Source organism: Frieseomelitta varia, unplaced genomic scaffold, assembly GCF_011392965.1.
Source record: "Frieseomelitta varia isolate USP_RPSP 00005682 unplaced genomic scaffold, Fvar_1.2 scaffold_257, whole genome shotgun sequence".
NCBI lineage: Eukaryota > Metazoa > Arthropoda > Insecta > Hymenoptera > Apidae > Frieseomelitta > Frieseomelitta varia.
In genome coordinates, this window is record NW_025109987.1 from 1 (window position 1) to 52,184 (window position 52,184).

The 52,184-nt window shown below is 37.6% G+C and overlaps 2 protein-coding genes across 4 annotated transcripts; one reads left to right on the forward strand and one right to left on the reverse strand.

Moving 5' to 3' along the window:
- The first annotated feature begins 8,106 nt into the window (after nucleotides 1-8,106).
- On the forward strand, nucleotides 8,107-10,897 carry LOC122528737. 2 transcript variants are annotated; one of them, XM_043654176.1, is made up of 9 exons: nucleotides 8,107-8,429; nucleotides 8,531-8,591; nucleotides 8,693-8,839; nucleotides 8,918-9,148; nucleotides 9,248-9,544; nucleotides 9,646-9,747; nucleotides 9,819-9,976; nucleotides 10,069-10,468; nucleotides 10,540-10,897. In XM_043654176.1, exons 1-9 carry the CDS (start codon nucleotides 8,337-8,339, stop codon nucleotides 10,749-10,751), a joined length of 1,701 nt encoding a protein of 566 aa, XP_043510111.1. In that variant the 5' UTR covers nucleotides 8,107-8,336; the 3' UTR covers nucleotides 10,752-10,897. The 2 variants fall into 2 exon arrangements, with proteins under 2 accessions (XP_043510111.1, XP_043510112.1); XM_043654177.1 differs by having other exon boundaries at nucleotides 9,822-9,976.
- Nucleotides 10,898-11,724: 827 nt separating this feature from the next.
- On the reverse strand, nucleotides 11,725-44,631 carry LOC122528736 (proto-oncogene tyrosine-protein kinase receptor Ret). Of its 2 annotated transcripts, none has more exons than XM_043654174.1 (19): nucleotides 43,774-44,631; nucleotides 30,395-30,622; nucleotides 29,869-29,999; nucleotides 29,398-29,533; nucleotides 27,843-28,099; nucleotides 26,330-26,501; nucleotides 24,844-24,941; nucleotides 22,628-22,908; nucleotides 22,355-22,546; nucleotides 20,795-20,973; nucleotides 20,503-20,721; nucleotides 19,190-19,292; nucleotides 17,271-17,442; nucleotides 16,847-17,151; nucleotides 15,494-15,677; nucleotides 15,274-15,403; nucleotides 13,768-13,969; nucleotides 13,519-13,706; nucleotides 11,725-12,806 (listed from the first exon to the last, which is right to left on the reverse strand). In XM_043654174.1, the coding sequence occupies exons 1-19, from the start codon at nucleotides 43,823-43,825 to the stop codon at nucleotides 12,367-12,369; spliced, it is 3,669 nt and encodes a 1,222-aa protein (XP_043510109.1). In that variant the 5' UTR covers nucleotides 43,826-44,631; the 3' UTR covers nucleotides 11,725-12,366. The 2 variants fall into 2 exon arrangements, with proteins under 2 accessions (XP_043510109.1, XP_043510110.1); XM_043654175.1 differs by having other exon boundaries at nucleotides 13,528-13,706; nucleotides 43,774-44,629.
- Nucleotides 44,632-52,184: the final 7,553 nt, after the last annotated feature.

Sequence of the window (52,184 nt, forward strand, 5' to 3'; positions counted from 1 at the left end):
AGAAAAAAAAAAAAAAAAAGAAAAAAAGAAGTGGGAAAAACGACGTTCGATAATCATAGTTATTCCACGGGACAATTGGCTGTTCATTATCAACATTGTGTAGCCTACATTATGTAGCATTAACGTTCCAATAAAATATTCATGTAATCTTTCGCAACCTGTTTGATTAATTACTGACGTGCCATGCTACTTGCATTTGCTCGTGCTATTAAACTTCATCGTATCCATAAAGATCGAGATCAGCCTTATTTGCATATTATTATTCGTTATACCCAGAGGGGTCATTAAGCATGATGAAACTGCAACGCGTATTGATACCATCTGAACGGTTTCTGTCGATATCAATGGATCAGAACCAGCAATGAATCAAGCCCAAAATTGTCTCGATCTGAATTTATTAACAGGTCGCCATCGATCGGACTTTTCATCCAATAGCGACACGACGAAGGCCAACGACAATATTTCTCTCTCTCTCTCTCTCTCTCTCTCTCTTCCATGTTCCTAAACACACACGCACGATCGAAACTCAAAACATATCTGGCGATATAGAATCTCGCTTTGGGGATTTGAATACGATTGTACTATCTGGTGGAAATTTTTTGCCACTGCAATTCGAATTAATCGCCTCTTTTAATAAATATCTGAGTTTCTATCTGATCTCTACATCTCTACGCATCGATCTTTTCGAAATTTGCACGTGTCATGTTACATCGAACATTAAATACCAATTGCTAATCAATATTGATTAATATCGGATACCAAATACGCGACATGACAATAAGAAGTCAGAAATGTCAACGCTACATTTAACTTTGGTTGCCCAAAAATACTAACGTAATTAAATAAATGAAAATATCTATAGATATATAATTTCTATAAAATATACACACTGAACGACAGAACAACCAGTGTCGAAGTATTCTACGTGAAAATCAAAATCGCAATTTAAAAGAGAATTAAAATAAATAGATTCGTGCAATTATGTCTCAAATAGAAATTAATATTAATTCTGACGAAAGTATCTTTTAACCGCTTGCGCTGGCAACTGATTGCGGACCATAACGAGCGACCGAACCGTACACAATAATTCGTCGCTTTCGTTTTGAACTCGCCGGTGATGATGTCACTGGACAGAAATTATTGAGAAGTAATAAATTTATTATTTGCTTTGCCTATTTCGTTTTACTTAAAGTATTAATATAATTTTGGAACAAAAATTCTCGAGGTCATTTCAGGGCAAGCGGTTAAAAGATACTTTCGTCAGAATTAATATTAATTTCTATTTGAGACATAATTGCACGAATCTATTTATTTTAATTCTCTTTTAAATTGCGATTTTGATTTTCACGTAGAATACTTCGACACTGGTTGTTCTGTCATTCAGTGTGTATATTTTATAGAAATTATATATCTATAGATACTTTCATTTATTTAACGGTTGTGAAAAACAAGAGTTTGAAATCAGTCTTTAGTGAGCTGTTCGATCGTTACAATGCTAAAATGATCAAATTGTACAATTATCCGTGAAACTTCTCCAACGACAGTTCTCTAACAAACGATACTTTTCGACGCGCAACTGTCGTTTCGAACATCCCGCCGATATTGAAGTATTGAAGAAGACACGTCAAGAGACGACACGAATTTTGACAGATGGCCCCGAACGGGAACAAATTTTTTCGACAACGAAGGAAAAGAGAAGAAGAAACGTCGGAATCGACGGTACGACGAAAAACACATCGATCAATTAAAAGCGTGCACGGCCACGGTGGCGTAAGGTAATTAGCAAAAATTTCAAAGGGACTTTTAGCACGGTGCCGGGGACTCCCAGGATGGTTCCTTGCCCTTTCAACGGCCTCGTCGCCCTCCCTCTCTTCTCTTCTCTTCTCATCTCTTCTCTTGCCGTTTACCAGAGTCGGGGCCAGGAAAAACTCATGTTATTAAGCCGCGGCAAAAGTACTCCTCGGCCTCCCCCTCCGTCCTTTCTTCAGCGCCCGCGCGACTCGTCTTCCTTTTCTCTGTCGGTCTCTGCCCGCTAGATTAGTTCATTACCCGGCTAGCCGTGTCTTCTGTTTTTGCATGCCGTGGAAATAGATTTGTTGCAAGATCGACGCCTGCGTTCTTGCGTGCACCGCCGTACACTCTGTACACCGCCGCTCAAAAGTATCCGCGTACGTTCGTTCTCCTGGTTTCGACGGGATGCAATTTAATTAGAAAATCATCGCCGAGGAGATTAAGGATGATCTCTTGTTACGTCGTTGACTCCGTTGCGCAACAAACCTTGCCCGTAACCAGACATTTTTGGACGTCTGCTTGACCTGAATTTTTCTATGATTCTTTCAGGCTTTCTTGCATGAATTATGAAATATATTGATGATATAGGTATCCGAATATTTATTCTATGATTAATGTTAATTAAATAAACATTCTAATAAATAGTAAATAGTGAAACAAATGTAATTGCGTAAAGTAAAATTGTACATTTTAAATAATAATAATATTGCAATTTCAATATCGGAGACGAAGAATAATAATCTGATTAAGAGAAATGGTATTGAACGTGATAATATGAATTTTGAAAGTTGGATTGAAACCCCAGTCAAATGGAGCTTTTCTATTTTAAATTTAATATTTTAATTATTACGGTAGATTTTTTAAATTTAAAAATAAGGAATAATAAAAAGGAATAATAAAAACTAATAATTAATATGGATTATGAAATATATCAAAATATAGTGCTTGAAATCTCAAAAAAATTCCACGTCCTTTTTCTCTTTGAAACGACCGAATGAAACCACCTGATCTAACAATTTCAGTTATAAAGGTCCGAGAACCAACATCAAACTTCAAACAACTTCCAAGCAACGAGAGAAAGAAAAAAAAAAAAAAAAGAAAGCGAAACGAAAGAAAAGAAAAGAGAACGCATCCCATGAAAATTACTTTCGCGAAGTTCTTCGTTTCGGGTCTTGAAAATACGTTTCACGCGAAAATATAGCCCTCGAAACGAAGGTTTCCGTGCGTATCGTGCGTCGCTATCGTCCAGTCATTGATCATTTTCCTAACAATTTCTCTGGCGGCGCGATAATCGCGTGAAAAAAATATTGCCCCCGAAGCTTTCTTTTTTTTTTTTATTTTGCCTGGACATAGCTCGACCGTATACACACATATATATATATATATATTATACAGAGTGTGCGCGCGCGTGCTATCGAAATCAAACGACCGAGACGCGTTACCAGCGAAATCAAGCGAGACTCCAGCACGGCTCGGCTGGACATTACGACCGTTTCGCGAGCGAGAGAAGTTATGCGGATGATATAATTACTGATAAAACGTCGTTGTAACGTGACGTTTCTTTCGTACAGGCGATAGGATCGGTTGCGTGCTCGAAATAACAATAATTGCGTTACGTTTCGCTAAAATGCGTTCCTAATCGGGAACTTTTCATCGTAGTCCTTAAGCAGCGTGCGAGAGGAGGAAATTATGTAGCGAGATCGGGGCGGCGTTAGACGAGGCGTGGCCGGCACAACACGCGTGTAAACTTGGCTGGTGGCCGAGGAAAGAAAACGCCGGGATTAAGATTTTTAACAGCACCGCGCCTGATATCTCTTCGGTGGTTATAACATTATTTCGAAGCGCGGCACTTCGCGCCGTCTGTGATAACTGCTGGCACAGATCTCCCCCTCCACCCAGTTGAAATAACCGAGTCCGTTTCGTTACCTGAACCGGTGCTTCGTGGAAAAATGGAGATAAAGTTACGCGGCTTTCGAAGCAGCTTTCTACGTTCGACGCGACTTTCAGGTCGGGTGATCCGAAGCCGATTAACGTGAGATCGCCGCGGGGGAAATCTGAATGTATGTTTTCTTTGAATCGACGTTTCTCGACGTGGAACGATTCTTCGGTCGTTAGAGGCTGGTCGTGAACTTTGTCTCTTTGAAATGATCGTGCCCTGCAACTTGGTTTCGATCAGTGCGATTAGTTGACTTAATTTCTGCAGACAAATTAATCTCGTAAAGCTGGACAAGTTGTTTGTTCTCCGCGAGATTGAAAATTCTCCAGCCAGAAACTTTCGAATCGATAAACTATCGTACGACTTACAGCAAAGTCGGTACCGATGAAAATTTTCGCTAACAATCGTCGACAGATATCGAAGTCAAACGCGAGTAATTCCTCTGCATTAGTTCTACGCGGTTTCTTCCGTTGGATTGCGGATATCCTCTTCCTTTGAGAAGAACAATCGAAATCTTTTAACGATTCCACTTTTGTCTGTAATTTTTAATTGCAGGAACTGAGATTTCATATTTATGAGAATTGCACGGTAGCGGTAACGGGATACTGTTAATCCTTATTGAACTCAGCGAATGAAAATTACACGGAACGGCCGCTAAAGAGATAATTAAGAATCATTTACATTTCAATAATAATAAGCCACGGACTGTGCATTATCAAGCATATTTTCTTTCATTCATTCACGCCGTTTTAACGAGTTTGTTTCGCGTTCTCCGCAACACGATGGTTCTCCTTTTCGCGTTGTTGCAATAATAATAACGCACTTCTCCGATTCTATCGATAAAAATCGACACGTTCGCTTCATTCGGTTTGTTTCAACCTATCAAACCAAAAAAAAAAAAAAAAAAAATCTCGTTTCAGACATCTCCAAGGACACAAACTGGTACCAAAACGGTACCAAACGCGAACAGAATTTCGCAATTTCTCGCGAGGGGCCACAAGAGTGGGAAACGAGGCGCGGAGAATGGCAGAACCGGCTGGTTCCATCGGCGCAGTTCGCAGATCGGCGAACGCGTGGAGTCGACGGTGGATGGATGGGAACGACGAAAGAGGGGCACGCCGATAGTCAGCAAGTTTGCTATCCGATACACAGTGCGCGGAGGTTGGCTCCTCTTTCGAGTTTCGAAGCGTTCGAGCCGAAGCGATCGTAGTCAGGGCGGAGGAGGATGGGGAGGACGCGCGGCCGCGCCGGTGTAAGCGGCGGAATCGTCGGCCATTATGCACCGACAAAACTGACACCGGTTTCTCGTTAAATTGTAATACGGTTATCAGCCGGAACGTTCGACGCGCTTCGTCTCTATTCCCACGAGGGGGGTTGCCGCGCGATATAGTCAAAAGAGAGAGAGAGAGAGAGAGAGAAAGAGGAGGAGAGAGACGAAGAGAGAACGAGGGTGGAGGAGAACGAGGCTCGGCCGCTCGGCAAGTGCCGGTGTGTCTGATGGCGGCGCCATTTTTGTCGGGTGCGTATCATTATCGATTCACTTTTATCCATAGTGAATGAGCGTGTGTATAGCTGACTCTTTACACGAACAGGAAGTCGGAGGTTATTACACGGTACGGCACGGATAAAGTGGAGTACGCGTACCGAGCCGCTCGGGCCGCGCTCTTTAAAATATAATATCGCGAGGTTGGATGGCCGCTGTGCGCGCAACGCCGCACCGCTGCCACCGTCGTGGCTCGCTCACACGGCTGCTGCTTTTCTCTCTCTCTCTCTCTCTCGCGTGTACCCGTGATTAGAGCGGTTTTTATGGTAATGCATTTCACCGGGGGCCGCCGATCGTAAATTGCGCCGATGACCCTTTACTTGTTTTGCGGATGATCCCGCGTGGGTTTTACCTCGACCAGCGGTAATTATGAAATTTCCATCGAGGCTACCGGGTCTACCCTTCGACTCTCGTCGCCTCCGCAGCAGCGGCAGCAGCTAGCCAACTTCGTTATTAATCGCTGACCATCCCGACTTCCCTCCCCCTTCTCACTTTTCTCTTTTCAATACATTTCGGCAAGCTTTCTCTGTGTCCGGTGTTTCTTGCGTTTTTCCGAGGGTCCGCGCAAAGCTGAAATTTTCGCTCCTCGTTCGTCTCAAAATGTTGAACTCACGTTACATAATATAGATAAGTATGCACGAACGAGCGCACGAGGAACAGAGTATCGATTCTTCTTACACGTTGTTAATTCAATTCATTTCCTAATAATCGGTAACAATTAGCGAGATCCTAATATCCTAAGACCGCTCGTAGTAATTGATCGAGAAACGCTTGAATCAGAGAGAGTCTCGTTTCGGGTATCTCCGTTTTAAACGATTCAAGCATTACTAATCCAGTAACCCGATCGTTGAAACAGAACTGGGACGTGAAGTTGAAACTTTATCGACTAAACTTTATTATCTGGATCACCGGCCAAGTGGCTTTCCAAGAAAATTTTTCTTTGATCTACACTGTCTACGCCTGTCGCTGTCGTTTTAGCAAATTTTCATCGCCTTCGCGTTTCGGCGAAAACGAAGGAGGTTGTTGCCAACAAACATTCTTGACATTTTTTTTTAACAAACGTTATTGTCAATTGTCGATTTTATTTTTCACGTCGACAAAGTGAAGAAATATCTTGGTAATTATCTATCTGTATCCCACTCGAACCTCGGCTCGGCAGTGACTTCAAAGTTTCCTTCGGTAATTTCATCCGCGACGCCGTGGCGAAGAAAGCGTAGCATCGTATGATCGATGTTACTCCGCGGGTTCTGCATTATTCTTATAGTCACGGGCGTCGTAAGCTTTCTTCGTGGAACTCGCTTCGTAGAACCGCCGTCGAAACGACGAATCTAGGTTTAAAAGTTTTAATTGTAAACATGTGTAGAAGTGAAGAAGTACGTTCAAGTAGAAACAATGTTTAACGTGAACACTTTCTCGCGCGGTACTCCTAAATCGCAAAGCTATCATTACGTTTTTATCGAACAGGTTTTCTTCAGGGGAGACTGTCAATTATTTAGAAATTGTCAAGAACTCTGGTTCCGAGAGTTCTCCATTATTCAGTTCAGTTCGTTGTCGCTGTAGCGTGGAACTTTTGGAAATAACAACGCCGGTAGATTCTACGATCAATCGATAGACTTTCAAGCGTGTGGCACAGACGTGCCCGCCGACGTTTCAACATTTTAATTATGAAATACATTAGCGATGTAACGTTTTCACGGTTGGGAACGGTTTACTTTGACCGGACGCGCAACATCGCCATTTTCTTATTAACACGGACTCGATTTTAACTTGTCGGGGCAGAGTCAAAATTCATGTTCGAAGATAAATCAACCCACTTCGCGTCTCATCAATTTCACGTTTAATTACGCGCTAATTAATTTTCCAATTACTTTCGACCATTGCCGCAAACTTTTGGGCCATATTGAAAGAAGATTATTTGCATCCTCTCGGTCTCGATTATTAATTACCTCGTCCGAGATCACTTCGTCAAATCAGTTCCTCTTCCAGCATCTTGACGATCGTGTGGCAGCGTACTTTTATCTCTCCTGATTTCTCTATAATCAAAACGAGTTTAAAATACCTATATACATAAATACACATTAAAAAGATGAAGCGAATTACAATGAGATGCCCTTTGATTACAATATATCAGATAGATTCGCAATATACATTATTAATTAATGAATAGTTAATCGGCGATCAATAGATGCACATACCAATGGTCCATTTCGAATATCTATCGCAACGTTTTACTTTCGTTGCAAAACTTCAACTCCCTAAATATACTAATCATTGACGTTAATTTTACCTGTCGTCGATTTCTACGCATTTGCGTAAAATTTAGAAATTCAACAACGAATAGTATTTATTGCATGGAATAAAATATCGAAAACAAGTAACATTTTACGTACGATGTAATATGAAACTTAAATTTTCAAGGTCGTATTCTTAACATATCTGAACCAGCTACACGATGCAATAAAAAAAAAAAAAATACATGTAATTGCACGAAGAAAGAAAAATACCAGTGATCTTGAAAACTCCGAAAAAACGATCTTGTCAAAAAAGAATATTCTTACCATCAAGTATCGATACTATTCTTGTTAGGCGAAAAGTAATTAATTCTTTGTATCGTCGCAATTCGAAAAGATATTTAAGTGGCCTTGCATTTGAATGGACTACTCCAGTGTATGATAATAAGCGATGATTCACGAACGTTCACCTTTGTGCCATCATCCTTCGTTCATTTTTTTTTTTTTTATTTAAAATCGCATAGCCCTTTCGCAATAAAATCTCGCAACGACTCACACGACGTTTATCGTCCGCGTAGTTATTGTTGAGATATTTCTCGATAGAGCGCGTTGGAGGACAAGCGCGTAGCGACACGCGTCCAGCGGTGTACGCAGAGAAAAAGTTCTCACCGTTCGAGAGAAAAATGTGAATCATCGCGACTAAGCTTTGTATGATGCTTTATCGTGAAAAAATCGACAAGTGTGACGACTATTGACGTTGGACGCGACGCAAATATGTTGAGTTCGATCGAATCCTCGACTAGCTGTGGTTAATACGCGACTCTAACCTATAACAATGTGGGGACTCGTCGGCCTCGCGATGCTTCTTTGTTTCTTGAACAGAAGCGTCGCGGCCTCTTATTGTTACCCGGACTACTGTCAGAACGTGGTAATTCTTTCTTCTGTGTTTCTTAACTTTTCGAATTCTCTGTCGATTGGTTTCTCGAACACTTCGTGACGCCTGTTTACACGTTCGTTTACTTTTCGCAGACAAAGCTGGCTGCTACGCCTGATTTTCAGTGTCTGTTGACAAAAGCTCAAAAAAACGAAGGTACGTATCTATGTATGGGTGATGCGACGCAACATGCATTTTTAGCATACACACAAGATATCGTATATATAGAATTATTTTCACTTTTCTTTCTTCTGTAGACTGCACCAAACTCACATTCGATGGTTATAGTCGTTACCCACCAAACGGCGAAACAGCCAAGTTTAATCTACGCGCGTACACATACGAGGAATCTGGATATAAATGGACGGCTTTCAACTTCAGCGTTACCAATGTGGACTTTCGTGGTAAGAAAGTCATCGTAGAGTAAAATGACTACGCATTGTCACTTGGACTGTCACATCCTTATTTCTGCAATTGAACAGAACTGGTTACACGTTATCAGAGTTTACTGAATGAAAATGAGTCAATCTGTAGATACATAGAAGTCCATGGGAACGAAACTGACCCAGCTCCAAAGGAATTGTACGTTTCTTGTCCATTTTCTGACGAATCCTACGAGTCAGTCCCGTACCGGTTAGAGTACCTAGTAACAGGAGAAAAGTACAAGTATAGCAAAAGATACGTTTTCAATGTACCTGTGCACAGATTTATCGGTGAGTCTTTGCGTCGGACCATTTTTTTCGTTGAATGAGAATAAGCAGTTGTGTGTTCGTTCAATGTTGACCGTTTCTCTCGAATCTGTCCTATCTCAGGAGAAGATGTAAGTATAAAGGAATATAGACCGTTTGTATATATCGATGTGTCTTACGCTCCCCTTCTTTCGTTGCACGTTCAACCAATGCCAGAAGTATATAACATAACAGGATATAAAGTCTGGTTGATAAACAACGATACGGATTTCGCAAAAGCATTTAATATGACGAGCGAACAAGATTTCCGATACAATTTTACCGCGCACACCGGCGTGTTTTATTTTAAAGTTGCTGTTATGCATCCGGAATGTGGCGACTATGGATGCGTAAATAGCACCACGCCCTTTATCATTATACGTAAGTAAACAAACATTGTCTACGCGTGTCTATATTATCTTTTAGTTTAAATATCGAAAATATTACATTGTAATTGTTTTTTTTTTTTTTTTTTTTTGCAGAGGAAACGTCTCACCGTCTGCTAATCATGATTATTAGCACCGTGTGGATACCGCCAGTGATACTATACGTTCTTTATCATCTGTACAAATTGTATAGAAAGGGTAAAGTTGCAACGTCTGCGAAATATTTTCACGAATGCCGATTTGAGATTCTATCTGGTGGATTTTTGTAGAAGCAACGAAAAGGAGAGGGAAGCCAAAATGTTTGTTAGTTTACTCACCAACGCGACTATCGCATATCAACGTAATGATCGAGCTGGCGAAATACTTGAGAATCTGCGACATTAACGCTATGATAGACATGCTCGACGTTACGGATACCATCGGCAAAGTTAGTGCATGTTTATTTCAAACGGAGATAAACTGTCTGAACATCTTTTCACGGAAACCGTAATCTCTCGGTATGTTGTGCTTCTGACGCAGGGTCCGGAATGTTGGTGCGACGCCGCGTTCCGAAACGCGGACGTCGTCCTTATCGCAACTTCTCCACCGCCTGAGAAACCTGCGGTCTCGACCGTTTATCACAACACCGGCAATTATCTTCTACGACTGGTCAAAGAAAGTCAGTCGCAAAAAGAGAAGCGCTGCTACATCGTGCAGTTGCCGTATTGCAAGTCGGACGACGTACCGGAAGAAACGAGGCATTTCAAGAGACTTTGCTTGCCAAAAGAACTGACGAAACTTGTGAAAATTATTCACAAGATGGAGCACGCAAGATGCGTTTCCTCGGTATCCGACCGTGAATTTTTGGACAGCGTGAAATTAGCGAAACTCGAGATACTAAAGGAAGATGCGAACGTTGCGAAAGACGAACGAGAAACTGGTTAGTTTTTTCATTTTTCTTTAGTAACTCTAATATTTCGCAGCCTCGTAATCCATATACCGATATTGTAGAAAACCTTTTGTCGTCGGAAAACACGGAAATATCGAACGACCGGACTTTTCCATCGACCATGCTGAACGATAACGGTGTGTCCAGATCGTTCGCAACTAATATCGACGAATTAAACTTACTGGGAGAGAGCGGAGACAGTGAGGAGGTACGTACTCGTAAATCCTCCAAGGACGATACTTGCGCGTTTCGTATCGACGAATTGAACTTGTGATTTTGTTTCAAGTATACGCCCTTTATTCGTAATGTTACGAACAAATTTAAGACTTACGTAAGGTAGATAATTTTTTAAGATGTAAAACTTTTTTTTTACACATATACTGATTTAACTTAATAAATGCTAATTCCTTTTGTTACCATGCAACTCCTCCGTGCCTATTTCTTGCGACTTGAGTCTTTACAATTGTCCCTCTTGAAAACGAAACTGATCGACTCCATACGTTATAAAGTCATCACTTTAACCTGACGTGCATACAATAATAATAATAATAATAATTTTTTTGTTGAATTACAAAGAGAGATTGTGTAAGTGATTGTACGTTTCAAGGAAAATTTGTCATCCTTTTGTGAGTTTCAATTTATACAGTTGATCAACATGATTTCCAAGTGACTCGATTCGTTATATCGCAAGCGTATTAAATATATATATATCTTTTTACATATGCATACACGTGCATATGTTTCAGCACGACATTAACGATGATGTAATGCTAACAGTTGAGTTCACACGACATGTGCCTATGCTAAGTACTAATCGATCCCTGGAAAATAAGTAAATATACAGTGCTATATATATATGTATGTATATATATATATATATATGTATAACTAAATTTGTACTTGGAGGTTTGCGTGATAAACGCAACTGGTCAATTAATATAACGAAATGAAATGTTCTACTTTGTACAAAAGTAAACAGAAAGAAAAAAAAAAAGAGACAAATTCATTTGTCGTGGCATAAATAGCAGTCTTGAGTACAATTACATCGATCGATAACGCTCGGAATAATCGAGCTTTTTTGCGTGTCGTTGTTGCTGTGTAATAGTTGAATCTCTGTTTCGTGCAATAATTTCATTCTAAACGGTACGTTGAAAGATATTGGAAGCCGCTGCGACGAGGGATCGAACAGGAAGCTTTAAAGTTGGATAAATAGTTTCAGCGTGTAATTAACGCCATTCTTTTTTTTGTTTTGTTTTTCTCTTTCAACGACTTGTCACGCAATCGATGGCGAAATTACCAAAGGTCGTTTGCAGAGTTAATTGGACGTTAGTCAATTACTAGGAAGTTAAGGGTGGCTCGTGTTAACGGGAAGCCATTTACTTTGTCTCGTTGGAATTCAGATGACGAAACAAATGTGGAGAATTCCTGTTAGTTCGAATCGAACGTTCTCCGTCGTAAAAAAAAAAAAAAGATCCAAGAGCATACAAACTGACAACACGAGAAACTAAATTAAATAAACTAGTTGAACAGGAATCTGACGACTTGCGTGAGAAAATGTAATGCAGCAGCGTGTCGATTCCCGTTCCACCGATCGCGTTCTTGCCTCTTAAACAAGCGTATCGATCTATTTGGATTCGGATACGCTATCTGGGTGTTTGTCCGCCTGCAAGGTGCATCGATTTGTGTTCTTACGTGCGACACGTACGTACACCTAACAGGAAGAAAGGAAAACAGTATCAAAGCTGTTCGTAGCTCACAACCGTCGTCGTTCACTCGACGATATTCACGTCGAACGAAAAATGAAAAAAAAAGAAAAGAAAGGCACGAGTTATCGTCATCGAAATCGTCCGTTCTTCAGGATCTCTGATTTTCTCGCGGGCAATCGATTTTCAGTTAGAGCGAGCCTGTTGATCACCGTTGTCGTTTCCATTGGCAAAGACAAGTAACTCCTCCGCTTCCGGTTCCGATTCTATCTCCGCCTCTGTCTGCGAGGATTTCTTGCCCTCCATGTCGATGTAGGATTGCGCCGGACGTTGGCTGGTCGGCGTGACTAGATCGTTGTCGCTGTTGCTGGCGACGCTTGTGTTTCTGAACTTGATAGGACTCTCGTAGTGGCCAACGGGAAAACTCGGTGACCGATCGTTCACGTACAGTTTGACCGATTCCTCGGGGAAAATAGCCGCGGATTCCTGCCAGAGGGCATGGAGTTTGTCGACTTTATCACATTTGGTCACCAGGTCGGAACACGGTCTCTCCAGATAGTTGACCACGTCGGTTCTCAGAGTATCGATCTCGCAAACATCGTCCGTCGTGCCGTCGTTGCCAGAACCTGTCGCAGTAAAAATCGTTCGGGACATTGACACTAGAGAAGACGAGACGAGAAAGTACAGGGTTTCAGAAAAGTATCATAAATGAATTCTATACCTTCGATTTGACGGAGGTACATGTAAAAAATCTGCCGTAAGATTAATCTTGAATTTCAAAGTAAAATTGTTTTTTTTTTTTCTCGCATTGTATTCTATTCATCATGAAGGTAAAACTTTTCCAATGAATCACAGGTCGTATTTTAATAGTTCTTTTGAAAAATGGCAAAAAAGTTTTTCGATCATTCACCACTGCGGATACATGCGTTCTAACAGCGACTTTATAGTTCTTGATTAAGTTTCACTAGGATTTGATTTATCATAGTTGTAGCATCAGTGTAAATCTGAATAATTAAATTTTAAAACCAGCTGTTAACATTACGTAATATAGACGTTCACGCGTCCAGAACCATAAAGCTGCTAGGACACACGCGTTAAATGATTAAGAAACTTTTTTACTATTTTTCAGGAGAATTATTAGGTTGCTTGCAAAAAGTTTTACCTTCGTGGCAAATAGAATACAATGCAAACAAAATAAAAAAATTTCAACCTTAAAATTTAAGATCAAGGTCAATTTTGTGACAGATTCTTTACACGTATCTCCATCAAATCGAAGGTGTAGAATTCACTTATGATAGCCACGAACAAGCTTTTCTTTCCACCCTGTACATACATTATTGTACGTACTGCATGGACTGTCCAACGCGTGAAGCAAAGCAAAGTAGGCCTGATTGTGAACGGTCCTCGGGTTCAGATCCAAATACTCGATGCTGTCCTCCAGCATCTTCTCCCAATGGCTGACAAGTTCCTTGAAGGATGGCCTCATTGCGGGTTCTTGATGCCAGCACGACGTCATCAGCTTGTACCTGTTGTTACAAATATTGGTTCAAATGTTAGATTCAAGAATGGTTACATAAATCCACTCACAATTGTTGCGAACAGTTTGCCGGTCTCTCCATGCGGTATCCTGCCTTGAGTAAATTGTAGAGATTGTGCACGTCCACGCCTGGATAGGGGGACGCGCCCAAAGTGACCAACTCCCAAAGAAGAACACCGAAACTCCAAACGTCCGACTTGCTGGTGTAGACGTGATCCGCTAGCGATTCAGGTGCCATCCATTTTACCGGCACTGGAGGAAAATTGCCATGGCAAAGTATAGCATGGTATTAGAACACGCGAATTTATTTATTTTTTAAATAAACACTTGTAAAGAATAGGTGGTGTTGGTTCTTTTTAGATCATCCTTTCATGTAACGTGTCCTTTATGTATATTTATAACAATAAAGTCCTTAATCACTTGCGCTGGCAATTGAATGCGGATCATAACGAGACCAAACCGTATACAACAATTCGTCTTCTCTTTGAATTCCTTTTGAATATCACTGGATATAAATTACTAAGAAGTAATAAATTTATTATTTGTTTTGCCTAGGTTATACTTAAATATACATGAAAAAATATTGCAATTTTGGGACAAAAGATTCTCGACGTGCGCAGCACGTCATTCCAGCGCAAGAGGTTAATCTCTTGTACTGGCAATTGACTGCGGACCATAACGAGTGACCAAACCGTATACAATAATTCGTCGCTTTCTTCTTGAATTCGTCGGTATGATATCACTGGATAGAAATTATTGAGAAGTAATAAATTTATTATTTGTTTTGCCCGAGTTATACTTAAATATACTTAAAGTTGAGAAAATATTGCAATTTTGGGACAAAAAATACTTGACGTGCGTGGCACGTCATTCCAGCGCAAGAGGTTAACCACTTGTACTGACAATTGACTGCGGACCATAACGAGACCAAACCATATATAACAATTCGTCTTCTATTTGAATTCTTTTTGAATCGGTATATCACTGGACAGAAATTACTAAAAAGTAATAAAGTTATTATTTGTTTTGCCCGAGTTATACTTAAATATACTTAAAGTTGAGAAAATATTGCAATTTTGGGACAAAAAATACTTGACGTGCGTGGCACGTCATTCCAGCGCAAGAGGTTAACCACTTGTACTGGCAATTGATTGCGGACCATAACGAGTGACCAAACCGTATACAATAATTCGTCGCCTTCTTTTTGAACTCGTCGGTATATCAAAATTGAGAAAATGTTGCAATTTTGGGACAAAAAATTCTCGACGCGCGTGTCACGTCATTCGAGCGCAAAAAGTTAAAGCTTCTTTTGTGGCAAAAAAATTACGAAAACGAGCCGAGGCGGGATCTTTTGGACACCACTGTATGCGGGGACTCGCTATTATAACGGGATTAAACTGTTGGGAGGCTTTAGCTGTTGAAATTGTCTTCTGGAAAATCCCCAGAGAAGAATTATCACGTCAAGAGGAGTGTCCAGACTTGAAGAGGCATTTTGAGAGAAAAAGAGGAAAAGAAGCAAAACGTTTCCATTTTAGCGGAAGAGAGAAACGTCGTACCTCGTCCTTTGCTGCGCTTCAAGTAGGCGTCGTCCTCGTAAACGTCCCTTGTCAGCCCAAAGTCCGAGATCTTGCAGACCTTCTCGGCCGCGAGCAGCACGTTCCTCGCCGCAAGATCTCTGTGAACCAGCTGGGCCAAGTTTTCAACGAGAGTTAGTTTCCGAGTTAGCTTTCAAATTTTCGAATATGTAAATGACCACGCGAAATGGCGTGATAATACCTTGATGTCGGCGAGATAGGCCATTCCCTTGCTGATCTGCCAAGCGAACGAGAGAATGTCGCGCGGCGTGACCGTGTACACGGGCCGTGTCCCCTCCTCCTCGCAGGCAACCACGTTGGACAAGGACGTGCAACCGTCGCTTCTAATTCCGGATTCCAAGTGTCGGCTGCGCCTCAAGTAATTCCTGCAAAGTTTCCGCGTATCCTGCGTTCGTAATATCGAAGTCGTCGCCCGTTTGTCGCCAGCTGGTGTTTTTTTTTTTTTTTCTTTCTTTCTTCCCACCGCGCGTTTACGTATTCGCCGTAACTCCGCGTGAAACGTACGCGGCGTGGAAGAAGAATTTAATTAACGCGTGGCGCGCATTTCTCGCGGAGCGGTTATCGTCCGACGCGGCGCCGCTGGCGTGGGGTCGGCTCGAGAATTCACGCGATAAGAATTTCACTGTTTTCGTACAAATCTGCATCGTGAATTGACTCACGTACAAACTTATTCCTTGGCCGCATACATATAAGCATTTCATTTATTTCAATTTGCGATCAGCTGTATAATTTTGTTCATTTATTATTTTCCTAAGATAGAGAACTATATTTATACATAAGAGCATTTTCATTTTAATGTATCATATGTTGTTTTATATGGTTTTTCTTTTGTTTTGCTTTTATTTAGTTCATTTTGTTCTACTTTATAATGAGCAAAATAAATATGTGATAAGTAGCTTTAGTTAAGTATTTCCATGGTTAGATTATTGTCAGAAGTAAGTTGAAAGATTTAGTACTAGAAGATTAGTATTATATCCGTCATTGTAACATTAGCAATTATGTTTAAATAAAATGCGTGTAGAGGCAGTATGTATGGACAATGAGAAGGTTTAGTTTATTCTATTCTACTTTATAATGAGCAAAATAATTATATAAGTAGCTTAGTTAAGTATTTTAATGGTTAGATTATTGTCAGAAGTAAGTTGAAAGATTTAGTACTAGAAGATTAGTATTATATCCATCATTATATTAGTAGTTATGTTTAAGTAGAATGTGTGTAGAAGCAGTATGTATGGAGAATGAGAAGGAGCAGAACCTTTGCAATCCAATAGGAAAACAATAAAGATCTATCTATCTACCATTTAAGAACAGAAAATTGTTTAATTATATGGATATAGGAGATTGCAATAGGAAGAATATTCCTTTGAATACTTATTTAATAAGACAGAAAGCACGAAATATTTTTTCGTCGTATTAAAAAAAAGATTATTTATTTATTTTATAGTCATTTGCGCTGGGGGACGTATATCTCGCGTTATAAGGGGTGCTTATTGTAGTAGTAAAGATACTTAGCGAGGATGTCATTGCCACTCACCGCAAAGAGCCAAATTCTGCGAATTCGATGATGAGGTAAACCGGGGCGCCGGGTGTGGTGCAGGCACCTAACAACCTGATCACGTTCGGGTGCTGAGCTTCTTTCAGCAACTGATACTCAGACAACAGGTCGGCCAGTTCAGAGGCGCAGGCGTTCTCCTTCAGAGTTTTCACCGCGACCGTCGTCGGCCCTGCGATCCCCGCGATGTCGATCGCTTTGGCGCGCAACACCCGGCCGAATTCACCTTCGCCAAGTACTTGCTTGATGGTCAATCGTTCCCGTGGAAACTCCCACTTCGGGTCCGGCTGGCGAAACAAGATCGGTTCAACGATTCCTCGACGGTCGTGCAAGGTATTGAATCGGTCGTCAAACAAATAGCAGGATTGGAAGCAACGAAGATGGAAGATTCGAGGGAGAGACTCACCGGACACGTTTTAGGGAGAAGAAGATGACGATTCGCCGCGGTGAAGGTGTCCAAGCCGATGAGCAAACCGTCGCCTCGGTCGACGTAGTCCGAGGATAATATGCCGATTACGTTCGAGTCGACGCCGTCGACCCTGCGTTTGCCGTCTCGTCGAGCCTCCTTCGCGGCCAGCCTGAAACGCAAAATTCCAGCATTCTCCTTAATGATGAAAGGCAATTATCGTTAAACAGTCGAAAGTCATCTTGACTTTTTAAGAGAAGAGAAAAACTTTCTTAATCATTTAAAACTGCGTGCGTTCTAACAGCGACTTTATAGTTCGTTTATATTTCCAATAATGTTAACAGTTGGTTTTATTATTTAATTATTTAGACTCGTACTGCACACTAATAGTTCTCTTCTTTTCTTCTTAAGTTTCTTAATTTAATACTGCAGACGCGCGCGTTCTAACAGCGACTTTACGGTTCTGGATGTAATGTTTATATTTCGAATAACGTTAACAGTTGGTTCTATTATTTAATTACTTAGACTCACACTGTACACTAATAGTTCTCTTCTTTTCTTTTTAAGTTTCTTAATTTAATACTGCAGACGCGCATGTTCTAACAGCGACTTTATGGTTCTGGACATAATAGTGTGAATGCAATGTTTATACTTCGAATAACGTTAACAATTGGTTTTATTATTTAATTATTTAGACTCACACTGCACACTAATAGTTCTCTTCTTTTCTTCTTAAATTTCTTAATTTAATACCGCAGACGCGCGCGTTCTAACAGCGACTTTATTATTCTGGACATAATAGTGTGAATGCAATGTTTATACTTCGAATAACGTTAACAGTTGGTTTTATTATTTAATTATTTAGACTCACACTGCACACTAATAGTTCTCTTCTTTTCTTCTCAAGTTTCTTAATTTAATACTGCAGACGCGCGCGTTCTAACAGCGACTTTATGGTTCTGGACGTGGTAATGGCGTGGATGCAATGTTTATACTTCGAATAACGTTAAAACAGCTGGTTTTATCATTTGATTATTTAAACTCACACTGATGCTACAACTATGATAAATCAAATTGTTAGTGAAACCTAATCTGACTGATGTAACAATAAAGTCGCTGTTAGCACGCACGCGTCCGCAGTATTAAATAATTAAGAAACTTTTTTGTCATTATTAGATTGCAATCTGCGATTCCTTGGAAAAGTTATACCTTCGTGACGAGTAGAATACTATGCAAGAAAAGAAAATTGTTTTTGACCTTGAAATTCTCAAGGTCAAGATCAATTTTGCGGCAGGTTCTTTACACGTATTTCCATCAGATCGAAGGTGTAGAATTCATCTATGACAGCCACCGAACAAACTTTCCTTCCCACCCTGCACATTTCGAACATTTTCGAAAGACGAACGCAAACAGCCGCGGCGGTGAACTTTTTCAATATCGCGCGCACGCCGTTTCGCCGTAACGTTGATGCTCGTTTCCCTCCTGCTATCTTCGAGTAGATGGTTAAAAAGTTTTTATCCCACGATCTCGACTCGATGAAGCTTTCGAGGCAGCAGGCGTCCCCTCGATACGCACGACAAAAGGAACGTTTGATTCAACGTGGCTCGTTTGATAAACGCAGCCGTCGATCGAACATCGTTATCAAAAGCGTCCCGGGGACTCGAGTTTCTGGGTTGCTCCCTTTCTTTCGGAAACCGTTCGGATCGAACGATCGAGCACAAAGGATTCGTTCGTGAGTTATCTGGAATTTGACCAGCTGTAATTCTCCAGCTGTCGGCGGGGAATTACAGCCGCCACGCGTTTCGCCTCTCTCGATTTTCGTGCAAACATTAATGCGAACACGCTTAGCCATTGGTCACGTTTCACGATCTCGAGTCTGCCGAGGTCTGTTTCGGAAACGCGCCGGATTGCTTACTTACCTGTATCTCGACGTGACCAAAGAGCCAACGATCGCTATCAGTACGAAGAAACTGCCTCCGATCACGCCTATCATGCAAATGGGTCCGCACGGTCCGTGAGACGCTGCGTGAGAAACAAACAAAAGAGATTGAAACGTTTCGTTATCACGAGCGGCTAAAAGTAAAGTTGCTGAAGCTATTTATTATATTGTTAAAAAAAAAGTAGAAAATTGTAACGTAAACAGATGTAGAAAAAAAAATAAAATATTGTAACATAAATAGATATTAGAATTTAAAAATATTAATATTTCTTGTATTAGAATGTAAAAGTATTAATATTTTCTTATGTTAGAATATAAAAATATTAATATTTTCTTATATTAGAATATAAAAATAATATTTTCTTATATTATAATGTAAAAATATTAATATTTTTTTATATTAGAATATAAAAATATTAATATTTTTTTTATGTTGGAATATAAAGGTATTAATATTTTTTTATATTGGAATATAAAAATATTAATACTTTTTTATGTTGGAATATAAAAATATTAATATTTTCTTATATTGGAATATAAAAATATTAATATTTTCTTATACTAGAATGTAAAAATATTAATATTTTTTTATATTAGAATATAAAAGTATTAATATTTTTTTATGTTGGAATATAAAAATATTACTATTTTTTTACGTTAGAATATAAAAATATTAATATTTTCTTATATATAAAAATATTATTTTCTTATATTAGAATGTATTTCTTTATATATAAAAATATTATTTTCTTACATTGGGATGTAAAAATATTAATATTTTTTTATATTAGAATATAAAAATATTAATTTTGGAACAGAAAATATTAATTTTACGATGCTTATTGCCTTTGCAGAATCTTTAATCCTTTCGCTACGACGGGCGACTAAACGTCACCAAACCTGTTCATTAAATATTACAGAAAAAAAAAGATAAAATATTGCAAAATCTTAATAGACATTACAATATAGAAATATTGATTTTCCAATGTTCACAAACGCTTATTTCAATGCACAATTACACGTGCTGAAGTCTTTGAAGCTGAATGTCTTGTTTCAAGTACAAAATCATTTGGTATTAAGACAAGTATTGCGAGAGCAAATCTTCGAGGCGTTGTGCAAACCGGAAACGCCAAAGGCCGCTTGCGTGTGAATTGTATGTATCACACAATTATGACACAGCGGTCGGTCGAGCAAAAACGATCAGAAGACCAGACTCGCGGTAGCGAAAGAGTTAACACGTAGAAAGGACGAGCAACGCGCGAGCAGCAATCGCCAAAGGCGATCCTTTGGAACCTTTTCGGGCACCGGATATCAAAATCTCGTTCTCCTCGTTCTGCGACTTCCTCTCTTTGCCTTCTTTCCCCTCCTTGTTGGCCCTCGCGGGATTCTCGTGTCGGACGCGGAAACGATCCACGTTGCAAGTGCACTGCAGCACGTCGTTGCACGCGCAGGTTCCCAAACCGCTCTTGATCCCCCGTCCGTTCTTGTTTATGTGAGCAAAGTGGACGTCCGCTGAAACACGAGACGCGGGATTGGATTGTTGGAAATCGTCGCGAAGAAAACGGGAAAAGGGAATGGAGCTTACATTCTTCCGTGCAATCCTGAGGACAGATGCGACGATCCAACAGTTCGAGTTCGTCGCACTGGTTGTCGGGACAGTGAGACAAATTAGGGGAACAGGTCGGATAATATTCGGACATGATGGAGGCTTGGTTCGAGCGTTTGTTCCATCTCCACACGCACTGACCGGAGAAGTTGCCTTTGCTGAAAATCGGACGGGATCGAAGTGAGATCGTCGAACGTTTTGCACGTGCAGTGTGTTTAATAAGAAACGTAGACGCCCTTTTCTCTGAAAAGATATATTAATATTACAATGAATTTCGTAATACGGATTCAAAGTACACTTAAAATACAGGGTGTCCATAAAGTCTCTTTGCAATTTCAAGAATTTATTACAAAGGCAAATGAAAAGACAGATAAGTGGAAATTATTACAGAATGAGACGTATGTATTTAAGTTCTTTTTTTTTTTTCCTCATTTAATACACCTGTATATAGGTACCATCACTAATAATGTCCATATAGAGGTTTATTAAAAGACATAAATATACAGGGTGTCCATAAAGACTCTTTACAATTTCAAAAATTTACTACAAATGCAAATGAAAAGACAGATAGGTAGATATTATTACAAAATGAGACGTATATATTTAAGTTTTTTTCTTTGCCTCATTGGTAACCTTGGTAACCACCGAGTACATGGAACAAATCTGACGAAGATATCTCATCAATTCCCTTTGTAATAAATTTTTGAAATTGTAACGAGACTTTATGGACACCCACATGGGGTTATGTTAAAGATATCGTGTATCGAAGTAAGGGACATTACTAATCTATAGCAGAGGATCACTAATGCCATTGGCACCATTGATGAGGGTATGCCACAGCGAACATGGCAAGAAATCGAGTACAGTCTTGATGTGCTTCGTGCAACTAATGGTACCCATATAAAAATGTATTAAATGAGGCAAAAAGAAAAGAACTTAAATACATACGTCTCATTTTGTAATAATTTCCACTTATCTGTCTTCTCATTTGCCTTTGTAATAAATTTTTGAAATTGTAGAGAGACTTTATGGACACCTTGTATATTTATATTTTTAATACACCTCTATATGGACACCATTAGTAATGGTACCTATACAGAGGTGTATTAAATGAGGCAGAAAAAAAAACTTAAATATATACGTCTCATTTTGCAATAATTTCCACTTATCTGTCTTTTCATTTATCTTTGTAATAAATTTTTGAAATTGTAGAGAGACTTTATGGACACCCCGTATATTTATATCTTTTAATACACTTCTATATGAACACCATTAGTAATGGTACTTATACAGAGGCATATTAAATGAGGCAGAAAAAAAAACTTAAATATATACGTCTCAGTTTGTAATAATTTCCACTTATCTGTCTTTTCATTTATCTTCGTAATAAATTTTTCAAATTGTAAAGCCACTTTATGGTCACCCTGTACTTTAGGTGTACTTTGCTAATCCGTACTTTATAATATTCATATTTCTTCTCAGAGAAATGGCATTCACGCTCCTAATTAATTACACTGTGCAAGTGTGGCGATTGGCCACCTGTAAAATCCACTGGCGACGCCGCAGCTGGACTCGCAGTCCTCCGGTGTTTCCGCGTTGGCGCACGAGTGCATTCGGCCGATCTTGCCGTGGCTGCACGCGTCCACCTTCGACGCTGGCACGTTGCTCACGTTGACCTTGATCGTCCTCGAGGAAACGACGCGATCCTTCGCGCTCCACTTGACCTTGAGCCTGAAAGACACGGGCCCGTGCGATCGAATGACTGATCGTATATATCGGCGCGCGGCTACGAACGGATGGATCGCGACTTACACCAAGTTTGTCGACTCTGTCCTCAGCAAGTCCTCATCGGCGACGTAGACGATGCCACCTTTATGGGTGACGGCGAACGCGCTCGACCCGTGAACGCTGAAAATGAGCGATGGTTGCGGCTCGGTGCTCGGTTTCGCGACTCGGGTGTAACGAGGCGCTAGTCGGGCGACCTTTACGCCCGAGGGGTACGAGAATGACTGTTGTTTGCCGGACGACGTCGGCGACACGGTGGTCGTGGTGGTGCGATGCTCCGGCCCGTGGAATGTCACCGTGATGTTCAACTGTCGAGAGGAAACATCGCTGTCTTTGCAGATTCGTTGTTATACGAGGGGGCAGAATCGAGAACTAGAGCCTAGGTGTGTCCACTCGGAGAGTAAAATCGTACTCGCGAGTTCCCCTCGAGAGTATTTCACGCAAATGGATACTGTTTGGAGAGTTACTGTCCGAGAACATCGCTCAACCATCTGAGAGTCGAATGAACACCTGCTCGCAAATGGACACGGATATTACACTGCTCTCGGAGAATTCGGAGCGGTTTCGAAGTCCTGAGAGTACTCTCGTGCAAGCAGAATAATGAATAATAAAAGAAATTCTGGTCGAAAAGTGAAGAAAAATTGTTGAACTAATTTCTTTGAATTTAAATTATTATATGATAATTTAAATATTATAAGTTTCCCTCTTGCAATTATTATAATAATAAATTATAATAATGCATTGTGTATTATGTTATAATAATGAATCATAATGCATTGTGTGTTATGTTATAATAATGAATTATAATGATGCATCATGTATTACGTTATGTTATAATAATAAATTACAATAATGCATTATATATTATGTTGTGTTATAATAATGAATTACAATAATGCATTATGTATTATGTTCTGTCATAATAATAAATTATAATAATGTATTATGTATTATGTTATGTTATAATAATGAATTACAATAATGCATTATGTATTAAGTTATGTTATAATAATAAATTACAATAATGCATTATCTATTACGTCATGTTATAATAATAAATTAGAATAATGCATTATGTATTATGTTCTGTCATAATAATAAATTATAATAATGTATTATGTATTATGTTATGTTATAATAATGCATTATGTATTAAGTTATGTTATAATAATAAATTATAATAATGCATTATCTATTACGTCATGTTATAATAATAAATTAGAATAATGCATTATGTATTATGTCCTGTGATAATAATAAATTATAATAAATTATAATGCATTATGTATTATGTTGTGTTATAATAATAAATTATAATAATGCATTATGTATTATGTTGTGTTATAATAATAAATTATAATAATGCATTATGTATTATGTTCTGTCATAATAATAAATTATAATAATGCATTATGTGTTACGTTATATTATAATAATAAATTACAATAATGCATTATGTGTCACATTATGTTACAATAATAAATTAAAATAATGCATTATGTATTATGTATCATATTAATAAATTAATAAATTAATAAATTAATAAATTAATATACAATAATAAATTAAAATAATGCATTATGTATTATGTATCATATTAATAAATTAATAATAATAAATTAAAATACTGCTAAATTATAATATAATAATAACGTATTGTGTATTATATATTGTTTTATAACAACACATAATTATATATGGTTGTCCTGACCTAAATTCGCGAAAAATCCGAGGAAGGAATTTTCAACGAAGCGGCGGAGAACGAGTCCGGAGCGCTTCGACGCTGGACCGAGGTTCGCGTGCGAATTGAATTTGACAGGCGGTGATGTGAAAAAATGAAAAATGTTCAGTCCGCGGTTAAAAACGAGATCGTCCGATCCGCCGAGAGAAGAGGAGAGAGGCAACGCCACCAGATCGCCCGATTCCCTGGAAATTTCAACCAGTTTTTCGTGGGCGTGCATAGACACCCGGCGGCCGCGGCTGAAACGTTGAAATCGCAAGTTCCGTTTAACAGAGATAATGGACGGCTTCCGCCCACGCGTCGACCGTTCTGCAGTTTCTCAACGTCGAACGATTTCCATTAATTTCTCGTTTAATCTGCTCCTCGAAACCGCGCCCAGCCAACGCTGCGCTCTCTCGCGCAGCCCTTGCCTCCGCCTAATTGTTTAACGAGTCGCGATTACGCCAGCCGAGCGGTGCTACGCAACACGACAGAAACAAGGAAGTATTGGCGCGAAGCTCACCGTGTTTTCCCCGTATCCTGCAATCAGAGACTCGTCCTTCACCTGAAGTATCACGCGATACGGCGACTTTGGCAGAAGAGTGGTCTTTGCGAAAATTTCTGTAACAGAGAAGGAGGAAGGGAAGTGTATCTCATTCGTTCTCTGAGCTATTCGTTGAACGAGAAGCTCTTGGTGTTTCTTAACGGCGGCATTGTAGCATTTTCCCCCCCATTGTTCCGTTCACCGATTCCTCGTTTCCTTTTTGTGATTAAATTCATCGTTTAATTTGGAATTTTCACTTCAATGCCGGCAATTCAGCCGTTTGAAACGTTTAATTAACACAATGACATTTGTCTTAATTAACTTACAGCGGGGGGGCACAATTGTACCAGTAATAATGAAAAATTTTCAGAGATTATGTAACTTTGTTGTATAGTAACTTGGACTCATTTTAAAGAGCGAAGCTTATTGTTTACTGTATTATATGATTGTAAAGAAATTTAACATTTTATTTTCAACTTTTTAATATTTAATTTAATATCTAATATTTTCAACGTTTTAATATTTAATTTAATATTTAGTATTCTCAACTTTTTAATATTTAATTTAATATTTAGTATTTTCAGCTTTTTAATATTTAATTTAATATTTAATATTTTCAACTTTTTAATATCTAATTCAATATTTAATATTTTCAGCTTTTTCATATTTAATTCAATATTTAATATTTTCAGCTTTTTAATATTTAATTCAATGTTTAATATTTTCAGCTTTTTAATATTTAATTCAATATTTAATATTTTCAACTTTTTAATATTTAATTCAATATTTAATATTTTCAGCTTTTTAATATTTAATTTAATGTTTAATATTTTCAACTTTTTAATATTTAATTTAATATTTAATATTTTCAGCTTTTTAATATTTAATTTAATATTTAATATTTTCAGCTTTTTAATATTTAATTTAATATTTAATATTTTTAATTGAATATATTTAAAATAATATATTTATATATATGGAATATATTGAATATATTTAATATAATTGAATATATTTATTTTAACTGAATACATTTAAACTATTTTAAATTCGACACGTACATACCTTTTTTTAAACGAAGTAGTAAATTATAATAAAGCGACAATTATCAAACGGTTGTGATTAATTTAAATTTCTCGTAAATTCATTGGAATTCCTACAAAAGTAATTGTTAATCGATAATTATCAGTAATTGAATGGAAACATTGAATAAAAGTCTTGTTACATTTCCATCGACATTAAATTATCGCCATTGGTACAGTTATGCTATTCACTGTACACTCCGAGCCTCGAATTTCATTCATTCCCTACTTCATAGTCTCGAATTAAGCGATCGTTGCACGTTTTCAAGTATCTTCGCTTAAAATACGCGAAAGAAAGAAATAATTTAAGTTTAGCGTGGATGAAACTACTGAGCGGTTTATTGTGGTGTGCACGAGAGGAAACACTGTTTCGGGAGACTCACTCATAAATATGGCGGTGTAAGGTATTCCTTCGGAACCCTCGATCGGCAACGTGTTGTAAGAGATGTTGAAGGCGTTGTGGGTGTCCCCGTGTATGACGACGTTGTAGCGGTTGCTGTACTCCGTGTCCGCGTCCTTTAGTATCAGCTTGTTGTCGTCGACCAGCTTGTCACCCTGTCGTCGATAAAAGTCCACGAATGAGAAAGTCAATTGAGAACGTTTGCGAAGAAATGAGACGATGAAAGTAAAAAAAGATAGAGACTCGAGTTAACTAGACTGGTGGAACTATCGACCATTGAAATGTAACATTTATTAGTAAAAAAAATGAAGATGAAAGAAGAAAACGTGAAGAAACTTTGTGGTACGATGAAAGAACACAAGCTTCTGTTTATATATTTCACTAGAGATCATTTGAATCTCTAAAAGTACTGTTGGATGACCAACCCGGACAATATTGAATCTATGCAAATATTGACAGTGAGCTAGCAACAATTCACATAAAAGTGGACTGTGAATAGTTTGTCATAAGGTAAAATCCAATAGTTGGTCATGTATGTCCCTTCTTCTTCCACTTGACAATGATAACCAAATATATATAAGGACATGCTTTAGAGACATTCGATAGCATAAAACATTATAAAGACATTCTATATCATTAAGAGCATGAAACATTCTAAATTATTATAGAGACATTCTATATCATTAAAAGCATAATATATTCTAAATCATTATAGAGACATTTTATATCATTAAAAGACATTTTATATCATCAAACATTCTAAATCATTCTACATCATATTCAAGAGCATTAAACATTATAAATCATTCTATATCATTCTATTTCATACACGACCAAGACTGTATGGGAATAAACTCTTCTAAATTGTAAGCGTATTGACTCCATTACACGGAATCCAACAGTATACTATTACAAATATATAAAAATTCTTCAGTTGGTCATTTTTTTAGTTATAGTGTTAAAGTAAAAGAAACAGAATAGTATCTTTAGAATACACAAGTATTTCATTTATGTATTTTACAAAGGATCATTCGAGTCTTCAAAAATGTATTGTTTATATGTAGCTACAGAATGTCTAATACAAATTGTCAATTAGTCATTTTGACCATTTTGGTAGTTCTAATGTTAAAGTAAAAGAAACAGAAAATCTTTGTAATACACAAGCTTTTATATATATATATATATATATATATATATAAAATTAGATGTATTAGCTTTTATATATATAGTATATATATAATATATTGTAATGTATTGTATATTGTATATTGTATTATATTGTTTTATATATATATACAATATATTGTATTATATATATCTAATATATTATATATAATACACAACGTAATATATATATTTTACAAAAGATCATTCGAGTCTCCAAAAGTGCACTGTTTTGTAGCTGTAAAATGTCTAACAGAAATTATGAATTGGTCATTTTTATAGTTTTGGTAGTTCTAGTATTAAACTAAAAAACAGATCAGAAATTCACTCACCGCGGTAAACTCCCCGAGACTCACGTCGACTGAGTCATTGCCCTGCGCCATCGGCGGATTGTCGTCTTGATCCAGAACATCGATGCGCAACGTGTCGATCGGCGCGTACTGGACCCCGGTGATCTCCTCCCAGACGACGCATTGAACTTGAACGGCGACTCGCGGCCCGGGCCCTCCCGGTGCTGGGCCCAACGAGTCCCTGTCCAGAAACGCGTTCGCGAACAGCGTGTCGTTGGACACGTGAAAGTACTCCGTGCCTGAAAATTGTCAGAGGTAAAACAGTTCGTGTCTTACCTTGCAGCGTGTTTCTCCGGGGATCGTGAGGAATTCAGGCGACATTTTTAATAACGACTCGTAAAAAGTATTAAACTGAAATTTGACATAAATATTACTTTCCAATGATATACAACATGATATATTTCACGTCCGTTTTGTCAACTTTATACAACAAATTTAAGACAAATTGTTTACTTCATAGTAAAAATATTTACTATATTTCTGAACTAAATGAACTGATCACATCTAAATAAAACTTTTAATTTTGAAATTATGAACGAAATCGACATACAAATATACAAAAATATTTAGCTTAAAATGTAAAATTAACCGTTTGCGCTGGCAACTGATTGCGGACCATAACGAGTGACCAAACCATATACAATAATTCGTCGCCTTCTTTTTGAAATCGTCGGTATATCACTGGATAGAAATTACTGAAGAGTACTAAATTTATTACTTGTTTTACCTGGGTTATACTTAAATATACCTAAAACTGAGAAAATGTTGCAATTTTGTGATAAAAAATTCTTGACATGCGTGGCAAGAGGTTAACCACTTGTACTGGTAACTGATTGCGGACCATAACGAGTGACCAACCGTACACAATAATTCGTCGCTTTCTTTCTGAACTCGTCGGTATCATATCACTGGATAGAAATTATTGAAAAGTAACAAATTTATTATTTGTTTTGCCTATTTTGTTTTACCTAAATACACTTAAAACTGAGAAAATGTAGCAAGTTTTGGCCGACAAAATCTGGACGTGCGCGGCTCGTCATTCTAGCGCAAGAAATTAACTTGTACTGGTAACTGATTGCGGACCATAACGAATGACCAAACCGCATAAAGCTCGTCGCTTTCTTTTTGAACTCGTCGGTATATCACTGGACAGAAATTGGAAGTAATAAATTTATTATTTGTTTTGCCTGGGTTATACTTAAATATACTTAAAACTGAGAAAAGATGTTGTAATTTTGGGACAAAAGATTCTCGACGCGCGTGACACGTCATTCCAGCGCAAGAGGTTAAAATAAAATTAATTTAAATATTTGAGTTGAATGTTATTATAACATAAAGAGTAAATAATTTTTTTGTAAAATGTCGCCTGAATTTCCAATCTGGCCTACTGTACGCCTGACAGATTAATTTCCTCGAGGAAGAGATCGTTTCTAACCGCTTCTAACAAAAAAGGATGTCCCATCTTCCTGTCTGGAAAACGGCGATAGATGGACCTACGGGCAGAGAGAAAAAGGGAAAAAAGAAAGAGGTCACTTGCCGTTTAACAGCTTGTAGCCGGTGACGCGAAAGCTGGGACAAAGGTCCGTATAGATGCCGGGTCCGAAGGTGCCGATCATTGCGATCGGCTGGTTCTCGTAGATCCGATACCTCGACGTGTTCCAGAAGCACATGTCCTGTAAACGGAACAACGCCCAATCGAAACAAAACAAAGAAGAGAATCCAAAATGATCACAGAAAATCAAATAAAGAAGAAAGAATCCAAAACGATCCCAAAAAGAGTCCCAAACAATCAAACGAAAAAAACAGAATTCAAAACGATCAAACAAAAAGAAGAATAAAAACGAAAAGATATCTAAAGAATTCCACCTACCTGAACAGGTCAAAATGAGTCGAAACAAAAAAGAAAGAATCCAAGACGATCCCAAAGAATCCAAAAGAATCGCAGATAATCAAGCAAACAAACATCCAAAAACTCTGGAGGAGAAGGAGGAAAAGAAACTGTAGTTACCTGAACGTAGTCGGCGCAATTGATGGTCGTCGCGTTAACGCGCAATGGTTTCACCGTGATCTCCAGGACAGCTTCGTTGGTACGCTCCTGTTTCGCCAGGACGACGATCGTGTCGGACCGGGAAGACGTACCTTGACAAGCGAGCGACGATAGCGCGAGAGTTTTCGCGAACTCGAATTTTGTGGAAAATCGGACTTATCAAGAAGATACATTGCTAACAAAAATTAGGGGATATTTCAAAATGAATATGAAGCAATAAAAAAAAAGAAACATTTGATTTTCTGCTTTTTTGCTCTGCTTTTTTGCTTTTCTGATGTTTTTGTTTAATGAAAAGAAAAGTCGATTTGCTTCTTGCAATATTATACCAATGCAAATATCCCTTAATTTTTATGAGCAGTATATTTCTGGAATAAAGGGCACACTGCGTGTGTACGTGTGTATGTGCTGTAAATTATTTCTTGCAAATCGTTCGCTTCGATATTTCTCAGAGTCAAACTTTTTTTTCTTACAAATACGAATTATATACCTTCGTCGGAGAGTCCGTGCAGGAACAGGCTGTTAGTTTCAGGATCTATAGAAACGAGCGGCTCGCGGGGCACGGTGACGACGCGGTAGCTCGCTTGGCTCGGCTCCGTCGAGTCGTTTCGAAGCGTCCTCAGCTCGAGCAACTTCAACCTCCGCGAGAGTCCTCGTTCGCCGTCTCGCGAAAAATACGGTATCCTCACGGTCAAGTTCGACTGCGGAAAGTAGAGCTCTGAAACAGAACGACGCGAACAGAAAGATTATCGAGCTGTTGTTTCTTTCTTCAATTGCGAAGCGTCTCGCTGGCTCGCTCGATTGTAAAGTTCAACGGCGAGGGTTCGCGTACGGTCAACGCGGTTCGTGGAAACGACTGGTGTCAAGGTGAGCGCGTTTAATCGATACGCAGCAGGTAGTTCAAGCGGTGTCGAGTGGCCGCTGCACGCTCTTACGGGCTAGGAATCGCGATCAAGATTCGTTCGTGACGTTTTCGCGGAACGTGTGATGCGATACGATGCGATACAACACAAAGGAAAATTGTCGTTGAAACATTTCACCTTTCACCTTTCGTATTTTCGATCCGATCGATACGCGGGGGACGAAGCTTCGACTATTCATGTCTATACGACGAGTAAAAACAGAGACGGGCGATCTCGTGCGAAATTCATCGCGCGGAGGAATTCTCGGACGAGCGTCGGTCCGGCGATTCCGAGCGGTGGAAGAACGCGCGCGTGTTGGGTAAAAAGGGTGAAGAAAGAGGATATTTCGGGTAGGGAGTGATGGCCGCGGCGATGCATGTATTATAGTTATGGGGAGGGTGAGGGTGCGATGGCGCGAGGGTACGGTCGAAGGCGGACGAAAGAGCGCGAGCGACGGTCACGCGAGAGTCGAGTTAAGTCGTGCAAACTATTTCGTACGTGCACGCACGCTCCTCCCCCTCTCTTCAAACACTCGTATCGAAACGTGTTAAAGCGAACTGACTCGACGAATTACGCGAATCATTCTAACCTCGTGCCACGCACGTCGACAACTTTTTGTCCCACAAAATTACAACATTTTCTCAGTTTTAAGTATATTTCACCACTTGCGCTGGCAACTGATTGCGGACCATAACGAATGACCAAATCGTATACAATAATTCGTCGTTTTCTTTTTTGAACTCGTCGGTATGTTATCACTGGATACAAAATTATTCAGAAGTATTAAATTTATTATTTGTTTGGCCTGGATTATACTTAAAACTGAGAAAATATTGCAATTTTGCGATTAAAAGAATTCTCGATGTACGTGACAAGAGGTTAATCACTTGCGCTGATTGCGGACCATAACGAGTGACCAAACCGTACACAATAATTCGTCGCTTTCTTTTTGAACTCGTCGATATGATACCACTGGATAGAAATTATTGAGAAATAATAAATTTATTTTACCTTGGTTATACTTAAATATATTTAAAATTGAGAAAATATAGCAATTTTTGGACGACAAATTCTCGACGTGCGCGGCACGTCATTCCAGCGCAAGAGGTTAAGCACTTGTACTGACAACTGATTGCGGACCATAACGAGTGACCAAACCGTACACAATAATTCGCCGCTTTCTTTTCGAACTCGTCGGTATGATATCACTGGATAGAAATTATTGATAAGTAATAAATTTATTATTTGTTTTGCCTATTTTGTTTTACTTAAATACACTTAAAACTGAGAAAATATAGCAAATTTTGGACGACAAATTCTCGACGTGCGCGGCACGTCATTCCAACGCAAGAGGTTAAGCACTTGTACTGACCACTGATTGCGGACCATAACGAGTGACCAAATCGTATAAAATAATTCGTCGCTTTCTTTTTGAACTCGTCGGTATGGTATCACTGGATACAAAATTATTGAGAAGTAATAAATTTATTATTTGTTTGGCCTGGATTATACTTAAAACTGAGAAAATATTGCAATTTTGCGATTAAAAGAATTCTCAACGTACGTAACAAAAGGTTAACCACTTGCGCTGATTGCGGATCATAACGAGTGACCAAACCGTACCAAACAATTCGTCTTCTTTTTGAATTCCTTTTAAATCGATATGTTACTGTACAGAAATTACTAAAAAGTAATAAATTTTTCATTTGTTTTGCCTGGGTTATATTTAAATATACTTAAAATTGAGAAAATATTGCAATTTTAGGACAAAAAAGTGCGTGGCACGTCATTCCAGCGCAATTAGTTAAGTATAATCCAGGCAAAACAAATAAATTTATTCCGTAGCAATAAAAGTAGATAAAATAAAATTTGCCTATTTATGCACGTGACTGAAGAAAAAGTAAAAGGAGATATGGCGCTATAATTGGAACCAAGCACATTGTACACAGAGTGGAAAGAAAGGATTGTCCGTAGATGAATTCTACACCCTCAATTTGATGGAAATAGATGTAAAGAACCTGCCACGAAATTGATCTTAACCTTGAATTTCAAGCCAAGAAATTTCGCATTATATTCTGCTCATCACGAAGGTCAAACTTTTTCAAGAAACCTAATAATTCTCTTGAAAAAGCTTCTTAATCATTGAACGCTGCAGACGCATGCGTGCTAACAGCGACTTTATGATTCAGCAATTGAAAAATCGTCGTTACATCAGTAACTAAATATTACATTCACGAATATTTATTTCAATGCTTAATTATACGTGAAAGCCAATTGGACAAAGTAAAAACGTCTTGTTTCAAGTACAAAATCATTCCCTATTGAGAAAAGTATTAAGAGAGCGAGAATCTTTGAGATTATGGGACAGCAAAAATCGACAGGATCGGCCGAACGATCGAGAGAAACGGGGAAAGTGGGAACGGTTCGTTGTATAGATCTCTGGAGGCACGTGATCGTTGTACCTGGAAACCCTATTCGCACGTTGAGTTACGATTCCCGAAAACAGAGACACCGAAGACACTGAACACGATACGCGCAGCCATATAACTCGTCCAGCCCTCTTCGGATCTGCAAGGACCTTGGACGTTGGGGCGTCCCCCGCGAAGCGAGGCCTCGACCACTTTCGCCACCTCGCCTGTGCGCCACCATAGATAGTGCCACCATCCCGACGTACGCGCATCTAGTGTCACCCTCTGTCCTCTCTGTAAGTTGACTCGCCCCCCAAAACACGCGCGTTCTTTCCGCCGAATTGTCTTTCCCTCCTCGAACAGTTTCCTTCTCGTTTTCCCCTCTTTCGAACACCTACCACGTATTTTCCACGAGCTATCGTTATTCTCGAGCGACGCGACTCGTTTCGATCAGGCAGCCACCTGCGCAAACATTTCTGGTCGAAAAAAATTAACAAGTTTCTCATTGTCGCGCGACACTTGCGTTCGTCGTAGATCATTTCGTCTTCTCTTTAATAGTAAATATAGCCAGCATTTTATGTTCACCTATCCCTGTTCATAACCGATGTCAAATGACCGATTATGAAATGAAGGTCCCTGAAAAACAGTTACAGTTAATTTAATGTTGGAAAGAGTGCAGAATATAATTTTTTTTAGACAAGAGAAGAAAAAAGATAAATTTAGATAAAGAAAGAAAGACAGCTAATTGTCAATTTAATATTGGGAACAATGCACGGAATGATATTTAGATAAGAATCACATGAATTTAGATAGGAATAGAATAACTAGAATAACTTTTTAGAATAACTTTTTTAGAATAACTTTTTTTAGATGAGGAAAGAAAGACAGCTAATTTAACAGCGCGCAGAATATAACTTTTCTCGATAAGAAGAGAAACTGTAACTATATTTTAATTTTTTTTTTTTTTTTTTTATTGTGAGAGTCAAATGAACGAAACAAGTGACAATTTGAGCGCAGAATTTGAAATCAGGTTTTTCAAACCGGTCATTTGACACAGCCATTTCGGTACGTTTAGTGTCAACAGCTTCTCTCCCCCCTCTCGGTTCTGTTTCCCTTTTCGGATCCGTTCCGCTTCGATCCTTCGGTTTCCCTTTCGTTTCGTTTCTCTCTTTTTCTATCGCCGACGGCCCCATTCGTTTCCACGGCGTATTCGTATAGCACGCTATACCGATTTCGGAAATAGCTTAACTATATTTAGGTGATTTCGACAGCTCGGAGGCTCGGGAAAAGGTGAGCTTCCCCTGCGAGCGACTTTTAAAACGCCGTGACAACCGACTTACGACCTCCTTAACATCTCGGCCGATATTTATCGGCTTTTTCCGAGAGATCGAGGCGAACCTCGAAAGAGAAAGAAGGGATGGAGCGTCAAGGTGAGGGCATTCGCCTTAAACTTAACTTAACTTCGCGCCTATCTTCCCATTAAATCCTTCTCAAAATGGAAAAGAGAATTTCTCAGTCGCGTTTCTTAGCGAGATCGTTCGAGCGAAATCACCGCGTCGAGAATTACACGATAAGGCATGCGTCGTTACCCCTTTCGAGTCTCGCCCTGCGTGTACGTACACTCCTGTTCAAAAGTCTTCAATTTTTAATAGTCGGTACTTATCGTGGATTAATCCTGTATACGTATTTTACAGTATGTAATGTAATAATACGATATATTAATATATTGGCAGAGACTTTATTACACAAGGTACGTTTTATATATATTGTATCTATAATTGTATTTAAAGTATTGCACTTAATTTTAATTTAAACGTACTTTGTATTTAATTTAATTTTTTCATGTATTGTATGATATGATGATATTGATACATTAACAGACACTTTATTGCACAAAGTACGTTTTATATCTAATGTATCCAATTGTTTTAATTTAAATGTATTTTGTATCCAATTAATTTTAATTTAAACATACCTTGTATTTAATTTAATTTTTTAATGTATTGTATAATATGATAATATTGATACACTAACAGAGACTTTATTGCACAAAGTACGTTTTATATTTATTGTTTCAAATTGTTTTAATTTAAATGTATTTTCTATCCAATTAATTTTAATTTAAACGTACCTTGTATTTAATATAATTTTTTAATGCATTGTATAATATGATAAAACAATATATTGATACATTAACAGAGACTTTATTGTAGAAAATACGTTTTTATATTTATTGTATCTAATGCACTTAATTTTAATTTAAATGTATTTTGTGTTTCATTTAATTGAATATATATATATATGTATATATGTAATATATTAATACATCAACAGATTATTTATTCTTTAAAGTACGTTTTATATTTATCGTGCTTAACTATATTGTATTGTATTGTATGTATTGTATTTATTGCAAATTTATATTATATATTCCGTAAAGCATGCAATTTATATTATAATACATTGCACAGTCTATAATTCATCGCAAATATTGTAATATTGTATATAATTTATAATTCATATTTACTGTACTATTTTTATTACACAAACATAGTACTTGTCCTACTTGTCCCGAGGGGGAGTGTACGTATCTATCTTTTCTTTAATTCACTAGCTTACGGTTCCTCCTCTCTGTCAAAGATAAACGCGACCAACGATAAGTGATAAAAAAAACATAGAGTTCAGTCTTGCTTCAGTTTCGTGTCTAAAATCCGCTGCGAAAAACCTGAAATTTACTTATCGTTTTAACTTGTATCGTTGCCGGTACAGTATTCTCCTAATCATTCGTATTTTACGTGAAAACGAAGATGCAACAGATCGTTACCATGGACAGTATCATACGAACAAACGATTCTTTTTCCTTTTATCGCGTTGCATATCTAGGCGTGTCGATCAACCGGTTCGATCTCGCTTTTTTCCCAACCGTGGCTTCGCCATTGCACGATTTACGTAACAACAGTAATTTATTACGACGAACGAGTCGTTCGTACCAGTAACGCGTCAAAACGACTAGTTTCAACGTTAAAACGAATTATGTACGTACACTACCATCGGTAGTGTTATATTCCTGTCAACACTAAACGTACTAACTGGTCAAATGATCGGCTCGAAAATTTGATTTCAAATTCTGCGTTTATTGTCGCTTCTTTCGTTCATTTTACTCTCGTACATAAAAAGATGAAAATATATAATTTCTCTTCTTATTTAAAAAAAGTTATATTCTGCGCTATGTTAAACTGACAATTAGCTGTCTCTCTTTACTCATCTGAAAAAGTTAGTCTCTTCTCTTAAATTTATCTAATTTCTATTCTTGTCTAAAAAAAAATTATTCTCCGCGCGATTTTCTGTATTAGTCTCTTTCGCTGGCAACTGATTGCGGACCATAACGAGTGACCAAACCGTACACAATAATTCGCCGCTTTCTTTTCGAACTCGTCGGTATGACATCACTGAATAGAAATTATTGATAAGTAATAAATTTATTATTTGTTTTGACTATTTTGTTTTACTTAAATACACTTAAAACTGAGAAAATATAGCAAGTTTTGGACGACAAAATCTCGACGTGCGTGGCACGTCAATCCAGCGCAAGAGGTTAAGCACTTGTACTGACAACTGATTGCGGACCATAACGAGTGACCAAACCGTACACAATAGTTCGTCGCTTTCTTCTTAAACTCGTCGGTATGATATCACTGGATAGAAATTATTGATAAATAATAAATTTATTATTTGTTTTGCCTATTTTGTTTTACTTAAATACACTTAAAACTGAGAAAATATAGCAAGTTTTGGACGACAAAATCTCGACGTGCGCGGCACGTCAATCCAGCGCAAGAGGTTAAGCACTTGTACTGGCAACTGATTGCGGACCATAACGAGTGACCAAACCGTACACAATAATTCGTCGCTTTCTTCTTGAACTCATCGGTATGATATCATTGGACAGAAATTATTGAGAAGTAATAAATCTATTATTTGTTTTGCCTATTTTGTTTTACTTAAATACACTTAAAACTGAGAAAATATTACAATTTTAGGAGAAAATATTACAATTTTAGGAGGAAAAATTCTCGACGTGCATGGCACAAGAGGTTAAGTTGACAATTAGCTGTACTATTTTCGTAAAAGGTAACTTCATTTCATTAGAAATAGGTATACACAAAGTGCTGGTACGTTAACTCGTACGATGCAGAGTAGACGATTCGATCGCGGTTCTGCCGATGATACACGCCGAGCTGCGAAGCGACAAGGGTTAACGCCGTACGATCGTATGTCGTTTCACGCCTATGTACTACCATCTCGATTTTGTTTGCTCGGTATAATGCTGCGGATGCAACGTGGAAACGATACAACCAACCTACGGTGGCTAATTTTTTTTTTTTTTCACCTCTTTACGTTGTTCATCGATCGAGTCTTTCCTCTCACCTTTTTTTTCCAACGATCGCGTATTTCTGAATCGCTCTCCGGACGCGATGTAACGTCGATGCGGGCATTTACCTGTTACTGGTTCGATTACAAAACTCAAGATTCCAATTTGTTCGCAATTTAAATGTAAACAGCTTTTATAAAGAAATATTCAAGAAAATGTGTTCAGATTTAATTAATAGTAATAATTTACTTAATAACAAAATAAGAAATTATGGAAAATACGGTTTTTTTAATACGTTGTTCTTTTGCAAATTTGCAAAATAGTATACACCAATAAATTAAAAAATTGTTAAAAAAAAACACTAGTTTCATCAATTTACACAAAAACGGTATCCTCAATAATTTTCGAGATATTTAACAAAATAGTTTCGGGACCCCCGAAATGGCAATCAAAATGACTCATAATTTTTGTTAGATATACTATAAATGTAAAACAGTATATTTTTGGAGATTTAAATGAGTTTTCGTAGAATACATAAATAAAAGCTTATTCATTTCATTGTACTTCGCAGTTTTTCTATTTTTTTTTTTTTTTTCACTTTAATGTCTCCGGTGAAAATTCTATTCATTAATCCTCGGCTTAATCTTCTTTTTAGAAAGATTTTTTATTATAATTATATTATTTTTTTATTACAACTTTGTTATTATTATGATTATATATTATTTTTTATTATAATAATTTCTTATCCCATAAACATTCCACTGTCGAACAAAAAAAAAAAAAAAATAGAGAACGCTCGTCTTGGTAAGCCACAATATTACGTATTTTTAACGTGTGATTATGTCAAATAAATGCCCGTGTACATATCGCTCGTAATGAAATTAATTCGTTAATAGATTAGTTGGACGATTAATGAGATGGACGGACGATATTTACGATATATTCGCGAGTTGTCTCGAGTTGGCAGTAGCGTTCCTCGATCATTCGTCCGGCCAACGGGAGAGAACGGCCGCGTCGATCACACGGTCGGAATTGTCGATCGTTTCTTCGCGATGAAACGTGAACCTCCTCGGAAAAGGAAAACTCCGAACCGTTTCGTGGAATATATATACACTCGACTCGGGTCGTGGACGTTACAAAGATGGAAAACGTTACGATATTAGCATATGTTACGGTGGACCGTACGAAAGGAACTAATCGTCTGCACGATCGTCTGTTGGCGACGTTGCTCCTCCCGTTTAGACTTTCAAATTAGAGTAATACATATACATATACACGTGGGTATACACGTTCGTGCTAATCGTCCAGTGAAACGCTCGCCACGAATGAAAACAACGAAACCAACCAACCAACTAACCAAAGGAAGAACCAACACTCGAAGATCGTAATTTCAATCATCTTCGAGTCGTCTTCTCGACGATTGTTCGTGTAACTCTCGTGGCCATTCGTACCTCGATCTGTCGTCGCAGCATTTCCTATTTCAAAGTTCACCGATTTCGAGGAAACAGAAGTAGTATACTGTAACTTTTCTCGTCGCTCGCTATTTGGGTTATCGGGGTGCGGCACAATTACCAGCCCCCCAGGGGCATCCAAGTACCAGGGCTCACCTATATTACTTCATGTACGGCGACACTTTGATTAAATTACCAAATGAACGAGTCGCGCGAAGGTATCATTTGCAGGTATCGCGGAGAACGGAAACCGACTGGCTGACACATTCGAATCGGTTTGTCGTGCTATTTGCTCGAGCAACTGCTGAGGAAATTCTCTGTTTGGTCAATGCGAAAATTCGAAGGAAATTGCTGGAGTTTCGAGGGATCTCGTTCACGTGGAATTGTGCTTCGTTAATCCTTCTGTCCGGCGAGAGGACACACGTTGCAGATAACATCTTTGAGAGGACCATAGATTAATTTCGGTAATCGGTAGAAAAGCGAAATTCGCCGAACGCGAGGGGCGAGAATTCTTTACCAAAGTTTCTAGGAGTTTATTTTATTAACACTTTTCGTTCCGCGCCGGGCAGATTTTTGGTCACTTTCCGTTTAGATCTACCGCTGTTACGATTAATAATTTTGCTTCTGGACAATTTTTGTAATAGTATTATAAAATACATTAAATAGTATTATATTGGTATAAATAGTATTATAATACTAAAAATAGTATTATATTAGTATAAATAGTATTATAATACTAAAAATAGTATCATAATAGTATAAGTAGTATTATAATACTAAAAATAATATTATAAAATACATTAAATAGTATTATAATATTAAAAAATAGTATCATATTAGTATAAGTAGTATTATAATACTAAAAATAGTATTATATTAGTATTATAGTTAAAATAGTATTATATTAGTATAGTATTATAGTTAAAATAGTATTATATTAGTAATTATATTAGTATAATATTATAAAATAGTATTATAATACTAAAAATAGTATCATATTAATATAAGTAGTATTACAATACTAAAAATAGTATTATATTAATATAATATTATAAAATAATATTACATTAGTATAAATAGTATTATAATACTAAAAATAGTATTATATAAGTATAAAATAGTATATAATACACAAAATAGTATTATACCATATAACGAGAATTATAATTATCAAAAAGTGTTTAGAATTTAAGACAAGCAATTACAGAACAAAGCAATAAATTTAATTTTAAGCTTACTTTAAGTTACTTTATCAAACAAACAACTTTTTAACGATGTCAAAATTAATTTAAAATGAAAGATTTTGTTCCAAATATTTTTAGTATTACTGTTCATGTACTCAACAATAATAAATAATATCGAATGATAGTAATTTATTGTATAAATTGTATAATACCATACTTAGAATCCTTGTTACATAAATTATATAATGCTGTACAATAATACTAAATACTAATCAATAATATTTACTTTACTTTTATAGCGTCTTCTTACCGAATTGAGTTAGAACAAACCTAAAAAATGATCGTCACACCGCGATATACGCGTTACTAAGATGTCAATGCACGACTTTATAACAAATTTTTCACAAATCCTTCCTTTTCACAATGAAAATTCCAAATGGCGAGACGTACATAAATACATACACATGACCCACGTGGCACGGAACGTGTTAACTTAATTTTAATAAGATTTCGATCGACGAAGCTTCTCTGGTGGCTCTCGAAACATCGTCGATCGTCTTTCGAGAAAGATTTCAGGACGAATCGTCAGCTGCAACTCGAAGCCCAAGCTTCGTCCTGTCTTCGCTTTTTCGCTTCCCTCCCTCGTAGTCCTTCCGACTACGAATCGGTAGTTACAGAGGGCGACGGGGGACGAGGGTTGCTTTTAAGGCTGGTGTTGATTAACGATTTTGTAGCTGCACGCGATACTCGAGGTCCGTTGACTTCGCCGCCGTTGCTGCGCTTTACACTTTGCACGATTGTACGACGAAACAGTCCGAAAGCAGGAGAGGCTCTCTAAGTTTCGAAAACGATCGTTTTACGATGGACTGACGCGTAGCATCGTCGACAAATAAAACGTGAAAAAGTGAGTGAGTGAGCGAGCGATCGGCGCTTGCATGCGGGTTGCATTGCTCGAAGGTTAGTGTTCACCAGTCTCGGGGACTTAACACAAAAGCACAAAATTTCCATTAGAGACGTTAAAGTAAAAGAAACGGAAAATCTTTGTGGCACGCGAGCAATTTTATTTGTATATTTTATATAAAGAGTCATTTAAATCTGTAATTGTATATTTTATATAAAAAGTCATTTAAATCTGTAATTGTATATATTATATATATTGTATATATTATAAAAGTCACTTAAATCTGTAATTGTGTATTTTATATAAAGAGTCATTTAAATCTGTAATTGTATATATAATATATATTGTATATATTGTATATATTATAAGAGTCACTTAAATCTGTAATTGTGTATTTTATATAAAGAGTCATTTAAATCTGTAATTGTCTATATAATATATATTGTATATATTGTATATATTATAAGAGTCACTTAAATTTGTAATTGTCTATTTTATATAAAGAGTCATTTAAATTTGTAATTGTATATAATATATATTATATATATTGTATATATTACAAGTGTCACTTAAATCTGTAATTGTATATTTTATATAAAGAGTCACTTAAATCTGTAATTGTATATTTTATAAAGAGTCATTTAAATCTGTAATTGTATATTTTATATAAAGAGTCATTTAAATCTGTAATTATATATTTTATAAAGAGTCATTTAAATCTGTAATTGTATATTTTGTATAAAGAGTCATTTAAATCTGTAATTATATATTTTATAAAGAGTCATTTAAATCTGTAGTTGTATATTTTATAAAGAGTCACTTAAATCTTTAAAAACACACTGTTTTATATCTATGAAATGTATAATAAAAACATTCAAATGGTCATTTTGTCCATTTTGGACAAAACAGTTCTACTGTTAACACAAATGACTAGTTCATAATTTTTGTTAGGTTACTTATATATTTTAACTATTTCTCTCATTCCTGACTTTTCATAACTCTAAAGGACATCATTTGTCACACGATTGAACCTCTCAGTCTCGATAGCTATCATATGACAAACAAAGAAAAAATAGCGTTCTACATAAAAAAATTGAAGTTAATGATCTCAATTTCGTGAAAAATATTGCAAACATGAAAAATTGTTACACACTATTGTGTGGGCGATGATTGATGTTATATATTCTAGTATATTCTATTATATAACTATTTCTCTCATTCCTGATCTTTCATAATTCTAAAGGACTTAATTCACCATTTGATTGAATTCGTCTTGATAGACGCTTTCATATATCAAACAAACAAAAAAAATAGCATTCTTTAAATTTCTAATTCTAAAAATTTCTAAAAATTAAAGCTTAAATTTCGTGAAAGGCATTGCAAGCATAAAAAAATTGTTATACACTGCTGTATTGGTTGGTCATTTGCCATTTCCGAAAAAAGCCGCTGAGCAAAAATAACGCGAATACCCAGTGTACTTTTAGAAAGTTAAATAATTCTTTATAAAATACATAAGTAAAAGTTCTTTCAGTGTATTCCATCGTAATTTCCAGCTTCTCTATTTCTTTTTCCACTTTGAATTCTTGCGCTGGAATGATGTGCCACGCACGTCGAGAATATTTGGCCCAAGTATGCAATATTTGCAATTATTTAAATACTTGGAATATTATTTAAATTTATCACTTCTTAGTAACTCGAAAAGAAGACGAATTATTGTATACGGCTTGGTCACTCGTTATGGTCCGTGAACCATAGTTACTAGCGCAAGAAGTTGACCTCTCCTGTTCACGAAAATTCTGTTCGTTGTTGAAAATTTTTCGGCAGTAGTCCCAGTGATAACGTTCGTTCTTATCCAGCAACTGGCTCCGTGAAACGATTCTCCAGGAATTCGCTCGTACCTGACGAGTTTCCCGAACGTCGTCGATTTTTCGATTTTCCGTCGGTTGGTTCTTGGAACGGCGAAATGGCGGTCGATCGATCGACCGTTGTGTTCGATTTTCTCGCGTGTCCCCCCGCCGTTTAGATTACCGCGGCTTCGCATGTCTTTGCACAGGCACGTGATGCGCGAGTGACGCGAGCGCGCGTAATTAATCGGGGGGAGGGGACCGGGTTCCGATCGAAACGGGAAAACTAATGGGAACAGAGAGACCGAGAAAGAAACGTAATCGAGTAGGTACGTAGGTACGTAGGACAGACTGGAACGAAGGGTTGGTATCGATCTTTGGACTACATCGGAAGCACGCGAGACGGACGGGGAGGTTGCACGCGACCACGTCCCCCGATTACGGTCAAGTGCGAATGTCATCGGTCGAGAGGTTCGCGTGGCAATGCAGCGCGACGTTTCGAAACACGTTTGTTTCCTCGATTCGTTTTCCACCTCTTACGCGATCGTATACTCCCAACTCGGCCAGCCGCTGATGCTAATTCGCCGATCGCTCACACGCCGAGGCGAGTTTTTTTAGCATACAATGCCGATTCGCGATGGGTCTAGCAGCGTGACTTTGCACGATCTGAAATTGAAACTGGAGCAACACGATAGTAGCGTACGCGTCTTTTGCCTTGTTCTTTCCCCCCATTCCCGGTTTTGAAAATTCTCGTCGTTGCCTCGTTCACCAGCGAGACATCTCGCGAAGTGCGAAAGGTTTACTTACCGGAGGCGAGCGTGCCCAACATCGGCGCCAACAACAACGGAAGCAGCCACATTTTTTGTTTCCACTCGCGATATTCACGATATTTTCCCCGAACTGATCGGATCGAAAGAATCGGCGACCTAAAGTGTTATCTACATTCTTCTTCGATCGGCACGAAGTATTCCACTTTGGACACGGACTAGATTATTCCGTTTCCGTTCGACTCGCGTTAACAAAATATTTTATTTTTTTTTTTTTCTTTCTCTTTGGTCGCGTCAGAGGAGAACTCGAACTCGAAGATCCCCTCGACGAACTAAAACTACGCGCATGTTGGCCGTTCCACAGTTCTCGGCTACGAGTTGATCGGCTATTCTAAACGACTGTCGACTGACGCAGTTGTGTTCTAATAAGCCGAAAAGAACGCGCCAACAGCTACAAACAGCTGTACGCTCAGGACGTTTCGTTTAGCAACGGCTGACCGCTCGACGTTGCTCGACACGGTACTCGCGCGATCGATGTCGTCGCCTCGAGTCGAACGAGCCGCCGCGTTGTCTCATTGCCGATCGAAACGAAACGAAAAATTCGGCGCGAACGGATGAACAAACGCACGTCCCTCCGGTTTTTCTTCACCGCGGTCCGCCGGTGAAACACGAACGAGCAAATCGTCCAGTCGGTCGATCGAAGGATCGTGTGGCCGCGTCGCGACGCCGTGCCGCACTAGGCATAACTGAGAGTGTTGCGTGGTTGTTGCCGCCGTTATCAGGTACGATTGGCGAGCGTACGGGGTGCGCTTGCGCGTACGCGTGCCCGGTATACGCACGTGCGCGCACCCCCCAAGGAATCGGGACAAACCGAGCGAGGCACGGTAGTATCCGCGCTCGGGGGAATAGGTGCGACCCTTCCTTCCCTGCCCAGTGTCCGTCCTTTCCCATATTTCCCCGTTCTAATTATTCCTTTCCGCAACACCCTCGCCACCCTCTGGCCTTTCACCTCGTTCTAACGTCGTTTATCTCGGTTTACCTTTCCAGATTTCCGTCGGCTCTGAATCTTTCGCGCCCTTTCTCTTTACTTCCTTCCTCGTCGTTCCAACGATACGAAATTGAACACACGAATGATTTTGTTTCTTTTAACCTCTTGCGCTGGAATCACGTGCCACGCACGTCGGGAATTTTTTTGTCCCAAAATTGCCAATATTTCCTCGGTTTCAAGTACATTTGAGTATAACGCAAGCAAAACAAATAGTAAATTTATTACTTCTCAGTTATATAATTTCTACCCAGTGATATACCGATGAGTTCAAAAAGAGAGCGACGAATTATTGTGTATTGGTTACTCGTTATGGTTCGCAATCAATTGCCAGCGCAAGTGGTTAACCTCTTGCCCAGTAGGTCGAGAATTTTTTGTCCCAAAATTACAATATTTCCTCAGTTTTAAGTACATTTGAGTATAACTCGGGCAAAACAAATAATAAATTTATTACTTATCAATAATTTCTATCCAATGATATCGTACTGACGAGTTCGAAAATGAAAGCAACGAATTATTGTGTACTGGTTACTCGTTATGGTCCGCAATTAGTTTCCAGCGCAAGTGGTCAACCTCTTGCACTGAAATGACGTGCGTCGAAATTTTTTGGTCCCAAAATTGCAATATTTCCTCGGTTTTAAATATATTTAAGCATAACTCAGGCAAAATAAATAATAAATTGATTACTCATCAATAATTTCTGTCCAGCAATATCATACCGACGAGTTCAAAAAGAGAGCGACGAATTATTGTGTACTGGTTACTCGTTATGGTCCGCAATCAGTTGCCAGCGCAAGTAGTTAACCTCAAAATTGCAATATTTTCTCAATTTTAAGTATATTTTAAGTATAACCCAGGCAAAACAAATAATAAATTTATTACTTATCAATAATTTCTATGCAGTGACATCATACCGTGTTTCGAGTTCAAAAAGATAGCGACGAATTATTGTGTACGGTTTGGTCACTCGTTACGGTCCGCAATCAGTTGCCAGCGCAAGTGGTTAAACAGTTTCTTTCCGACGTTTCGGCTAGCCGGAATGCGGCATCTCCCCTACGAAACGATAAACGCGGAACAGGGCGCGAGGGGTGCATTTCAATTGATCCGTCGCTATCGTCACCAGGGTTCGTTGACCAACATTATCGTACGTTATGTATACAGGGACGCGCACGCGATCCCTTCCACAAAAGGATACGCTGAGAGAATGTCCTTGAACGACGATCGTTTCCTACTTTAGTTGAAATCATTTGCCAACCCTTGCCTTTTCGCTCACGATCTACGACTCCACGAATTCCATGTAGATGTAATTTTCACCGACGGCGCAAATAACGAACGTTTATATGCCATTAGCAACAGGAGAATGAGAGTTGTCCAGCAATGAAAAAGAAATCGATCGATAAAGAAAGCTTCGTCTCGTTCATCGTTCGTCTGTCCAACTTATCTTCCTCATTCGTAGTTTTTTCAATTATCGAATTGAGGAACACAACTGCTCCGCCACGGTTTCTAGCTCGTTTAGTTTAGTTTAAATTACTCTTATATATATTAAGAGAATTGATGGTATAGAGGTCGACGATGCACGGGTCTCTTTCTCAGTTTATTTACAACCTTGAGATTCTATCCTGAAACTCTATTTCCAATTATTGCTCGCTTTGTTTACGCCAGGAACGGACGAAGCACCGTACATACATCGCATCGTGCATACCGATCGTATCTGTCATATTCGCCTTATTTTCCTTTCCTTTTTTGACATCGCGGGGTAAATACTGCGGCAGTAACCGCTAATTCTAATGAGCGAGTGGAACGTAACAACCAGCTGTGTTTCTATTTATCGTGCTATTCGTACGATAATATGAAATAGTATTACGGTAGAATGTAGAGCATTGGCATTATCTCGATGTGATTCAATACATATAGCGTTTTGCAATATCCGTCTATTCAATATCTAATTAGAAATTGTAATACAAATTACATGACTATATGAACGTTCTCGAAACGACTGAGTCAATTAATTTTATGTTGATACGTTGATACGTGAAGCGATCGGAAAACAGAGGAAAACGAGAAAATAGAAATGATGGAAAACTGGGTTACCTTTATTAAAAAACTCCAGCAACGTATTTCACGCCGTTCTCGCAATTTCATTCCATGCATTTTGAACGTGTATTCTTCCATCGAGAAATTCGTTCGTTTCCTTTTTTAATTTTTAAAATTTTATCGCTACGTTTCTCCATACTCCACTGCATGTTCGTACCACCATCTGTGCCAACGAACTACCATTAAAATTGTAACAACTTGGTCTGTGTCTGTACTGTTGACACAGTCGTGCCCTTCTGATCGGCAGAGTACATCGTTCTGTTGGAATAGAAATTTCAAATTTTTATTCGTTCGTTTCTCTTGTCAGAAACGGAGTATATGAGATTCATATACCTCATCTGTGCTTTTGTCAAGTAAAATATAGAAAAAAATACAAACATGAAAAGGAAGATGTAATTGCAAAAGTTTATAAATCGATCCTCTCAATTAATTCATTTTATAAGTGAAAATTTGATCACCTTATGGACACTGGTGGTGACCTCTACTTCCGCCAAGTCGTTCCCGCCAAAAACCTCATCTTTGATGAAAGTTTTCAATGAAAGTTCTCATCAAGGAAAATTCAAAAATGATTGGAACCTCTTTTCTCGCCATGGTCGTTTAAGAAAAAAGATCTTTTTCACATCTACCCGCCATGTGATAAACAATTAAGACTTTTTCGTGATCTGAGTAACGATATTTTCAATCCTTGTTTGTACACACACTTTGTATATATATTTTTGTAGTTAGTAATTGTAATCATTCTGTTAGTGTAATTTAAAAATTCAAACTAGGAAATACCGATTAGTTATTCAGAAAATATAACTGCGATGCCTCAAGAAAATACGGATTTGAAAGTAAGAATCTCTGCACAAGCACAAGAACTTCTACAACACTGAACCACTAGTACCGCGATGCGGCGAAACAATGAAACTAAAATTGCCGTTCTTATCGCACACTATTGCGCTTCTTGTCTGTATTTATTATGATGACAATTAAATTTATATCATAATACTACAAATATAAAACTTTAGTAACTTTTTATAAATTATAGCGAATGATATTTAAATAACAATAATATATTAGATAAAATTTATAGCACAAATATATAACTGTTTTCTCCGAATGTTAATTAAGGAATGAATAACAAATTATAAAACGGGTCTATATATACATCTCTATAAATAAGTAAACATGGTGATAACATCTTCATAGTAATAATAAAAACAAAATAAGAATTTATGTTATGAATATTCTTACGTTAGGAGTTTATATAGCAATGTCGGTTTACAGGAAACGTACTTTTCGGCGGAACGATTGTGTAGATGGCGTTGATGTTAATTTTGAAGAGGTAACGGTCGCTAGTACATGTCTGTAGTAATTATGATGATAAATAAATTAATATCACAATACTACAAATAAATAATAACTCCTTTAGTAGTTTATATAAAAATATTATCGATGTAACAAAATATATAATTACCAATGATAAATATCAAATAACGAAGATTAAATAATGAAAGTTAAATAACGAACGAATAATTAACATGATGATTGCAATATATATAAGTCTCTGTAATATTTCCAAGGTGATAATAAAATTATTAACAATTTTTAATTTCTATTGTTTATATTAAATACACATCTCGACGGAACGATTTAATGAACATAGATGTCGTTGATCTAAATTCTTCGAAGTAGGGGTCGCTACATGTCTACACAACAGTGCTGCCATCTAAGCATCTTTCAATTCTGCCTGGAACTAAAAAGACAAAAAGGAAAACCCCGGTAGATGGCAGCACATTGTAATGTCGATTTACAGAAATCGTACTTTTCGACAGGATGATTGTATAGATGGCGTTACTGTAGATTTTGGAGATGTAACGGTCGCTATAGTAGACAAAGACAGACAAAGGGCGCGAGATTCAATTTCTTAGCCCACATCGTTCTTGAACTTCATTGAAAAAATTGCGAATGTGTGTACGTGATTTTATTTCGTTCGACGAGTTTAGAAGCGTTTTATTTGCCAAATTGCGAAATGAAAGTTGCTTTATAGTAACTCTCGAGAGTAAATGTAACTTTAAGCGGAATTTAAGAAATTATTATTATTATCTGAGAAGGTGAATGAGATTGGCAGAAAATTCAATCGTTGTTGAACAGTTTGTTAAACTGTTATGCAGTAGCAATGCATTAATCGACAACGTAATCGTATCATGAACGAAGAATTACTGCAGTATAGAATTTATACTTGATTTTTGTCGATACAACTGCAGCTCATAGGAAATGGCAATTTTACAGGAAAATTTAGTTTCAAATAGCAATAACAGCATGTCGTGCAAGATGCAGATAAATTACGAATTGTATTTGTTTTCCAACCTTTTGTCGAACGACGACAAAGTCCAACTTCTAAAACTAACTAAATCTAAACGACAGGATTTATAGCAGCAAACGACGTTCTTTGTATCCTTGTTGCTCCCCCTGTAATGGTCAAGCGATAAAAAAAAATCTCGCGTGCAAATGTCGCACACGGGTTTCAACGGATTTTTAAAAATGACGCGTCGAGCCGTGCTCAAGTTTTTTAATCATAGTTATTATTATCGTTAATATCCATATAATTATCAATAACTACAGTAAAACACAAAACAAAAATGTGATATCTGTACATCTCTTTCTCTTAAGTAAATAGTAACATAAACTTTTTTTTTTTGTATACCAGTAGCCTATAATAGGAAGAAACTAAATCATAATATTCACAGATATTTTACAAGATAGATAAGACACGACATAGACACACGCGGCGCGAGAACTTGAATTTCCTATACATATAAAATGACGTGAGACAAAGCAAAAATATCGGAGAGAGAAAAAGAAAGAGAGAGAGTGAGAAAAAAAACGAGGAATGGACAAAAGGGAAAGGAAGAGACAAAGCGTGTGTGTATGTGCGTGCGTGAGAGAGAGAGAAGGAAAAAATGGAAAAAAACAAAGTGAACGAAAAACGCAGGTGAACTGGCATGAAAAAAAAAAAAATGAAACGAAATACCGCGACGTGAGCGTCTTGTTCGCGTCCTATTGTGTGTATGTATATACTTAATCATAGTTGTAATATATATGTTTTTTTTTTTTTCTTTAAACTCATCGCCTCGCTCGTTCACTTATACTTCTACACTGTACATATGCACAACGCATCTTTTACACTGTACATGCACACGCTCCACGAGTATCCGCGTTTTGCCTTAAATTAATCGCGTATCTTTTAGGGATCGTCAGAACATCGCGTATAAATAGCGTTGGACAATAGCGTATACACTTTGTAATCGTTCACATTGGCGAGCGGGTGACGGACAAGGGATCAAAGTTAAAACGTAACGCAATGCACACGGTAGTGTCTCATGGATGTACCAGCCATTCTTGGCGTCATACTCGGGTTTCAATGTTCGACGCGAGAGAGAGAAAGAGAGAGAAAAAAAAATGAACAAGTAAAAGCATCGATTCGCCCGATTAGTAATTACTAATTGCGCGAGTATTTCAAGGTGAAAGTCAAAAGAAGAAAAACAAAAAAAAAGGGGGGGGGAGGGACGGAGAGAATGAAATATGAGTAACTGCTCGCGCGCACAGAGTTATTATTAGTTTCTCAAACGGTTCGAAACGATGAGTGACATTTCAAGTCGGTCCAACGGTCACGGTCATCGTACATAAACGCATGTTTCGACCATCCCTAATTACATAAGATTATTCTCTAGAGAGGCATGCGCCCTACGCGCAGCAGCAATAATATCGTAAATAGGTAAGTTTCTTTATATTATTTAATAATGTATTTTTTTTTTCCTTCTCATCCACGATTCTGTGTGATATAATATAACTTCTGGTCTATACACGTAAGCGCATTATTATCCTCGATACGATCGCTAAAGAGTCTATGACACATCGCGCAAAAGGCGACAAAGGATAAGAGAGAAATGGGGGGATGGAAGTGTGTGTACGCAGAACAGGGCAACATCAATGGTCAATGAGATCGGTCATACTGTATTCTGTTTGTCCAATATGACATTACTTTTAAGCCCCATATGTTCTTTCTTCTTTTTTTTTTTCCCTTCAACGTGCTGATTGGTACGTTTCTAACTAGCCTGATGTAATAACGTTAATAATAATTGATAGCAGCGATAATAGTAGTAGTAGTAGTAGTAGTAGTGTAGCAATAGTAGTAGTAGTAGTAGTAATAGTAATAGTAGTAGTAGTGGTAGTAGTAGTAGTAGTGGGTAGTAGTAGTAGTGGTAGTAGTAGTAGTAGTAATAGTAGTAGTAGTAGTAGTAGTAGTAGTAGTAGTAGTAGAGTAGTGGTAATAATAATAGCAGTAATAGTGGTGATAATAGTATAGTAGTAATAGTAGTAGTAGCAATAGTGGTACTAGTAATTAATAATAAGTAATAATAATATAATAATGATGATATAATAATAATGATAGCCATACTAATGACGACGGTGATGACGATGCTGATGATGGTAGTGGTGGTGGTGGTGATGATAATGATGACGATGACGACGGCAATAACGATAAAGATGATGACGACGATAGCGACGATGACAATAGTAGTAATAATAATAATAATAAATCATAATTATAATGGTGACAATGATGATAAAATACTATTAATAATAATAGTCGTAGCAATAGTAAGAGTAATAATAATAATAATATAATAATAGCAATAATAATGATAATGACATTAATAATATTATTAATAATAATAATAATGACAATAGTAATAATAAAAGAATTGAAATAAGAATATTAAAAATTTTTTTATAATGTACATAGTGCTAAGGTGATAATAATGATAATAATATGATACATCCTGCTATGGGAAAATTATGTTACACTAGGGATTAACACTATTTTAGGTAGTTCTTTTCGCACTTCTCTTCACTAGAGGTCTAGGTCTAGGTCATAACGTTACTTTCTAATTCGACACGAGCGACAGCAGCAACAGCGGCAGCAGCAACTATTGTTACAGTTAATATAATACATAGGTATTTATATAGAGCAATATTATACAAAAAACACATCACATACCGCGCGGACCAGAATTCGGTCACCGTTTTATAATGTTTTTACTTTTTTTTTTGTTCTCATCGTCTTTACGTAGATATATATATATATCTCGTTAAATAATTAAAATCACAGTAGTTATGCCCTCGCTGGCTCGCTTATTAATTTATACAGTGTCATTAATACCTAAGCCTTACTTAAAATAGCTCGTGTATTATAGTGGTAGGGTACGTTAGTTTTTTTTCCATTTTTTTTTTTTTTTTTTTTTTATTTTTTTTTTTTTTTTTTT

Excerpts from the sequence above, each read along its gene's own strand:
- LOC122528737 (XM_043654176.1), top strand. The coding sequence starts at position 8,337 with ATGTGGGGACTCGTCGGCCTCGCGATGCTTCTTTGTTTCTTGAACAGA. Across the intron at positions 8,592-8,692 it reads AAAAGCTCAAAAAAACGAAG|ACTGCACCAAACTCACATTC; the intron begins GTACGTATCTAT and ends TTTCTTCTGTAG. Across the intron at positions 10,469-10,539 it reads GAAAGACGAACGAGAAACTG|AAAACCTTTTGTCGTCGGAA; the intron begins GTTAGTTTTTTC and ends CCGATATTGTAG.
- LOC122528736 (XM_043654174.1), bottom strand. The coding sequence starts at position 43,825 with ATGTGGCTGCTTCCGTTGTTGTTGGCGCCGATGTTGGGCACGCTCGCC. Across the intron at positions 28,100-29,397 it reads CGGCTACAAGCTGTTAAACG|GCACGGAGTACTTTCACGTG; the intron begins GCAAGTGACCTC and ends GACAATTTTCAG. Across the intron at positions 17,443-19,189 it reads TTGGTCACGTCGAGATACAG|GCTGGCCGCGAAGGAGGCTC; the intron begins GTAAGTAAGCAA and ends TTTGCGTTTCAG.